Consider the following 60,948-nt stretch of genomic DNA (forward strand, 5'->3'; position numbering starts at 1 on the left):
CCACAGTGTTTAATAAGCAGAAACTAAATCCACTTGGTGGTGGTGAAGATAATGAAATGTCAGAAACATTACTGGCGACCTGATTTCACTGGAGAAACGTGTCCACCTTTCTCCGGCCAGAAGACACTGGACAAAGACACCGAGGGCGGGGGAGGGGTGGGCTGAGTGGTTTCCTGTATATGGATGATTTACCTGGGACAAGACAAGACGGTGTTGTTGTACTGGACAGAGGTGACTTGACCGCTTGTCAGGTGTTGTGCTGTTGTTTGCTAGGCGTGAAATGTGTTAAACATTCAAAGGAGACTATTTCGTGCCTCTATCATAATGAATATGACATATATGCCGGCTACAATGCTGGCCTCACGAGTATCAAATTGTTGTCTGAATAATAGGATGATAATGTTTAGGAAATGGGTAAAATAACATCCACCGGAGTTTTAACCGAGATTAAGCGGCTATAGTTGTATGTTGATATGATAGGTTTCCTCTTCAACAAGCGGATTAACTTAAAGAAAGCACTGTCCGTCTGAGTGAAACTGTGTTAGGCCTTATTCGCAGGGGTCTTGGTCTTGGAACAAAGGGTTCATGCAAGATCGCACCTTAAGCCATCTTATGTCCAAATACATGTTACTTTGTGAGGTTTAGTTTAATGGTGGCATCCATGTCCTTGATGGGATTAGTTTTATTGTAATCTGTGAAGTGGGTGGGGATTTGGGTGGGAGTATAGTTCGTTGTAAAACTTTCCAGCGCAGCCAACTCCATTACCCGGATACAGGTAGTAAACATGAACAGCGATGGAATATTAAACACTGGTAGTGATATACAACGGCTACCCTGAACACGTGGCCGGGTTTCACAATGACTTACCCTGAAAATTGATCGAGGTTTACTATGACTTATTGACTAATGGGTGAGGTTTTAAATGGCCTTCCCTGAACACTGGTCTTGGTGGACAGTGATCTGAGATTTACAACCAAACATTTCAATGAGCATTGATCTGGGGTTTTCAACAAGCTACCCTGACCATTTATCTGGGGTTTATGTTACCTACCATGAACATTGACTTGGGGTTTACGTTACCTACCATGAACATTGACCTGGGGTTTACTTTACCTACCATGAACATTGACCTGGGGTTTACTTTACCTACCATGAACATTGACCTGGGGTTTACTTTACCTACCATGAACATTGACCTGGGGTTTACTTTACCTACCATGAACATTGACCTGGGGTTTACGTTACCTACCATGATAATTGACCTGGGGTTTACGTTACCTACCATGAACATTGACCTGGGGTTTACGCTACCTACCCTGAACATTGACCTGGGGTTTACTTTACCTACCATGAACATTGACCTGGGGTTTACTTTACCTACCATGAACATTGACCTGGGGTTTACTTTACCTACCATGCACATTGACCTGGGGTTTACTTTACCTACCATGAACATTGACCTGGGGTTTACGTTACCTACCATGAACATTGACCTGGGGTTTACGCTACCCACCCTGAACATTGACCTTGGGTTTACGCTACCTACCATGAACATTGACCTGGGGTTTACGCTACCTACCCTGAACATTGACCTTGGGTTTACGTTACCTACCCTGAACACTGACCTGGGGTTTACGCTACCTACCATGAACGTTGATCTGGGGTATACAACTGTCTACCCCCAACATTAAACATTTCAATGAGCATTGACCTGGGGTTTACAACACGCTTCCCTGAAAATTTATCTGGAGTTTACGTTTCCTACCCTGAACATTGACCTGGGGTTTACGTTACCTACCATGAACGTTGATCTGGGGTTTACATCAAGCTACCCTCAACATTAAACATTTGAATGAGCATTGACCTGGGGTTTACAACGGGCTACCCTGAACATTGATTCCTAGTTTAACACGCCCATCCTGAATATTGATAATAAACCCAGAAAACAGCGACGTTCATATGAACGTGTGCAGCTCGAAGATGTTATTTGCACCTGCGTGGGTACACGAGGTCGTGCTAGACTTGTTGACAGTAGATATCAAGTGGTACTTGTGTCACCGGATGCACTTTGTGTTGTCACCTTGCCGTCACTGGGGTACGTAGACTTTGTGCCACAATATACAACCCCCCACCACCACTCTCCCCCAACACACCTACTCCCTTCTCGCCCACGCCTACCTACACAGTCATCCTCGGTGGGACAGAATTATGTATTGGATGAAACTCTAGTTCAAGTAAATATTAACCCTGTTTTAAGGACGGAGCATCTTGCACGATTTTTGTGCATTTCCCAATTCGCAATGCTGGTTGCACAAACATGCATCGCTTACATTACATGTTGTATTAAGTAGAACACCTTGCTCGCAGTGAGTGATATTATTAAATAGTACCACAATGTATCTGATTTCAGCCTTTGAAACATTTTTAAAATCCCACGCGATCTTTTTAAACATTTCAATGCTACTTTCTTATGCAGGCAAGCCATGAACTTTGACCTATACAGCAGTGTGTATGAAATATTTCTCGACACACGTCCTGCCCATCCCATCTCAGGCCGCTAATAATAGCTTGCTCTCAACAGCCATCCCTCCTCTACAGGCCGCTCAAAGTAGCTGGCACACTACACTACATGTATATCCATCCCACCTCTACAGGCCGCTCAAAGTAGCATGCACACTACATGTATATCAATCCCATCTCTACAGGCCGCTCAAAGTAGCTGGCACACTGCATGTATATCCATCCCATCTCTACAGGCCGCTCAAAGTAGCTTGCACACTACATGTATATCAATCCCATCTCTACAGGCCGCTCAAAGTAGCTTGCACACTACATGTATATCCATCCCATCTCTTCAGGCCGCTCAAAGTAGCATGCACACTACATGTATATCCATCCCATCCCTACAGTCTACTCAAAGTAGCATGCACACTACATGTATATCAATCCCATCTCTACAGGCCGCTCAAAGTAGCATGCACACTACATGTATATCCATCCCATCTCTACAGGCCGCTCGAAGTAGCTTGCACACTACATGTATATCCATCCCATCTCTTCAGGCCGCTCAAAGTAGCATGCACACTACATGTATATCCATCCCATCCCTACAGTCTACTCAAAGTAGCATGCACACTACATGTATATCAATCCCATCTCTACAGGCCGCTCAAAGTAGCATGCACACTACATGTATATCCATCCCATCTCTACAGGCCGCTCGAAGTAGCATGCACACTACATGTATATCAATCCCATCTCTACAGGCCGCTCAAAGTAGCATGCACACTACATGTATATCCATCCCATCTCTACAGGCCGCTCAAAGTAGCATGCACACTACATGTATATCCATCCCATCTCTACAGGCCGCTCAAAGTAGCATGCACACTACATGTATATCAATCCCATCTCTACAGGCCGCTCAAAGTAGCTTGCACACTACATGTATATCCATCCCATCTCTTCAGGCCGCTCAAAGTAGTTGGCACACTACATGTATATCCATCCCATCTCTACAGGCCGCTCAAAGTAGTTGGCACACTACATGTATATCCATCCCATCTCTTCAGGCCGCTCAAAGTAGTTGGCACACTACATGTATATCCATCCCATCTCTACAGGCCGCTCTAAGTAGTTGGCACACTACATGTATATCAATCCCATCTCTACAGGCCGCTCAAAGTAGCATGCACACTACATGTATATCCATCCCATCTCTACAGGCCGCTCAAAGTAGCTGGCACACTACATGTATATCAATCCCATCTCTACAGGCCGCTCAAAGTAGCATGCACACTACATGTATATCCATCCCATCTCTACAGGCCGCTCAAAGTAGTTGGCACACTACATGTATATCCATCCCTTCTCTACAGGCCGCTCAAAGTAGTTGGCACACTACATGTATATCCATCCCATCTCTTCAGGCCGCTCAAAGTAGTTGGCACACTACATGTATATCCATCCCATCTCTACAGGCCGCTCAAAGTAGCTGGCACACTACATGTATATCAATCCCATCTCTACAGGCCGCTCAAAGTAGCTGGCACACTACATGTATATCCATCCCATCTCTACAGGCCGCTCAAAGTAGCATGCACACTACATGTATATCCATCCCATCTCTACAGTCCACTCAAAGTAGCATGCACACTACATGTATATCAATCCCATCTCTACAGGCCGCTCAAAGTAGCATGCACACTACATGTATATCCATCCCATCTCTACAGGCCGCTCAAAGTAGCTGGCACACTACACTACATGTATATCCATCCCACCTCTACAGGCCGCTCAAAGTAGCATGCACACTACATGTATATCCATCCCACCTCTACAGGCCGCTCAAAGTAGCTGGCACACTACATGTATATCCATCCCATCTCTACAGGCCGCTCAAAGTAGCATGCACACTACATGTATATCCATCCCATCTCTACAGGCCGCTCAAAGTAGCATGCACACTACATGTATATCAATCCCACCTCTACAGTCTACTCAAAATAGCATGCACACTACATGTATATCAATCCCATCTCTACAGTCCACTCAAATTTGCATGGACACTACATGTATATCAATCCCATCTCTACAGTCCACTCAAATTTGCATGCACACTACATGTACATCAATCCCATCTCTACAGTCTACTCAAAATAGCATGCACACTACATGTATATCAATCCAATCTCCCTACCTAAATATTTTTTGTATCTGTAGAACTCATGGCACCAATTTAGCTTGTGTGGCAGACAATTTCTATTTTCCCCAACTGTATGAATCAGAATTATGTTTTGTAATAATATCTACCTTTTTAAGCAAGACGCTCCACCTTCACCCACATGAATATCAAAGTACAGTCCTGGGCCCACTTGCACAAATCGATCTTAGCGCTAAGATGATCTTAACTCCCATACCTTAACATAGGCTTACGATAGTCTTAGCACTAAGATCTTTTTGTGCAAGTGGGCCCTGTTGTTGTAAACTATCTGGCTGGTTCTGTTGAGCGTGATGGCGAAGATCAAATAGCTGTCCGCTGGTTCGTAGGGTCCAAATCAGGTACAGGTGGCCGCTGGATATTAAGAAGATGAGGAAAGCAAGGATAAGTTTCAGGATGACGATAGACGCTTGAGGTAGACTCGTCCAAACAACACCCGCTCCTTCACGAGACAGAGGTTGATTTTACTCTGGCACCAGCGAGTCCAAAGGTTCTCTAGCCGAACGAACGATGTGGGTTCAACATCCCTTAAGCATCAATATCATAGAGCGTACCCTTATGCAGGTCATAGACGTTTAGCAGTTAGAGGAAACCCACCAGCTTGGCACGATGCAACCAGACCAAACATTGGTAGTCGGATTTGATCCGGGATTCGAACCCGCAACCAGAGGATCATGTCAGGGCAAAGAGGAATAACTCTACATACCACGAGGTGAATCGTACGCACAAGGCCCGAGCTGATACAGGCGAGCAAAGGATGGACCGGAAGTGGGGCGGGACATGTCCCCTCGGTACGGAGGACAGGCGGTGTGGTGGAAAGGGCAAAACATGTTCAAGGCATGAGCACGTTCTTATGACGTAGGCACAGTTTTGACCAGTTGCAAAAACATTTAAAGTCCCAGAAAGTTCAGAATGCAAATGCATGATCACGCACTGTCTCAATCTTTATTTCAGCCAAGAGATTACTATCAATCATGTATCAACCTTCTGAAACATTGCGTACTTCTTTATACGAGGGGGCCGAGTTATGTAAGGCACCACAACTCGATGTGAAGAGTTGCGTCCCTTGGGCACGCTAGGAACCTATGATTGTCGGTTCGCATCCCGGTTCGCCTCAATTTAGTTTCTAGGTTTGTCAGCACCATACCCATGCTCGTGGGTGTCACCGAAGTGGTAAACGTCTGAGACCTACATCACTTCGGTCTTTCTCCCACATTAAGCTGACACGCCGTGATATAACTGGAATGCTGCTCGAAGCGCCGTCCAACCCAACACACTCACTCACTCTTCGGACGATACAGGCTCTTCTTTTATTATACCCATAATGCATTCTGTAGACATGAAGAAATAATGTGACGTCCATTTTGTACAACAGTTTCTGGTATGGTGTTCACTTACTTGTTTCCAATATATTTTCGATTATATTTTATTAAGTCTACATGATGCGGGCCATCATCATGACCACCTTCATCAGCAAAGATAACACCATGTACTGATTCATCTCAACTTCATCTACAGGAATCGATTCTGATCTGATCTTACAGCAACTCATTAGTGATGATGCTATGAAAGATGAGATAGGTCGATATGCAGTAGGACTACCTATCCCGTATCAACTTCATGCACTTCTCTCGGGTCCACCACGCCCACTCGGGTGTCCGCGTTGCTGCAGTCAGCTGGAAATAAGATGTCAAGATGACCTCAGACCTTATCGGGACATACCCGGCCCACACAGATAAGTGAAAACTAGGTAGATTTGAAGCGTCAGGGTATCCAGTACACAACCTAGTCCTAAAACTGTGGAACAGTAGGGCTGTATATTTAATGCTTGTTTTCTCAACACATAAGAAGATGAAATCATCCGAGACCTGTGTAGTCGACTGACTTGAGTTTTTTCCCTAAAAGTTTGTTCATGGTGTTCAAGGCCATTAGCCTACTTACAGTTTTCACCCAAAAGCTAAAAAGCCATACGAAGTTCAGCTGTAAATGAGCAATTGGTCTTTTAATTCTTGATTTAGGTAATACTTTTTTTCACAGAATTTCATTAAGTTTTCTTCAACAACTGTTCGCTTTTTACACATCAGATTACAAAGTGATTTGAAGGTACGGTTATCCAAATATTTCTTTGAAACATAATTGTTTCCCAAACCTTTATACAACGGACATTTTATGATATAATGGAACTCATCTTCGACAATATTTATTAAAAAACTTTTATGATGTAAAAAGATGATTGTTAGCTCTTGATCTTAACTGAGGTAATATTAGAAACATATTACCGTATTTGACGTAAAAAGCGCCCCGCCCTAATAAGCGCCCACGGCGATATTTGCTAATTAATTGGCTAGTGAACAATCCCATTTAGCACTCCTTCCGATTGATCAATGTACACAAGACTTATTTATTCACGTATAATACGCACTCGTGTGTTATATGCATTCTTAATTATGGGCAATTTAATTCTGGAAAAATGTTTCTGTCGCATATAAACATTTCAGTGTGTCAGCATAAACCACGAAACTTATCTTTCAACTCTCTTTTTTCCACCAACATAATATTCTAATAAGAGCCCCCTATTTCTAATTTTGAGAGCGCCCTGGGCGCTTATTACGTCAAATACGGTAATTATCATTGGGCAAAGTTAAAGACGAAGACACTATTGAGCAAAAAGTGAATTGTACATACGTGATGATATCATGTGTTCATAACGAGAAGTATGAAGACCAACAATGGCTGACTACCGAAACTATCTCTGCGGAAAGAAATGTAAAGCCATGTTAAACGTTAATCGTTTCCTTGGGCATGTGCAGAGTGTGGATCAACCGACGGGAATTATCTTACTGGATTATCTGAAAACTACACCATACGTGTGTGTCTACCACGAGTGTCAGAATTAATTGCATAAGTCCGTCTTGAATCTGACTAGCTAATTATTACGAGCGATGTCAACCCCTGCGATGTGACGTAACGTGACTTGACGCTGTCACTGTTCATTCGCGACTCCCCGCCATGTCGGTACACGAGGTCTTGATGCACTCGGGTGCGTCTGTGTATCATGACGACGCATACGTGCATAGTCATCGCCTGGAAAGTAAATTGGAGAAATGCACAAACATACGCAAGTCAAATGCTGGTATGCCCAAGGTCATTCTGTCCTACAACACCTTGACCCCACCTCGTCTTCCTGCTTTCTCAGAAATGACTGTCCTCGATATTTGTTAGCGTAGTCACGTGACAGGAAGTTGGTGTTTATTTAGAGAGGCAAACTTACCTATATATAACTATCTGGGTGACCAGGGTGGGTTTTAGCTGAAGTATGACACGCCAAAAACATGCACGGGTGCTGCTCTTCGTCTACGTGGGAATGCATGCAAAAGTGCAACAGGAGCTGGAACGCTTTACTATACCTCTTCTACCACTGACCGGCCAGACCTAAAAAGGGTGTTTATAAATAAGTATTTGATGGGTACCTAAATGACATTTGAATTAATGGACGCGTCTCCGATTATCCCCCATAGAAAACCATTTACCTCCTGTTCTACCCACGTGATAATTTTTGTTTTTATTTGTTTATTGTCTTCACTGGTTAATGCACATATGGGCCTGGGGTTTTAGACTGATCGCACACTGTAGCCTTGTGACCGTTGAATACAGCTAAACACTACCAGGCTATCGTGCCTGTTAGCCAGTGCGCTGGGGGTCCTCATTAAAGGCTAGAAGAAAGCCAGGCTAAATAAAATGGCATATACATCATTTTAGAGAAAGACTAGTAAATAAACAGAGAGAAACAAAGTGGTGCAACAATGCACTGGATGACATATTAGCGTTCCGTATAGAATGCGGCAAAACAAGTACGCCCATCACAAGCGCGTCCCACGTCTCAGCAGCGACGATCCAGATCACATATACACCATCGACACTTAAACATGTCAGTCAGGTTTTCACGTTTAAAACAGTTGCGTGTACATATTTTAATGTAAATATATCTCTTAGTTGTAACTGAAACCTCCCCAACAGTGATGTTGTAGCGATGAGTTTCGTCCTTTTAACTGAGTATGTCATTGTTTCAAAGCAGAGTATGTTATATGGGTTTCATGCATACCCCAAATAACCCCTTTATCACCGGTCTGAGGTCCCAGGTCAAGCGAACAGCAATGAATGAGAAGCTACGCTTTAGTATCAATGTTATCCAATGTTTTGAAAAATTAGACGTTATTCTGTATATGGTCATATTATGCACCGTGTGAGGCAAATGGACAGATTATACAATGGGGAACCCCCAAAAGCAGATAACGAGAGATTTCCAAGAATGTCGGTGTGACCTTCAACTTTTCGTCAGTGCAGGAAGAAGTGGAGACAATGTGTAGGTGGCGGTGAATAGTAACATTACCTCGCATTCCTCACACATGCAGATAGTGTACATTAGCTGGAATGAAAGCCACGACAGTATGAGTAACACCACATCGCATTCCTCATACATACAGGGGGCGGTGGTGTAGCCTCGTGGTTAAAGCGTTTGCTCGTCACACCGAAGACCCGGGTTCGATTCCCCATATGAATAAAATTTGTGAACCCATTTCTGGAGTCCCCTGCCGGAATATTGGCATTGCTGGAATATTGCCAAAAGCGGCGTAAAACCACACTCGCTCACGTCACTAAGCTACTTCAGTAAGAGTAAAATCACCTCGCATTTCTTACACATACAGAAAGTGTACATCTATTAGGTGGACTGAAAGCTAGGAGAGTAACAGTAACGTCATCTCGCATTCCTCACACATACAGAAAGTGTACATCTATTAGGTGGACTGAAAGCTAGGAGAGTAACAGTAACGTCATCTCGCATTCCTCACACATACAGAAAGTGTACATCTATTAGGTGGACTGAAAGCTAGGAGAGTAACAGTAACGTCATCTCGCATTCCTCACACATACAGAAAGTGTACATCTATTAGGTGGACTGAAAGCTAGGAGAGTAACAGTAACATCACCTCGCATTCCTCACACATACAGAAAGTGTACGTCCATTAGGTGGACTGAAATCTAGGACAGTAACAGTAACATCACCTCGCATTCCTCACACATACAGAAAGTGTACATCTATTAGGTGGACTGAAAGCTAGGAGAGTAACAGTAACATCACCTCGCATTCCTCACACATACAGAAAGTGTACATCTATTAGGTGGACTGAAAGCTAGGAGAGTAACAGTAACGTCATCTCGCATTCCTCACACACATAGAAAGTGTACATCTATTAGGTGGACTGAAAGCTAGGACAGTAACAGTAACATCACCTCGCATTCATCACACATACAGAAAGTGTACGTCCATTAGGTGGACTGAAATCTAGGACAGTAACAGTAACATCACCTCGCATTCCTCACACATACAGAAAGTGTACATCTATTAGGTGGACTGAGAGCTAGGAGAGTAACAGTAACGTCATCTCGCATTCCTCACACATACAGAAAGTGTACATCTATTAGGTTGACTGAAAGCTAGGACAGTAACAGTAACGTCACCTCGCATTCCTCACACATACAGAAAGTGTACATCTATTAGGTTGACTGAAAGCTAGGACAGTAACAGCAACATCACCTCGCATTCCTCACACATACAGAAAGTGTACGTCCATTAGGTGGACTGAAAGCTAGGACAGTAACAGTAACATCACCTCGCATTCATCACACATATAGAAAGTGTACGTCTATTAGGTTGACTGAAAGTTAGGAGAGTAACAGTAACATCACCTCGCATTCATCACACATATAGAAAGTGTACATCTATTAGGTGGACTGAAAGTTAGGAGAGTAACAGTAACATCACCTCGCATTCCTCACACATGTAGAAAGTGTACGTCTATTAGGTGGACTGAAAGCTAGGACAGTAACAGCAACATCACCTCGCATTCCTCACACATATAGAAAGTGTACGTCTATTAGGTGGACTGAAAGCTAGGACAGTAACAGCAACATCACCTCTCATTCCTCACACATATAGAAAGTGTACGTCCATTAGGTTGACTGAAAGTTAGGAGAATAACAGTAACATCACCTTGCATTCCTCACACACATAGAAAGTGTACATCTATTAGGTTGACTGAAAGTTAGGCGAGTAACAGTAACATCACCTCGCATTCCTCTCACACTCTCAGTCTAGGTGCTTATGCCCAGGCTCTATATGACATCATGATTTTATAACTTGAACGGTTGACTTGCACAAGTCTCTAAGGCAAAGATTATCACACACGGATTCATTGTGATACTGTTTGAGACCGCATCTTAAATTGCACAATTGATTAACTGGTTTGAAAAGTCGTTTTAGGACTACCCATTGACCAAAGAACATATGACGGGAGCCTTTCCTTTCCCGACCTTCGTCACATATACATACATATGACATGAAAAATGCAAGTGGTCCTTTTATGTCCTGCAGTTAAGTATGGTTAAAGTTTCAGATGTGCCCTGATTATGTTTTTTGGTTTGTCGGCAACATGTTCGTACTCGCGCTGAACGTCTAAACAGTGAATTGTAATGACCCCATGAAAAAACTTTCTCTGTCATTAAAAAGTAGAACATAAATTCTATAAGATGCTATTGTTATTATTGTTAAGGCAGCGATTATCATTATTATGCATGTAGAGGAGCAGTTACGAAATTGATCTTTAGGTTCCACAACTAGCTTCTCATCGTCCCTCAATCCCAAATAGACGGTTAGTTTCGTAGATCATGGAACACGCAGCAACGATGCCACGCATTAGGATTGGATTATATTGTGTAACATTTGGATGACTGTGTTTTTTAAGTCTACCTGTACATTCAACAAGAAATTCACACTCTTATGTTTTATTACCATCAGTTAATCTGAGCATGCCACCTTATCGTTTCAAGTGAGTGTCATTTTTGCTATGGTTGGATTGTGTAGCATCCTGTATATTTGGAAAATACGCTGAGACATATTTCGTGATTATTTCAGAAATGACCCATACATATACTAGTATACAGCCTTACAAACATATACCTCTGGTTGTTTCGGATTTTAGCTCACAACGGAGCGAGAGTATAAGCCGCCTTTAACAATATTCCAGCAACATCATTGCGATGGACACAGAAATTGGTTTCACACACTGTACCCATGTGGGGAATCGAACTCCAGCACTCGGCGTGGCGAGCGACCGCTTGTAGCACTGGGCCACCCTACCCCACCGTTACTTTGTCTACGGGAAACATTTGGTTGTGTGTAGTCCGACATAAGGTGATAGCCATCTGACCAGTCAGCATACGGCCAATTAAACAGCGATAAGCAGACCACATCTGAGCTGAGAAAACTGAAGCAGGCGGGAGTGTTTACATTCTCGAGGAAATCACAGGCACATCCTTCTAAATCGCCAGTCCTGTGCGCGCATTCATTCCCAGCCAAGTCAATTTCTTTCGTATCCGTCCTCTCACGAGAGATTAACGGTAACATACGAGATTTCACATTAAGCTGAAACCAAATCGCTATGGTCAACAAAAACGACCATTTTTTTCCCCGATTTCATGACGATGACAATGAGAAAGACGTTATTGTTTTTCTTTAGGAGGTAAGTTAGTTTACAAAGCTGCTTTGGGATGATTAAGTTGTCGGAGATACGCTGTTCCACCCATCGAAAGTACACCAAATGATAGCGGTAGGCGTGAGGGGAGATAGACCATTGGCATGCTCGTACAGTTGTCACGCATTAGACCAAGGTTCTATTCCCACATGAGTACAAAATGTGAAGCCCATTGTTGGTATCTCGTGCTCCAGAAGCGGGGTAAATACAACATGTTTATGATACCTTCATGTCGCCCACTCACTCTGGCCCTCAGCCAAGATAGTATAAATAAAAGCAACAAAACCCCTTCCATAGTTATAAAAAATGACTGCCAAAAACAGTCGATTGTCCGATTCCAGCTATATCATGAGCATGTGTTTATGAATCACTATAAGTTGTGATGACACCAAGTGTTCGCGAAAAGGTGAGCGTATCCTGCCCCATCGGTGGCATTCGTCAGAAACACATGCAAAGGCAAGTCAATTGTTCAGCTGAAAAAATAAGCAACATATGGTACAAGTCAAAATAGAGAATTGCTCCAGACATCATTTTTGTCACTGATAGGTCAAAATTGGAAATGTCCTCCATATGTCTACCATAAAACATTTAAAAAGCTTTACTGGTCATGGTCTAGGGGAAAGAAACATGATGACGATCTGGTTTTTGTTTTATAAAAAATAATGTGTCCTCGGTTCTCACAACACAAAGATGTATCTGCTGGATGTCCCGAAATGAAATGTTTATGAAAAATATTGAATTCTTTCACGGATAATGTCCTGATTATGTTTCTAGATAGTGTCAGCACCATACCCGTGCTCGTTGGTTTTACCAAAGCGGTTATCGTCCAAGAAAGCACCACTTTGAGCGTTCCTCCACATTAAGGTGACACGCCGTGACACAACCAAACTCAGTCAGTCGTGTATAGTTGCACGGGTTCTACTTACTAATAGCTTAAAGGTCCAATAGCTTAGTGGTTAAATCGTTCACACGAGAACCAAAGACCCTGGATGGAATCCACATGGGTACAACGTGTGACTGCAATTGGCAAAATTCTATGCACTCGAATCCCGGACTGGACGAGAATCTGTACTTTACTAAGAAAGTGTAATCACAAATATAACATTTGTTACATTTGATCACTTTTTAAATGGCAATATGTATTCATAGCTTTCGGCCATGGGAGCCGTGCCAATTTACATTTGTCAGAGGGGTACTCAAAGTACGTGATCTAGACTACCAGATGTCGAACTTTAATTTTTGTGGAAGCCTCGGTGGCTGAGTGGGTTAGATCGCTGAGTTTGTGTGCTGGATATTAGGTGCCTCACTCTGATAAGTGTGGGTTCGAATCCCGGACGGGACTCAACCTAAAAAAGGTACGAGAAACCCCAAATATAACATTTGTTTCATTTCTATACACTCATTCATTTACACACTCGAAGGACGATTTAACTTTTTACTTGGGTTATTTGACAAACAAAAAGGTGTTTCTACAAACCAAGTGATGACCTCAAGTGTATCAAAACATGATAGGATATCGATCATGTCAGTGATAGATGGAGGTTTGTTGTATCGAAACAAAGAATCTGTTGACAGTAGTTGGTTTTGATCTTTATAAAGACTGATCATCTTCATCTACTAATTTACGGGACTACCACGAACACTGAGACATATCGAACACCTAGCTGCATCTTCCGACTGTTAACATTCTTACATACATCAAGACACAATGGCTATTTGACGTTGATAGATGATGTTTTTGGTAGGATCACGTCCCTGCAGGGCCTCCATAGATTTCACTGCAATGTCCGTGCAGGAACCGGGGTCAGTCGCTGACCGGTCAGTCTGACATGCAGACATCATTACTGACCATTCCCACAGGAAAATACGGTAACGACCTCAAAAGCCAGCATACCAGATCGATCGGACTGCAATTGGCTGTGGCAAGGGTATAGTATCGCCGCTACATGTCCGGAATAGGACACGCAGGTTAGATGGTCAGTTAGGTCCTGTAGAGGTCAGCCATAAATCGGCCATAAATAGATAACGGTACTGCGAAAGGGGGGAGATGAGAAGGGGAGTTGAGAGCGGTCTATTGTTTACAAACAGTGTTCGTCTGATAGTTGTTAACTTCTTCAGTGGTCAAGCGGTCAGTCTGAGGACGGCGGGCAGTGAATGAGAGGGGCTTATCTCACGTAGGAGGGTGGGAGCCGATTGTGTGTGAGAACCTAGAGACAAACACCGCATGCCTTTCTTTATGGAGTGTTTATTTTGTACAGAAGTAGAGTGTTGTTTTGTTCCAGAAGTAGAGAATTTCCGTTGTTACAGTAGTAGGGTGTTTTCTTTTTTACAGAAGTAGAGTGTTTACGTTGTTACAGTAGTAGGGTATTGTTTTGTTACAGAAGTAGTGAGTGAGTGAGTGAGTTGGGTTTTACGCCGCTATTAACAGTATTCCAGATATATCACGGCGTGTCAGCTTAATGTGGGAGGAAATCCCGAAGTGATGCAGGTCTCAGACATTTACCACTTCGGTGAAACCCACGAGCACGGGTATGGTGCTGACAAACCTAGAAACATATCGGGGCGAACCGGGATTCGAACCCACAATCATAGGTTTCTGGCCTGCCCAAGGGACGCAACTCTGCACAGCGAATCGCGGCGCCTTAGACGACTGGGCCACCCGTGCCCCCTACAGAAGTAGAATGCTGTTTTGTTTGAGAAGTAGAGTGTTGTTTGGTTACAGAAGTAGAATGTTGTTTTGTCACAGAAGTAGAATGTTGTTTTGTCACAGAAGAAGTGTGTTGCTGGTTACTATGTACGCAATAAATACACCGACAATAACTGATTATTTTATTATTAAAAGTTAGACATATCTCCTAGTTCCGTGAAAAGTGAAAAAATAATGACAGTTTTATTTATTCATTTTGTTCAAAATTTTATTTCTCAAACGATGCACAGAATAGTGACAGAATGCAACATATTTTCTTTAATTACACGGCAAGTATTTCCAAAACGCTGGCTCACTGATCTGAGGACCACAAACAACACCTCACGGTCCGTACGAATTATTACAGAAATAGTAGAAGAAGATTTATTGTACATACACACCCACAGGTACAAAGCATGAACATTACTAATTATACGGAAGTTATAAACATTGATATGCACAATGTATTACAAATATTGCTGTCAGTGTTTGCGACGGCGCCAACGGTGGGACGTCATTCGCTCACCTCGTGTATCGCTGTGTTCCTCGGGGAAGAAATCTGCGATGATTGATAAATTGGTGAATATTGAATATTCTAAGTACCCTAATGATCTCAAGGCCATATGTGTTCGGGCAGTCTTAGGCGTCGGAAATCGAATCAGAGTTACGTCACATTGTTGTGTCAGGTTCAGCTTTCGTTTGATATTACCATATCCGTACTCGTGGATTCATCGAAGTTGTCTCAGATTTGCGTCTATGCGGGCTGTTCGCCTATATTAAGCTCACGCGTCTTTATACAGCTGCTGACCCGTGAAGATTCGGGGTAGAATAGGTATTCAGCAACCCATGCATGCCGTAAAAGGTGACTATGCTTGTCGTAAAAGGCGACTAACGGGATCGGGTGGTCAGGCTCGCTGACTTGGTTGATACGTGTCATCGTATCCCAATTGCGTGGATCGATGCTCATGATGTCAATCACTTGATTGTCTGGTCCAGACTCGATTATTTACAGACCGCCTTCATATAGCTGGAATATTGCTGAATGCGGCGTTAAACAACAAACAAACAAACAATGATACATCTGATACCTCTCAAAGCGGACTTAAACCCAACTCACTCACTTCTTAAGAGGTATAGGCTGAAGATGATGTGTCCCTCGCGAAGGAGATTTATGACAGCCGTTTGACATTTCCTCTCGTTGAGGGGTGTTGACAGTCATATCTGCATGTACATACTACTTTTCCAATTTTCATTCTCGGGAAATTGTCGCGTCTTTAACCAATACGATTATTGACCGAGGATATAAATGGTGGCCTTATGAATGCTGGAATAGACATTGTGTATTTACTCAACAAACTGGACACAATGAAAAGCCAACTCAAGAGTCTGTGAGGGGGCGGCAGTGGCTATTGTTTACAAACCAACAGACGCTTGACCCGCGAGTGTCAATATCTTGTCCGTGTGAGAGTGGTCATCTTCGGGTCAGCCGAGGTAACTGTGGCAGTTTTTCAACTTGAGACAGGAAGACAAAACACGTGGCTCTGGTAGTGAGTGATATTACTATTTTCGAATAATTTGCGGAAACTTGAAAAGTTGAAAAAGGTTCCAGGAACATCAATGTAAGGATACCGTAGATCTGAAACTGGGTCTTTTCGCAGACCCTAGGGACATATTTGTTTCAATGACACAAATTTAATCTCCATCATATTGTTATTCCCTTCTCAACTCAAAGGCTCAAGGTTCGCCCGAATTATGTTTCTAGGTTTGTCAGCACCATACCCGTGCTCGTGGGTTTCACCGAAGTGGTAAACGTCTGAGACCTGCATCACTTCGGGCTTTCCTCCCACATTAAACTGACACGCCGCGATATAACTAGAATACTGTTAAAAGCGGCGTTAAACCCAACTCACTCACTCAAAGGCTAAAAATTCAGGTGTATTATTAATTCATACACTGCCGAGCAAAAGAAAGTATACACCCATGTCTGCTGGTGGCTAAACATTAAACAGGCCAGAAATGGTTATTGGGTGTTGCTGTATTTGATATGAGCATCATAGTTGTGTTTTGGACCTTAAGTTTACAGTGTTTCAGCCAAGTAACACGTTGCTAACCTTTGTACGAGGGCTGGTAAAAAAGGTTCTAAGCCTAACTGAGTAACGTTCAACTGTGGGCCATAACAAAGTGAACTAGTCAATGTTATACATTGTATGAGTAGTTCATTGCATGTGTATTTGGCCTGTTGATGCCGTTTGTATATTAGTGACAGCCAGTTGAACGTGATGGAGACCCAAATGGACAGAGAGTGCCGAACAGTCATCAAGTTTTTTTACTTTTGAGAAAACTACTCACCAAAAATTCATGACCGCATGTCACAAGTGCGTGGGAATAGGTGCCCTAGCTATTCCACTGCATCTATGTTTAAGGCTGGGAGAACAAGCATTGATGATGACCCTAGGTCTGGACATTCCTCAACTTTCATTAATGAAGAATCAATCAAGGAAACTTATACTGTCAGATCGTCGTATTACCATTGCTGAACTTATTAATAAGGAAGACACAGGTCCTAGCCATGGATCCATTGAAACTAGTATTCATGAATATTTATGGATGAATGAGATATCTGCTCGTTGGGTTCCAAAGGTTTTGATATTACGGGAAAATTAACTGACATAGTCAGAGATGATTTAGAACTAATTGAGAAGGATTTCGTCAAATTGAAAACTAAAAATTAGTAACGGATGATGAAACATGGGTCTACCACTATGATCCCGAGTCAAAACGTCAATCCACGGAATGGCACCATTCCACTTCTCTGGCACCAAATACATTTAAGTCTTGAAGATCAGTGAAGAAACTTATGACTGCTGTATTCTTGGATGCAAAGGGTGTGATCCTTGTTAATTACTTAGAAAGCCAAAAAGACGCCATGATTACCGGTGCCTACTATGCTGATTTGCTTCATCGCCTGAGAGATTCTATCAAAGAAAAGCGGCGAGGAATGCTGACTGCTGGAGTTCTACTACTTCATGACAATGCCTCTTCTCATACCTCTTGACTCGCAAAGGCTGCTGTGCGACAATGTGCGTTCGAAGATCTTCCCCACCCTCCACACTCGCAGAGACCTGGCACCAAGTGATTTTCACCTGCTTCCTGAACAGAAAGAACACCTTCATGGAAAGCGCCATGACGACAACGATGACCCCACATGCCGTGAATGGGTTTTTCAAGGTGGCTTCAGAAAACTTCTTCCTGACTGGAATTGAAAACCTTGACTGTTGATATGAGAATAGTATTGAAAAGCAGAGAGATTATTTTGTACAAATTTTTAAAACCCTTTCCCAATATATGGTTTTGTTTGTTAGGCTTAGAACCCTTTGACAAGCCCTGGTAATTGTGTGGTCAAATCCAATTTTTTTAGTGTATATCTCTTTTACCCGGCTGTTTGGCTGCTTGTTTCTAGTTTTTTTCAAGACATTAAAATACATATTAACATTTAGTTCTGATACCTTTGACCATGGACTAAAATAGATATACATAAACATATATATATATAAGATATATTAGATTATGGCATGTCATTTAGAATTTAGTAAATGAAAGCATCTAGTGTATTACGCCAACACCAAGATCAACGGTTCACGTTGCCCAATGTCATCTATGCTTTCTTATCTGGCATTTTTTAGAAAATGTAGATCTAGACGTACATGTATTTGATCATCCGGAGACGTCATTGTCAGTATTTTGATATTCGTCGTCATATTAAACAACGGTTGAGATCAAAGTGTATCCTCCCCGTGAAGATCCGGGGTAGAATAGGTCTTCAGCAACCCATGCTTGCCGTAAAACGCGACTATGCTTGTCGTAAGAGGCGACTAACAGGACCGGGTGGTCAGGCTCGCTGATTTGGTTGATGCATGTCATCGTATTCCAATTGCGTGGATCGATGCTCATGATGTCAATCTCTGGATTGTTTGGTCCAGACTCGATTATTTACAGACCACCGTCATATAGCTGGTATATTGCCGACTGCGGCGTTAAACGACAAACAAAAACAAACAAACACAACAAATGAAGATATATGTGACATATGTTTTCTAATCTGACATTCTAAGCAAATATGGACATATTTGATCACCAGGAGACGCGGTCGTCAGTATATGTATATATTCGGCGTAGTTTTCCAGAGAAGGATCACAATTTAATCGCAGACACACGTCGACTCTAATTGAAACTTCCGATCTTCAGTTGTTGTGCAGGCGATAATATCGATGATGTCAGATACATACGTCAATGATGGTAAGTATCGTCCCCGGATTGGCTGCATGCTGTCCTTGAAGTCGTTGTCAATGCGGATATTAAGCTTTATCTGTATTGTACAACAGCATGCTACTTGGGCAGCGATGTCGCGATCGTAACAACTGTTGCTGACGATCCCACATGCGATGAGGCTTGACCTGAATGTCGCCACTGACACTTGTAATCGCATGACCTTGGCTGGTCATGTATGTATTTGAACGTATCATCTGTATAAGTGACCAGTGTTCGGAGACGGGTACTGTTGTGCATACATGACACTTTTTTATGGATAGAAACTTCTTTTATGCTTCGCGTAGTTCTTGTTCCTTCACCAGGAATTCTATGCTCCTTCATGCCTAGTAAGTGTACAGAGTACTATCTATATATCTATCTATCTATCTATCTATCTATCTATCTATCTATCTATCTATCCATCCATCCATCCATCCATCCATCCATCCACCCACCCACCCACCCACCAATCCATCCATCCATCATCCACCCACCCACCCACCCACCCACCCACCCATCCATCCATCCATCCATCCATCCATCCATCCATCATCCATCCATCCATCCATCCATCCATCCATCATCCATCCATCCATCCATCCATCATCCACCCATCCATCCATCCATCCACCCATCCATCATCGATCCATCCACCCATCCATCCACCCATCCATCATCCATCATCCATAATCCATCCATCCATTCATCCATCCATCCATCCACCCACCCACCCATCCATCCATCCATGCATCCATCCATCGTTATCGATAGAATCTATCTATCTATCTTAAAATGAAGATGTTTCCACAACACAAGGTGGGATGTATGTACAATGACATATGATTAGTATATAAAATATGACTATATAAAGACGAAGCCGATGGGATAGGATTAAGATAACATTATAATGATGAAGCCAGTTATGCACTTACCAGGCATTCATCTGACGAAGGAGCAAGGAGTAGCTGTGAAACGTTGTACAAAGAATAAAAGAAGTTGCTATCCACACACAAGTGTCATCTCTTCATGTTCCTCCACTTCTAAATGCCTATCAAAGGGTACTGTTGTGTTAGTTTTGGTGTGTTTTGGTTTGGAGTTTGAGGTCCTGGTTGGGATGTTTGGTGTTTGGGTAAGTGTTCAACTGCTGGGTGTCTGGGTTGTAGTGTTGGGTGTGATGTTTTGGTTTTTGAGTTTCAGCGTTGGATGTTCAGGTTGCTGTTTTGCTGTGTTGCGTTTTGGGTTGCGGTGTCGGGTGTGGTTTTAGAGTGTTTGGGTTGTGTTGTTTGGTTTTGGGGTTCCGGAGTTTGGGTGTTGGGTTTGGTGTTTGGATGTGTGGGTTGTGGTGTTGCGTGTTTGGGTTTTGGGTTGCGGTGTTGCATGATTAGGTTGCGGTGTTTGGGTGTTGGGTGTGGTGTTTGGCTGTTTCGGTTGCTGTGTTTGGGTGTTTTGGTTGCGGAGTTTTTGGGTGTTTAGATTGTAGTGTTGAGTTTTGCGTGTTTGGGTTGCGGTGCGGTGTTGGGTTGTTTTGGGTTGCTGTGTTGGGTTTCTGGGCTGCTATGTTACGTGTTGTGGTTGCTGGGTTGGGTGTTGTGGTTGCTGTGTTGGGTGTCTGGGTGGCCGTGTTGGGTGTTGTGGTTGCTGTGTTGGGTGTTGCGGCTGCTGTGTTGGGTGTTAGGGTTGCAGTGTTGGGTGTCTGGTTTGCTGTGTTCGGTGTTGCGGTTGCTGTGTTGGATGTCTGGGTTATCGTGTTGGGTGTTGTGGTTGCTGTGTTAGGTGTCTGGGTTGCCGTGTTGTGTGTTGTGGTTGCTGTGTTGGGTGTTGTGCTTGCAGTGTTACGTGTTGTGGTTGCTGTGCTGGGTGTTGTGGTTGCTGTGTTGGGTGTTGTGGTTGCTGTGTTGGTTGTTGTGGTTGCAGTGTTTGGTGTCCGGGTTGCTGTGTTGGGTGTTGCGGTTGCTGTGTTGGGTGTTGCGGTTGCTGTGATGGGTGTTGCGGTTGCTGTGTTGGGTGTCTTGTTTGCTGTGTTGGGTGTTGTGGTTGCTGTGTTGGGTGTTGTGGTTGCTGTGTTGGGTGTCTGGGTTGCTGTGTTAGGTGTTGTGGTTGCTGTGTTGGATGTCTGGGTTGCTGTGTTGGGTGTTGTGGTTGCTGTGTTGGTTGTTGTGGTTGCTGTGTTGGTTGGTGTGGTTGCTGCGTTGGGTGTCTGGGTTGCTATGTTACGTGTTGTGGTTGCTGTGTTGGGTTTTGTGGTTGCTGTGTTGGTTGTTGTGGTTGCAGTGTTTGGTGTCCGGGTTGCTGTGTTGGGTGTTGCGGTTGCTGTGTTGGGTGTTGCGGTTGCTGTGATGGATGTTGCGGTTGCTGTGTTGGGTGTCTTGTTTGCTGTGTTGGGTGTCTTGTTTGCTGTGTTGGGTGTTGTGGTTGCTGTGTTGGGTTTTGTGGTTGCTGTGTTGGTTGTTGTGGTTGCAGTGTTTGGTGTCCGGGTTGCTGTGTTGGGTGTTGCGGTTGCTGTGTTGGGTGTTGCGGTTGCTGTGATGGATGTTGCGGTTGCTGTGTTGGGTGTTGTGTTTGCTGTGTTGGGTGTTGTGGTTGCTGTGTTGGGTGTTGTGGTTGCTGTGCTTGGTGTCCGGGTTGCTGTGTTGGGTGTTGTGGTTGCTGTGTTGGATGTCTGGGTTGCTGTGTTGGGTGTTGTGGTTGCTGTGTTGGGTGTCTGGGTTGCTGTGTTGGGTGTCTGGGTTGCTGTGTTGGGTGTCTGGGTTGCTGTGTTGGGTGTCCGGGCTGCTGTGTTGGGTATCTGGGTTGCTGTGTTGATTGTCCGGGATGCTGTATTGGGTGTTGTTGTTGCCGTGTTGGGTGTCTGAGTTGTTGTGTTGGGTGTCTGGGTTTTCGTGTTGGGTGTCCGGGTTGCTGTGCTGGGTGTCGTGGTTGCTGTTTTGGGTGTTGTGGTTGCTGTGTCGGGTGTCCGGGTTGCTGTGTTGGGTGTCCAGGTTGCTGTGTTGGGTCTCCGGGTTGCTGTTTTGATTGTCCGGGTTGCTGTTTTGGGTGTTGTGGTTGCTGTGTTGGGTGTCCGGGTTGCTGTGTTGGGTGTCCGGGCTGCTGTGTCGGATGTCTGGGTTGCCGTGTTGGGTGTCCGGGTTGCTGTGTTGGGTGTCCGGGTTGCTGTGTCGGATGTCTGGGTTGCTGTGTTGGGTGTCCGGGTTGCTGTGTCGGGTGTCTGGGTTGCCGTGTTGGGTGTCCGGGCTGCTGTGTCGGGTGTCTGGGTTGCCGTGTTGGGTGTCCGGGCTGCTGTGTTGGGTATCTGGGTTGCCGTATTGGGTGTCCGGGTTGCTGTGTCGGGTATCTGGGTTGCCGTGTTGGGTGTCCGGGCTGCTGTGTTGGGTGTCTGGGTTGCCGTGTTGGGTGTCCGGGTTGCTGTGTTGGGTGTCCGGGTTGCTGTGTTGGGTGTCCGGGTTGCTGTGTTGGGTGTTGTTGTTGCCGTGTTGTGTGTTTGGGTTGCTGTGTTGGGTGTCCGGGTTGCTGTGTTGGGTGGCTGGGTTGCCGTGTTGTGTGTTTGGGTTGATGTGTTGGGTGTCCGGGTTGCTGTGTTGGGTGTCCGGGTTGCTGTGTTGGGTGTTGTTGTTGCCGTGTTGTGTGTTTGGGTTGCTGTGTTGGGTGTCCGGGTTGCTGTGTTGGGTGTCTGGGTTGCCGTGTTGTGTGTTTGGGTTGCTGTGTTGGGTGTCCGGGTTGCTGTGTTGGGTGTTGTGGTTGCTGTGTTGGGTGTCTGGGCTGCAGTGTTGGGTGTTGTGGTTGCTGTGTTGGGTGTCCGGGTTGCTGTGTTGGGTGTCTGGGTTGCCGTGTTGGATGTTGTGGCTGCTGTGTTGTGTGTTTGGGTTGCTGTGTTGGGTGTTGTGGTTGCTGTGTTAGGTGTTGAAGAAGTGAGACCGAGTTGTGTGTTTGGGGTTTTAATTTGGTTTGAATTTGATGTTAGGAGTACGAGTTGATGATGGTAGCAAGGTTCTGTACATATATTTTCTACTAAATATGTCCATAAATCTTAAATCCAAAAACATATTGACAACTATTCATCTTGTTCCCACCTCAAATTTGATTTGTCCGTAAATTGTCGTAATGCACTTACTATGATAATAAACCCGTGGGCTTCTCCAAACCTGCAGTCCCCAGTTGTATCATGTTATTAAATAACTCCAATTAACAGTCTTACCGGCATCATGTGACTCAATGCTCTTGAAGTCGGTGTTCAACCAAAAATCAACTACGTTTAAGATAAAGTTGAATAAATAAAATATAAAACACTTGTAAAAGTTTGAGCTCTATCACCACCGAAAACTCATTCTTTAATTACATCAACAAGAATCATTTCGATAAATGAATTCCCGTATAAGATATATCTGAAATATATGTTTCCAAATAATTTGCTCTATTAAGTCTGTCGCACGTAACGAAGTGAAGCCTTCTGTCCTCCACGTTATCCGTGGGGGCATTTTCCTTCAAAGGGAGGCAACTCTAACGTCTCTGATGTTTAGATTAAAAGGGTGCATGGTGACGTGTAACAACTATTGTTTATAAATGGCGCCACCGCACTCCAGCGGATTAATAACACATAAAACCCACTCAAGGAATGAGACATGATGTAAATACTCGGTAAACAAAACATTCAATTTGACACCGCTTTGGCGCTCATTCCCGAAAATCGATCAAAATTTCAATACAGCTGCGTACGCATGCAGTATCACAATGCGCGAGCAGGTGGACCAGCACGTGCGTCGCACGCGCATAATTACCTCATACCTTTACGGGGATTGAAATACCGCTACAGCTGCCTCATATTCATTGTCTCTCTCTCGGCGAATATAGCAGATGTTTATTCCAATCAATAGCGTAAATTATTCTTTAAATCTTTCAATCTTCATGGTTTCGGGATGATTATAATTGTTGAGTTGTTGATTTGTCGTTCCGGCATCGCCAGCACGTGCAGATGGGCGTCTACAATAGCCTACAGCAGATGGTGGACCTATTGATGCCATGTTAAATAATTAACATCAACGATTAAACACGGGCTCTTTTGATGTTGGAGCTCATATTTCCAAATTTAAACAGAGAAGGTATAACATGGAGCATCTGCAAGGGTATTAATATAACATCAGCGATGTGTAGTTCCAGTAGAGATGATTGTTGAAAAGAATTCAGCGTAATGGCGTTGTACAATACAACGAAAGTGGATTAACTTGTCAACGAGTATTAATGTCGATTGATCAATTCGTTTCGGCAAGCAAAGCAATACACGCCTGGAAATAAATCCAAGAGTCTGTGGCAATCGTTGAAATAACAATGTGTGTATGTCATAATATGTAAAATGTATGTGCCTTTTGCACTTAATAATCTGATACCCGTAGACAGTGTGGACCTATTCAAAAATTAAGAGGTGAGGTGAGGTGAAATGGGGTTTAAAGTCGCGTTCAAGATTATTGCACTTATATAGCGACGCGCATGCACGTGTGTGTGTGTGTGTGTGTGTGTGTGTGTGTGTGTGTGTGTGCTCGTACTAGTCCGGACTGATGCCGATTTATAGTGCTAGCTCACTGAGATACCATGCCGCAGTTTAACATGAATACCCCACTCAGACAAAGTATACGAGCGTCAGACGGTGTAACAGCAAGTACCATCTTTTAACGTCTTTTGGTATGACACGGCCGGGGATCGAACCCCTGACCTTCCGCTCTACGGGCGGACGCTCTACCACTAGGCCACGGAGGCGGTCCTCAAAAATTAGGAGACGGTGTCAGGTTTTAAAGAAAGAAAGGTCGGTGTCTGGACATTGGTTGAAATGAAATAGTGTGTTTCATAATACATGTACATAAAACTAAACTAATGGTATCGAATAAGAGAACAAAAAAAAAACATTGGGAAATAAGCGCGCATACAAATTCAACACATGTCAGAATCAAATGTTGAGATGTGTTTGTGTGCATTGTTTATACGCGTATTTGGTGGACAAGGCTGGAAACCCATGATACATATGATTTTACTGTGTCTAAAACTACGTGTTCCCTCATTAATTTCCATCAGTATATATGTGATTTCTAATCTGATATTGTTAGCCAAAGTGGACGTATACAGTGACGGTGTTTTTTTTAAAAAAAAATTATACTTCCTTGTGTAAACAACGGTTGAAATCAAATTAACGTGTGACATACACAAATACTTAGAACTTTAGTTCTACGATTAATTATGGAAATTAATGTGTGATTCATCCGCACAAATACAACAGTCTTGATGCTACACGCACAACATGGAAGTGTAATCGATAACAATACGGACGGTGGCGTTTCCACTGTTGGCGTCCGGAGGAAACTTGCAATAATTATTATATTTAATGTCGTTTCGGTAATATGTCGGGGGGCACGGAGGACCAGGTTGTCTAAGGACCCGCAATAGTTGCGTCTCATGCTGAGGTGTGTCCCTTGGGCACGCCAGGAACCGATGATCGTGGGTTCGAATCCCGGTACGCCCCGATAATGTTTCTTGGCTTGTCAGCACCATTCCCGTGCTCGTGGGTTTCACCGAAGTGGTAAACGTCTAAGGCCTGCATAACTTCGGTCTTTCCCCCACATCAAACTGCCATTCTCAGCGGCGTTAAACCCAGCTCACTCTCTCACTCACTCACTCACTCACTCATTCACATTACACTATGGACTAGGATGAGGTATTAGTTAAGTTATGATAACGATTTATGTGTGACTGTATTTGGGATCCTCTGGATCGTGATCGGGTATGCGCTTTTCACGTGGCCTAATTTGCAGGAATTATAAGCCCATATCTTATCAAAGTAAGCCTCCTTGATGTTATCAGGGGGAGTATGATAGTGTTGTTATCAGCCCTTCTTGATCTTTGTGTAACTAAATCTTTGAAATGTTATCGCTCTTGTCAAGCGCGTCAAGTCAAAGAAGTCTTTCTCTGAAATATACAACTGTTACCCACACAACCCCATCGAAAGTACAAACAAGGAAATTATTCGTCATTAAAACAGTTTTATTCAGGAGTTTTGTGCATTGATATATCTTTCACTGCGAAAAAATTACAGAAGATAGATATGAAAAAAAGATAATAAGAGGATATAAGTTTTTTGTGTGTCTAATTTCATTCTTACTAATTACGCGCCTACGCAAATTCCTAAATTTGATTGTTTTAAATTTATCCATGCTGACGTCTGAGCCATACCTCTTTTTCTAGCTGTTAAGCATACACATTTGTTTTTGTTTTGTACTGAAAAACAACTTCAAGGCTTGGGGCGTTTAAAATGCGTTTCAGTGTTTAAAATAAACTTTTTAGGATCAAATTCTCTTAAAAAAGGGTCCATAAAATGTTAAAGAAAAACAATAGTGTAACAGAAGTAATATAATCCCCTCTGCATTGTCTTGTATACTGACAGCATTCGGCTATAAGGAAGAAGTTAAAGTCGTTTGACATGCTATGTATGAATAATAAAAGACCGGATACTCCAGCAAAAGTTAATATTACAATTCTTCTTTACGTTACTTTTAACTCTTCTTTGAGTTAAATCTTTTCATATTTTTCTCTTTTTTTTGAATAACCCCTTTAAAAAAAACCCCATACCAATTAAAAGTGAACGTAAATTCCATATAATAAGGCGTCGTTTCGGAGAGGCGTGCTTGTTGTTAATGGCTGAAAATCTCCCGGAGTTTTATGGGCCTATTTTTCTAGGCTCTTCTGTTCATTGAAGGTATCTGTTTTACTTTAAAATCGCTGACTCTGCGCGAGGTCTCCCCTGGCCACTCGGTTCAGGGGGTGCTATGTTCCATTCACAGGTTTCCCAGTCTATTTAATATGACACCAAAGAACTTTAATCGTCCCCCTGCACTGACAGGTCGGAGTGATGTGATTGACACATTTTCTTCGCAGACTGTCGATCACTGCTGACGTGTACCACGCATCTCGATCTCGCAACTTCCGGGATTGTTGCGCATGCGAGACCCACATTCATGCGCAGTCGTATCTGTTAAAAACATAACGTTTCTTCAGAGGGGGTTCGATAAAAAAAACACATTGTCGATAAATGTTGCATTACATTTTGTGTGTATGTGTTTGTTGAAGAAAATATATATATCTATTTATGTCTTTGGTTGAAGATATTTAGCATGGGGACCCGATACATTGCAAATGTTCAAGTAGCGCAAGGATAACTTAACATGACGCATCACCATAACTTCACACTCCCAATCTCGCTGAATGCCTGTGAGAGTATGTATACATCGCCGATCAGTAACAATATATACCATGCTCTATATCCCGGACCCTCTGTATTCCGTCAATCTCTCCACACCGGACATCTATATTGTTCGATAATCTCTATATACCGGACTCTCTGTATTTGTCAATCTCTCCATGCCGGACATCGGTATTGTTCCATAATCTCTATATCCCGGACCCTCTGTATTCCGTCAGTCTCTCCACACCGGACATCTATATTGTCCGATAATCTCTATATACCGGACTCTCTGTATTTGTTAATCTCTCCACACCGGACATCTATATTGTCCGATAATCTCTATATACCGGACTCTCTGTATTTGTCAATCTCTCCACACCGGACATATTTATTGTCCGATAATCTCTATATACCGGACTCTCTGTATTCCTATCCATTTGCTGTATGTATTCTGTAGATTTGCTTATAACGAATTACGGTTATAACAAATTAAAAGTAGTGGTCCCTTTGAGTTCGTTATAACCGTAGTTTACTGTTCTCGGAACGTTGTGTTTATCATAATAAAGAAGTTGACATCCATAGATTCTCTTCCCTGTGTGTAACTCTTCAAATGCAAATCTATACCGTCCCACATTCTTTATTCACCTGACTATCTGTTGTCCGCCAGTCTCAATATTCCCTCATTTTCTATATCAGGAATGAAATCATATCTGAGTCGCACCAGCGTTCATATGTATTCAAAGATTTCTTTACTCACACTGTATTTCGATCACACGCGTGCCGATTTAGAAATCCTTAAGGTCACATGAATTCGCAGTTCTGTTTATAATAAGGAAATTGTTAATCTTTAATTTGGTAATTTGTTCACAAAAATTCAGATCCCTTTGCCTAGGTTTACAAAATGTTCGGGAACAAACTGATAATCTTTCGATCACAGATGATGACTTTTTCGACATATATGACCCATCATCATCTTGACATCGAAGGTAACGCTACCCTCGTTGTAACACAGTGTAGTTCTAGGGGTAAAGATAACGGGAATTAGCCTCGCTATAACGCCACAGGATGTACATTGTTGGTTCACATCGTCGATTGATATGCCCTGTCAATTGCCGTTTACAACGTCACATAACTGAACTGTAGGGGTATTCAAGTAGACTGAAGGGGCATTTGTTGATATTGCTAAGGTGAACTACAGAGCGCATCTTCAATGATACTCGCTGACTCAGTAAAATGCTAATGTACAGTTTCTCCCGTTGGACTGGTCGCACGTCCGCACGACGAACGCTCAAGTGACGCTCATTATAACCTCTATTTTGTGACGACGATGAGCCCTGGTCTCGTAATAACGATGCTCCTTGTGATTATACAGCAGATCGCTCTATAGGTTAACAGACATATGAGTTTAAAACAACCCGACACTATTTGTCCATCTGTAGATTGAAGTGTTGGTATTCGTAAACGACCGTCTCGCATACTTTTATACTTCACTGACGAATCATTCGCACCAAACTATTCTAAAAAACCCTTTTTAAATATCAATATTATTGTAACCATTTGCACTAACAATATTAGTGCAAGTTGAAGATTTATTACAATTATTCCGCTTCATAAATAGTTCATTGTTGCAAATTAAGAATAAACAACATAAATTCCGCTGTGAAGAGAGTTGGAATAGATGAAAAGAAAACACAATATTTTAGCAGGAAATGAAAATTCAAGTTGTCATCGCAGGACAGGGGCTGGGAGGGCCAGGCCCAGTACATCTGGGGAGTGCGAGAGACACGCCCAGCAGCTTCGGAAAGCAATTGAACTTGCGACAAGCCGCAACACCACGACAGATAGATTTATGATCCCTCGTGGCACTGCTTTGCTTGACTAACATGTGGCTGAGAAGAAAAATGAAATTACCCAAAGTTCAAATAGTTAATGATGTGTTTATTCTGCCCTTATCCAGGCCAGAAGTGACGGCTTCTGTAAAAACGAGCTGATGAATTTAACACCTACTTCGTACCAAGTTAAGTCATATATCTCCAGACGTCAGGCACAACGTCTTTGTCACGTGTTGAGGATAAAAAATCAAGAAATTTTATTGTACAAAACCCCCATTTGACCGAGTACAAACGAACTATATTATGGAGTAATTATATTTGCAAATATAAAAGATAAATTAACATATAATTTACATTATGTATCAAGATATTATATCTTAGTATTATACAAGATATACAGTTGTAGTTTGTAAGGTGCTTATGAGGGTGTTCTAATTCCCAAATCTTGATTCTAGCATTGTCTATAAGGCCCTTTTCATAAACCTGTCAGAGAAAATTGTTTTTATACTTTGAAAGTTAGGGCAGAAATAATATTGTCCAACCTCTTTAAAAACGCAACTCTTCCACTATCTTCAGGTTACATGATATCGAGATGAAATAAAAATTAAACAAAAAATGTTTTTTTTCAGAGAAGCACTATAATGTGTTAAATATAAACGTTGTCTTGATATCGTAATCTACAACAGTTCCCCATACAAACACATGCAAGTTATAAGTTCAGCGTGTTTTCATTGCACAACACAAAGAGCACCTTGCCAGAAACGGGGTCGGGCTGGTCGGGCAGGACGCGAGCGCGGGGACGATGCCGAATTGTGAAATTCCCCTCTCTGCTTGAAGATATCCCAGGGGTCATCGCGCGACAGTTAGACACCGGAAGAAGGTGTTTGTCGAACATATCTCAGCTGGCCTGGCGCTGTCAGCCGACTTTGTCTACATGATGAACGAACACTCCGCGATCACTGCTCAACCGGGCAAAGTAAACCTACATCTTTAACTCCCGTACCAGAAACATATTTATAAATGATTAGTCAAGAATGTTATGCGATTTTTGTGTGGAAAATTCTCCAATGTAAGATCTTTTCACATACAGAAAAAAATGTTTCTTATTTAAGATTGATAATTATGTTAGTTTGGGTATGAACTTTGGTTTAGCATTACTTAAGTTTGTTAATTGTAAAAGAGGCGAATTGAGTTGGTGTTGCTGTTAAACAGTTCAGACGTTTGGTTCCTGTCCTCGTTTGGAGGCCACTTGTTGCGACTCGCGTCCTCATCTGTCATCCATGAAGAAGATGCTGTCAAACATCCCGACATCTGACCCTATTCCCATCAATTTACACGTGCTTTGTGAAAACAAAACATCACTTTAGCTTCATCGCTACACCAAATATACTTTCTCCCAAAAATATTTGAGGGAGGTTAAATTGAGAAAACCTTTCATTGACACAAAGATTTAGACCGCATGGTGGTCTAACAGTGAAAACACATCTGTGTATTGACGAAATCTTTTCCAAACACACATTCACCTGACAAAACCAAATAAAACACTTTAATAGCAGATTCAATGCTAATAAAACCCGGGAAATCGCACCCCGCACGCTTCGAACAGTTTCGCTTCCATTCATAGGAAGGGAATAATAGGTTAACAACCAGGTTTACATCATAAACTTTCTCCAAGATCTTACTGAAAACACGTGTTTTTTGTGAATGGGGATTATGACGTATACATCCTGTATACATGATCCCCGGGGTCTGCGTTCCCTCCCCCACCCTCCCCCAAGCAAGGTATTTACATTGTACAGGGGGTAAGTGGCGTGCCTCCAGCCCATAGAGTGATGGCGACTGTGTTCCCATGCCCACTCCAGTATGCCAAAGTCACGGGTCACCAAGCGATCAGCTGATATATCTGTGTAACAACTGTTTTCTGTGTATTAAGTTGGCTTAATTTCCCGACCTCGTGTTTAGCTCTGATATTTTCTTACTAAATGAAATAGTTCAGATCAGTGGACGGAGCAAGTTTGCAACAAAATCGGTGTCGGTTCCCGCAGAGCATTATAAAGGCTATGGCCAGTTAGGGCAATTGCGTGACTAACATCCCCCTTAATCTTTGTTTCATTTTCACATGTTGTATCAGAGATATGGGTTCTATTATAGTCGTAGTTACTAGAAAAAGACGCATTATTCAAATGACTTCATTGTCTTGCTCCTAGCCTTGCTCCAAGCTGTACTGAATGATAAGTCCATGGGAGTATACTATTAGTAATTCTGTCCTTATAATAGGCAAGTCTAAATAAGCGAACAGTACGCCTGTCTTTTACAGACACGCCTCCGTCTATCTAAGGACGCAAGTCTCTTATAGGAACAACTTGTTCTTTATGTTATTTATATAATCTAGAACTTATGATCTAAAGTAATAATTATTGCCTTAGAGACCTGTGTTAGTCTATCTTGCCCCGAAAATGGTTATTGAAAGAAACTATCCGTTTCGTTATTTTAATTCTTTGCTTCTCAAGTACAGTACACAGATAAGGCGTTGTTGCATGTGTGTCAGTACCATGATATGTCGGATACCTCGTTTGACACAAAGCACCATATAAATATAAGATGTATATCATGTATATGTACCTCTCATCACTTGGTTGTATTCACTCCAGCTTGACAACGGTGTAAGAATCTACATTGAAACGTCGTTGAATGCAATAAACCCAAAAATTGTTATCCATGAAGTTGTATGTTTATTTACAAAGGAATTTCCAAATTGAGTGAGTGAGTGAATTGGGTTTAACGCCGCTTTTAACAGTATTCCAGTTATATCACAGCGTGTCAGCTTAATGTGGGAGGAAAGCCCGAAGTGATGCAGCTCTCAGTCGTTTACCACTTCGGTGAAACCCACGAGCACGGGTATGGTGCTTACAAACCTAGAAACATAATCGGGGTGAACCGGGATTTGAACCCACAATATTAGGTTTCTGGCGTGCCCAAGGGACGCAAGCCTGCACAGCGAATCGCGGCGCCTTAGACGACTGGGCCACACGTGCCCCCTTCCAAATTGAGAGCGAAATGAGCATGGATGATTGGCTTTAGTTCTGCATTGTCAACCAACATTCGTAATAGTTAAGATATCTATATGACATCAAAAACATTACTTACAGGTCGTATAATTAATATGCATGTCTTTCTGTATGTTTCCTTTCAGAAACAAAAGCGTGATGTTTCACTTGATTTGGGTAAACTGGTTAATACCCTGCACCCACTCACTGGTAAGATTTCGATTGGGAAGGAGGTGGAATAGTCTCGTGGTTTAAGCGTTCGCTCGTCTCGTCAAAGACCCGGGTTCGATTCCTCAAATAGGTCCAAATTGTGAAGCCCATTTCTGGTGTCCCCTGTCTTGATATTGCTATCACAAATGCTAAAAGCGGCGTAAAACCACACTCACTCACTCTTCGACTGGGCAGTGACGTCACCATCTTAATCCTTCTCCTCACTCATTTTGCATACGAGTATGAGTTTGAAATTAACAACCAATCAAAATGTCTCTTCCGAACGATGGTTCGAATGTTTCGATGCAAGAATCAGGTCGCATATTCGGAGTTCCCAAAACAACTAACTTGTCTTGATTGGTTGGATATTTTAATCGTCGTGCCATTCAAATCGGACTCAAAACGAAGCTATGTTAGAGAACCGGCTCTGGTGGCTACCACGACATAATGGGGATATTATACCCTGGACAAACGAGGATGAGGTACGGGTCCCGTGCTTTGTTGTACGGTCGATACGATTAATAATCACGTGGTCACTAAACGGTGCAAGATACCGCAAGTCCCGGGAAGATTCCGGGTCAAATTTGGTCTTAAGCAACCCATGCTTGTCGTAAAAGGCAACTATGCTTGTCGTAGGTGGTGACTAACGGGATCGGGTGGTCAGGCTCGCTGACTTGGTTGATGCATGTCATCGATTCCAATTGCGTGGATCGATGCCATGATATTAATCACTGGATTGTCTGGTCCAGACTCGATTATTTACAGACTGCCGTCATATAGCTGGAATATTGCTGAGTGCGGCGTTAAACAACAAACCAACCAACCAGCCTCTTACGACAAGCATAGTCGCCTTTTACGGCAAGCATGGGTTGCTGAAGACCAAGTAATATGATAGAAAGACGTAATTGTCATACAGATTACACCAAAACTAACACAAGACATTTCTACATAAGGGACACGATCAAAGGCGTACAGTACACACCCTGCAGAGATAACCTCCGATAAAATGAACTACCCAGGTCAATGCTTCTTAGGGTTGGTCTGAAGAACAACACTCTACCAGCAGGATAAGAGAACACTGTCACAACTCAGAGACGTTCACACAAACTCCAACATTTCTAGTCCACATAAATCGCTAATGATGTGAAGAGTTGAATAGACAGAGCCCTAGGGCCGCATCAGTCGACATGAGTCCAGTGACCCAGTAATGCCCCGACCCCACAAGCAAACCATTTAATCCTCGAGCTATTGTACAAAGTGCTTGCTAATGTTATCTACTAAAAGGGCCATCAGTGACACTGGAGACCCTAACGTCCCCTCAAGTCCTCTCGTTGTCCCCGTCCCCAACATATTTCTCGTGACCTAACACTCGTCAACGGATGCCCGCAACACCTCGCGGTGACTGCAGATAGGGCTTGACGTAGAACACAATAGAGGACAATTGTAACAACGACATAACTAACCCCTGCGGGCTGCGTCGTCTTCTGTAGGTTGATAAGGTGTCTGGCCACGGTAACATGACCACCGAACTGTCTCAGAGGTGGCCACAGTGTTGGGATCGTTTACAGCATTGGTCGACACGTGTACTGGGCAACGGCAACGCTTTAAGGCTTTATGTTTACATTGTTTCCACTTCGCAGGTTATCTTTTACAGAGAGAATCTCTCAGACTCTTAACATCACCTCTGTTTGCCTGGGGCGCATTGTCTTGCGTGTGAAGAAGACGGGATGGGGTACACACCATTAGACGTGACTACTCTGAAAATGACGTTGGTCACGTCGGCATCGTTATTGTACAAGCCTGAAAACATTTCTAATTGCAAATTGATATGTACTACCGAGTAACGTTTGACTATCTGTTATCATATACGGGTTGGTTTGGTTTCTACTCATAACAGCCGATTGAAGCAGGTTCGGTCACAGCGACCTGTCTAACTGCGTCATCATACACCGACGGCGTGGTTCCCCGGGATATGAGTGTTACATGTGATGCCTCAGACAGTTAATGGTCAGAGAGTTGATTGGCACATACAATGTCTCAGAGAGTTGATTGTTACATGCAATGTCTCAGAGAGGTGATTGTTACATGCAATGTCTCAGAGAGTTTATTGTAACATGCATTCTCCGATAGTTGATTGTTATATGCATTGTCTCAGAAAGCTGATTGTTCCTTGCACTATCAGATTATTTGCATGCCGCCGTCATTTTAGTTGGAATATTGCTGAGCGCGGCGATAAACAACAAATACAACGATCAGACAAATGATTGTGACATGTCATGTTTAAAAAGCTAATTTTATCATAAAGTGCCTGTCATCCTTCTCCTATTGCGGGGCACGTTGTTCATGTTCTACTCACTAGTGTGTCTGGTCTTGACTCAATCATGTATTGCTGAACTGAATATTGCTGACTGAAGGTAGAAACAGCACTCGCTCCCTCACCAACTCACCCAACCAAAACCCGACAGACACACACCCACCCACCACCCACCCTCATGTTTTACTGTTCCATCCATTCTTACAGTTGCTACATGTAATGTCTCAGAAAGCGATATTTCCAGGTGTTCTCTGGGACAAGTGATTGTGACATGCATTGTCTGAGACAGCTGAGTGTGCAGTTCGTTGATTGTTACATGATTGCACAGTCTTGGACAGTCCATTGCTGAAAGATGTAATTTCTGTGACTCTTACACAAGTCTTTTTAACAACTTAAAATTTTCGGACACTATTTCACAGATCAGCTGTCGCTAAATGAAGCGCACATAAGTGTGTACGCGTGCGACATAATTCAGTTATTTCAAGCGCACATACAATCACGACTTCATTACCGCTGTTGCAGATGCTGTGTACAGACGGTGTGTACAGGGTGTGTGTACAGATGGTGTGTACAGGGTGTGTGTACAGATGGCGTGTACAGATGGTGTGTACAGGGTGTGTATACAGATGGCGTGTACATATCGTGTGTACAGATGGCGTGTACAGATGGTGTGTACAGATGGCGTGTACAGGGTGTGTGTACAGATGGTGTGTACAGGGTGTGTGTACAGATGGCGTGTACAGATGGTGTGTACAGGGTGTGTGTACAGATGGCGTGTACAGATGGTGTGTACAGGGTGTGTGTACAGATGGCGTGTAGATATTGAATATGCAGATGGTGTGTTCAGATGATGTGTACAGACGATTTGTACAGGGTGTGTGTACAGATGGCGTGTAGATATTGAATATGCAGATGGTGTGTTCAGATGGTGTGTACATGGACAAGTAGATGGTCTGTGTACAGATGGTGTGTACAGATGGTGTGTGTACAGATGGTGTGTCCAGATGTGTGTCCTGATGGTGTGTGTCCAGATGGTGTGTGTCCAGATGATGTGTGTACAGATGTGTGTCCAGATGGTGTGTGTCTAGATGTTCTGTGTACAGATGTGTGTACAGATGGTGTTTGTACAGATGGTGTGTGTACAGATGTGTGTCCAGATGGTGTGTGGACTGATGTGTGTCCAGATGGTGTGTGTACAGATGTGTGTACAGATGGTGTGTGTTCAGATGGGTGTGGACTGATGTGTGTTCAGGTGGTATGTGTACAGATGTGTGTACAGATGGTGTGTGTTCAGATTGTGTGTGTTCAGATGGTGTGTGGACTGATGTGTGTACAGATTGTGTGTACAGACGTGTGTACAGATGATGTGTGTACAGATGTGTGTACAGATGGTGTTTGTACAGATGGTGTGTCCAGATGGTGTGTGTTCAGATGGTGTGTGTACTGAGGGTGTGTGTAAAGATGGTGTTTGTACAGATGGTGTGTGTACAGATGTGTGTACAGATGGTGTGTGTTCAGATGGTGTGTGTACTGAGGGTGTGTGTAAAGATGGTGTTTGTACAGATGGTGTGTGTACAAATGTGTGTACAGATGGTGTGTGTTCAGATGGTGTGTGTTCAGATGGTGTTTGGACTGATGTGTGTACAGATTGTGTGTACAGATGTGTGTACAGATGGTGTGTGTTCAGATGATGTGTGTACAGATGGTGTGTGTTCAGATGATGTGTGTACAGATTGTGTGTACAGATGTGTGTAAAGATGGTGTGTGTTCAGATGGTGTGTGTACAGATGAGTGTACAGATGGTGTGTGTTCAGATGGTGTGTGGACTGATGTGTGTCCAGATGGTGTGTGTTCAGATGGTGTGTGTACTGAGGGTGTGTGTACAGATGGTGTTTGTACAGATGGTGTGTGTACAGATGGTGTGTGAACTGAGGGTGTGTGTACAGATGGTGTGTGTACAGATGTGTGTCAAGATGGTGTGTGTACTGTGGGTGTGTGTACAGATGGTGTGTGTAAAGATGTGTGTCCAGATGGTGTGTACTGAGGGTGAGTATAGATGGAGTGCACAGATGTGTGTCCAGATTGTGTGTGTACTGAGGGTGTGTGGACAGATGGTGTGTACAGATGGTGTGTGGACAGATGGTATGTACTGAGGATGTGTACAGATGTGCGTCCAGATTGTGTGTGTACAGATGGTGTGTGTACAAGGTGTGTGTACAGATGGTGTGTGCAGATCGGTGTGTACAGATTGTGTGTATATATGGAATGTACAGATGGTGTGTTCAGATGGTGTGTACAGATTGTGTGTGTACAGATTGTGTGTACAGATGGTGTGTAAAGATGGTGTGTTTAGATGGTGTGTACAGATTGTGTGTACAGATTGTGTGTACAGATGGTGTGTTTAGATGGTGTGTACATATGGTGTGTACAGATGGTGTGTACAGATGGTGTGTATAGATGGTGTGTTTAGATGGTATACTGAGTGTGCAGAATGATGGGGGATGCCGGGTGATGCTGACAGTATCACCGAGATGTCAATGTGTTCTTCATTAACTGGTTTGCCAAGTAGTGATAAGACACTTGACTGGGTTATGGAATTCTTAAACGAAATTATCACCGCACACATGAAAAACAAAACAATTCGTGATGATCACCAAAGCTAAAGTATACCAATACTCCGATTAAATGAAGCGCCAGTAAAGACACATGTGCGAACCATCACATTCAGCGATGCGAACATAAAATGTTTAACACTTTCTCAGTTATAACATACAATAAATAGTAATTGTTGCTGTGAGCTTCACGACAACTGACACCTATGAGGTGGTGAGGTGAAATGGGGTTTAACGTCGCGTCCAAGATTATTGCACTTATATAGCGACGTGCATGCACGTGTTGGTGTGTGTGTGGCTGACTCATGCTCACTGAGATACCATGCCGCAGTTTAACATGAATATCCCACTCAGATACAGTATACTGACTCCGAGCCGACCAGTCCTTGTTTTAGCCCCTTTATGCCGAGCCCCAGACAGGGTAACAACAAGAACCATCTTTTAACGTCTATTGGTGGGGATCGAACGCCGGACCTTCCGCTCCTTGGGCGGACGCTCTACCACTAGACCACGGAGGCGGTCCTGACACCTATGAGTTCAGGCATCTCGCGACAACCAAGTGTTCTCATTAATGATTAAAAACTCTCACCTGTACAAGCTCTTCAACGGGGGTGTCCACCTCGAGTAGCTTTGGGGCGGTCGGGTAGCCTTGTGGCTAAAGCGTTCGCTCGTCACGCCGAAGACCGGGTTCGATTCCCCACATGGGTACAATGTGTGAAACCCATTTCTGGTGTCCCCTGCCGTGATATTGCTGGAATATTACTAAACGCGGCGCAAACCATACTCACTCACTCGTGTAGGTTTGTAGGTGAAATATAAATGGCCTTTTAACCGCCATCAACAACATAATAGCTGTAGTTAAGTCACCGATTCATAGTCAGGCCCTAGTAATGGTTCATAGAAGTAGCAACGATCCACGTCCTAGTAGTAATTCCAGACACAGCACTACTATGAGGTAATCTTGTTACAGAGCACTTTACTGTACACATGCGTATGCGATCATATGTGTCACATCATGCACGTGTTTTCTGTTCCAGTTTCTACAGATGATCCCTGCTTTGGTGAGAGGGTGCATGTTGCTGTAAGCCGCAGTCAGCAGTATTCCAGCTATATAACGGCGACCCCTAAATATTGGATCCATACCCAGACAAACCAGACATCTCGGTCAGAGGTGAACGACGACGCCAATTCATCCACGTCGCACCTTGTGAACACGCGGTCTGAATTTCGTCTTCTCTAACGAGAAACGTGGGCTGCTATTCTGTCCTGCTTGTCAGTTCACATATATTGTGGTAACGTTTTTACACCGGTGATTGAGTGAGTGAGTGAGTGAGTGAGTGAGTGAGTGAGTGAGTGTTGGCCATATCAAACAAGTTTACAACAATATTATTAAAAAAACAACTGTAGTCGAAGAACAATATATTCACCAGTAATAGATCACAGGTTTACTTAAAACTACCTGGAGAACATGTTATCAGGCTATTAGACAGCGGTAGAATAAAACTCAGGCTGTGGATCACCAGTTACCAAACTTAGGCTCCATGTTCGTCTATGTTTGACGCGTGTGGGCCTCATGACCAAGAAGACAGACTTCGCACGTCCTAATAGATGCGATCGTAAAATCATCACTGTAGACCAACCGGTGCTGAAGTTGTTTCTTTTGATGTTCTTCCGCCTGGGACCACGTGAATGGTTCGCTTTTATTGCATGCCGCATATAGAGGTGAGCGAGTTTAGTTTTACGCCGCTTTGAACAGTCTTCAGTTATATCACAGTGTCCCGCCTTGATGTGGGAGGAGAGCCTGAGGTGATGCGGGTCTCAGACATTCGTCCGGGTGAAACCCAGAAACATGATGATAAAAAGAGGTGCCAAAGATTTGTTGCGAGTTAGTTTTGCTGCAGCCTCAGCCATTGTGTTACCGATGATTCCAATATGGCTTAATGACCAACACAAGACGATGTGGTAGTGCTCAGAAGACAGAGCATTACAATGTACGATCTATAAATGTCCAGTATATAAGGATTATGTACAGAAACACTTCAGCCTGAAGGCATCAATGGGTATTAAGTAAGACCAGTGATCCGTGAAGATACGGGTTAGTGAGTGAGTGAGTGAGTGAGTAAGTATGGTTTTACGCCGCTTTCAGCAATATTCCAGCAATATCACGGCGGGGGACACCAGAAATGGGCTTCACACGTTGTACCCATGTCGGGAATAGAACACGGGTTTTCGGGGTGACGAGCGAGCGCTTAAACCACTAGGCTACCCGACCGCCCCTAAAACCGGGTTAGAATAGATTTGTAGCAACTCATGATTGCCGACCAACGGGATCGGGTGGTCAGGCTCGCTGACTTGGTTGATGCATGTCAACGTATCCCAATTGCGTAGATCGATGTCTGTCACAGGACCGCCGTCATATAACTGGTATATAGGGCGGCGTGAAACAACAAACAAACAAGAACAAGATAACTCCTCATGTAGTTGTATATCGGCCGTACACCGATCACCCTTCTGCTGTGACAAAACCACTATTTTTTACGTTACGTAGAACATTGTCCTTTCTCTGCATGTACGGGGCCGCCTCCGTGGTCTAGTGGTAGAGCGTCTGCCCGGAGAACGGAAGGTCAGGGGTTCGATCCCAGACCGCGTGATACCAAAAAACGTTAAAAGATGGAGCTTGTTGTTATCCCGCCTGGTGCTCGGCATTAAGGGGCTATAACAAGGACTGGTCGGCTCGGAGTCTGTATACTGTGTCCGAGTAGGGTGTTCACGTCCTGGCTAGTACAAGCACCCAAAGTAGAAAACGTGTAAGTCCTGCTTAACTTCGAGCTGTTGAACACGTTGAACAAAAATAATGTTCACCCTTTTATTGACTCGAGGGGCGGTGGGGTAGCCCGGGTTCAATTCCCCACATGGGCACAATGTGTGAAGACCATTTCTGGTGTCCCCCGCCGTGATATTGCTGGAATATTCCTAAAACCACACTCACTCACTCCCAATCTTTGAGTGAGTGAGTGACTTGGGTTTGACGCCGCTTTTGAACAAAATTCCAGTTATATCACGGCGTGTCAGCTCAATGTTGAGGAAAGCCCGAAGTGATTCAGGTGTAAGCCGTTTCCTACTTCGGTAAAAGCCCACGAGCACGGGACGGGTAGTGACAAAATTAGAAACATAATCGGGCAGAACCCCGGTTCAATCCCACGTTAATAGGTTCCTGGCGTACCCAAGGGACGTAACTCTGCATAGCAAATTGCGGAGCCTTAGACAGCTGGTCCGCTGGGCCCCCATGTATGTGTGAACATTTGACGTGATGCTTCAGGACATGCCGATGTAACTCGGATCATGTTGCCATGATACATCTCAAATATTGCCGACTACACTTATTTATGCAGTCATTACGTAAAACTACATCATGACTAAAAGTATGTTTAATGCGGCGGTTGATGATGGTTGCAGTATGATCATCCAGTTAAAACCGGTGGAGAACTGATGGTCAGGTTGAGAAGGCCAGGACCTGAAAATAAACACAAACTGTATCACTCGTGCTGGTTTGTTTGTTTATTTGTTGTTCAACGCCGCACTCAGCAATATTCCAGCTATATGACGACGGTCTGTAAATAACCGGGTCTGGACCTGGCAATCCAGTGATTGACACCATGAACATCGTTCCACGCAATGGGGATACGATGACATGCATCAACCAAGTCAGCGAGCCTGACCACCCGATCCCGTTAGTCGCATCTTACGACAAGCATAGTCGCTTTTTTTGCGGTACGAGTGGGTATCTGAAGACCTATTCTAACCCGGATCTTCAGGGGTCGCTTGGTGATATGACGTATTCGTACGCTGGGATTGTCATGACGTATTCTAAAAATGTGGTGATATGACGTATTGTAACTCTGGAGTGGCGGAATGACGTAGTTGTATGTTTACAACGGGTTTGTATCATGACGTATTCATAAACTGACGAGGTGTCATTCTTCAAGTGGATTGGCTTCATGACGTAGTTTAACAGTGATGTGGCAGCGTGACGTATTCGACCACAGTGGAGGTGCAATGACGTACACCTATACACAGCTGGTTTTATGACGTACCTTCTACTGGGATTGTGGTATACGTTAGTTTTACGGTGATGTGGCAGCGTGACGTATTCGACCACAGTGGAGGTGCATTACGTACACCTATACACAGCTGGCACGTGACGTACTCTCGCACACAGTGTACCCTTACCGTACCATCTGTAAAAGTAGGTCAACTTACAGTCATCGATGGTGACTCTACTGTTGAGGATTCGGATGGCATCAAAGTAGTAGTATGATGATCTGCAACTGATGAGGGAGTTCAGACACTTCAGGTACGTCTCCCCGGCGCTAGGGAAAAAAAGGGGTGACGTGAAATGGGGTTTAACTTATATAGCGACGTGCATGCATAGCGTGTGTGTGCGTGCTTGTCGAGTCAGGACTAGCCCCGGTTTAATTGTGCTATGTCACAATTTAACATGAATAACCCACTCAGACACAGCATGACTCCAAGCCGACCAGTCCTTGTTTTTCCCCTGAACGTCAGGCTGGGTAACAATAAGCAACATCTTTTAACGTCTCTTGGCATGACGCGGCTAGGTGTCGAACCAACCGACGAACCTTCTGCTCTCTGGGCAGAATGAGTTTAGGTGTTGGCCAGTGAGTGAATGAGTGAGTATGGTTTTTATCGCCGCTTTTAGCAATATTCCAGCAATATCACGACGGGGGACACCAGAAATGGGCTTCACACATTGTACCCATGTCGGGAATCGAACCCGGGTCTTCGGCGTGACGAGCGAACGTTTTAATCACTAGGCTACCCGACCGCCCCTGTTGGCCAGGAGTTGCAACACGCACTGAAAAGGGAGGCAGACATTGATTGTTTGTCAATGAGTAATGTATGTGTCACGTGCCATCTCCATCTTGAGGTGAGGTGAAATGGGGTTTAACGTCGCGTCAAAGATTATTGCACTTATATAGCGACGTGCATGCACGTGTGTGTGTATCTGCTTGTACTAGTCCGGACTGATGCCGATTTATAGTGCTAGCTCACTAAGATACCATGCCACAGTTTAACATGAATACCCCAGTCAGACACAGTACACTGACTCCGAGCCGACCAGTCCTCTTTTAAGGCCCTTAATGCCGAGCGTCAGACAGGGTAACAACAAGTACCATCTTTTAACGTCTTTTGGTATGATGCGCCGGGGATCGAACCCCGGACCTTCCGCTCTCCAGGCGTTGATGTTAATGGATAATCATAGCTTTAAATGAGTGAAGAAAACTTGTTTGTTATGATAATCATAAGCAAATTGCCTTCAAGCACATGAAACAGTTTCACTTGAGCCCCATGATTTGAGCCTGGTCGAACGGTAATTCAGTGTTTGCATTTACTTGCGATCAGTTGCTGTACTGTCGATGTTATTGTGCCTATAAATAATCTGAGTTTGAACCAGGGAATCCAGTGAGCATCAGCCAAGTCACCGGGGATAGAATAGGTCTTCAGCAACCAATGCTTGGCGCAAAAGGCGACTATGCTTGTCGTAAGAGGAGACTAACGGGGTCCGTTGGTCAGGCTCGATGACTTGGTTAATGCATGTTATCCATTGCGTGGATCGATGCTCATGATGTCAATCACTGTATTGTCTGTTCCAGGTTCGATTATTTATATAATTACGCACCGCCGTCATATTGCTAGAATATTGCTGAGTTAAACAACAAACTAACAAACCGCGTCTGACAATCGCCTCCTTCGAAAGCAATTTTAGTGGTGGCTGCAGACATCTGGTCCCTACCTCGTCGATACTTCAAGGTTGTAACAAACTACACGTTCCTCCATCTTCCGCTGTGAGTGGGGTGATTGTTGTTTAACGCCGCATCAGCAATGTTACAGATATTCACGGCCACTATGACCTGTAATGATCGCTGTTTCCAACTAACCGATGAAGCCACGGCGCGGTTCTAGCGAGACGGAAACAAACGAATGATGGCCATTTCCTTTAGACTTTGCTTAAATATCAGGGACGTGCGTGCGTGTGTGTGCGTGTGTGTGTGCGTGTGTGTACGTGTGTGTGTGTACGTGTGTGTGTGTGCGTGTGCGTGTATACGTGTGCGTGTACGTGTGTGTGTACGTGTGCGTGTACGTGTGTGTGTACGTGTGCGTGTGTGTGTATGTGTGTACGTGTGTGTGCGTGTATACGTGTGCGTGTACGTGTACGTGTGCGTGTGTATGTGTGTGTGCGTGCGTGTATACGTGTGCGTGTTCGTGTGTGTGTACGCCTGCGTGTGCGTGTACGTGTGCGTGTACGTGTGTGTGTACGTGTGCGTGTGTATGTACGTGTGCGTGTGTGTGTACGTGTGTGTGTACGTGTGTGCGTGCGTGTTTACTTGTACGTGTGCGTATGCGTGTGCGTGATTGGTTGGTTGAATTTGTGGGTATTGGGTAGGTATTGGGTTGGAGGATGAGTGAGGGAATCATAAAACATACTCGTGTTAATTATATTAACACCATAATCACATCACAATACAATAACAGGCACAGCGTCACAAACAAAACCTTTAAACTTGTAATAAACACTGTATCATACTATATATCAGACTATATACTAACAATACACATTTTTAATAACAATGGGCCGCAAATCACCAGCAACCAATGTAAAGCCACTTTATGGTGCCCCATCTTCTCGACTTTGCTTAAATATCAGGGACGTGCGTGCGTGTGTGTGCGTGTGTGTGTGCGTGTGTGTACGTGTGTGTGTGTACGTGTGTGTGTGTGCGTGTGCGTGTATACGTGTGCGTGTACGTGTGTGTGTACGTGTGCGTGTACGTGTGTGTGTACGTGTGCGTGTGTGTGTATGTGTGTACGTGTGTGTGCGTGTATACGTGTGCGTGTACGTGTACGTGTGCGTGTGTATGTGTGTGTGCGTGCGTGTATACGTGTGCGTGTTCGTGTGTGTGTACGCCTGCGTGTGCGTGTACGTGTGCGTGTACGTGTGTGTGTACGTGTGCGTGTGTATGTACGTGTGCGTGTGTGTGTACGTGTGTGTGTACGTGTGTGCGTGCGTGTTTACTTGTACGTGTGCGTATGCGTGTGCGTGATTGGTTGGTTGAATTTGTGGGTATTGGGTAGGTATTGGGTTGGAGGATGAGTGAGGGAATCATAAAACATACTCGTGTTAATTATATTAACACCATAATCACATCACAATACAATAACAGGCACAGCGTCACAAACAAAACCTTTAAACTTGTAATAAACACTGTATCATACTATATATCAGACTATATACTAACAATACACATTTTTAATAACAATGGGCCGCAAATCACCAGCAACCAATGTAAAGCCACTTTATGGTGCCCCATCTTCTCGAGGCAAGAGTGTCCACGAGTCTGAAGAAACTGGGTTTGGATATCGGCGAGTGGAGACCCTTGCCTCGGGAGGACGATGGTATCTTTGCTACATCCACGATTTATCCACGTCAATACTAGTATACATCAGATAGTTATTGTATACCTCTAATGATATTGCCTACGTGCAATGTATTGATGCTGTAGGAGATACTCACGCACACAACTTGGCCATGCTCTTTCCCGCATAAAAGAAACCGTGTGTTGCGTGCATGGTGCAGTCGGAGACGTCGTTCTCCCAGCAGGTTTGACCTTCACAGATCGTAGCTGCAGCTACAGTTGAGAATATAAAATAGATTAAACAAATTAATTGGTTTTCAAATTAACCTAACCGATGACCGATGTACGAATCGAAGGAAGTGAGGTTGAATGGGGTTTAACGTCATGTTTGAGGTTAATGCACTTATATAGCGTGGGCGTGCGCGCGTGTGTGCCTGCTTGTTCTAGTCCGGACTGATGCCGGATTTTAAGTGCTAGTCCATCGGATACAGGCAGGGTAACAACAAGTACCATATTTTAAGTTTTTTTTATGTATGATACGGCTTGGGATCGAACCTCGGCCTTCCTCTCTCCCTGCAGACGCTATAGCCACTAGACCACGGAGGCGGCCCCGAATCGAAGGAAGTATTCCAGCAATAGCTTTTATCATCTGAGTGTGCGACCAATTTAAAAAGTTCATGCGTGTTTCATATACGGCTGACATGTGTTTCAGAATGGCTGTGTGAATCTTACACCTTAGTACGGCGGTCGTGTCTTGGTGAGCAGCACCAGTGGTTGACTCCATGAAAACCGATGGTTGACAACTTGAGCACAGTGGTTGACAACAGCAGCACAGTGGATGACAACAGGCGCACAGTGGTTGACAACAGGCGCACAGTGGTCGACAACAGGCGCACAGTGGTACACAACAGCAGCACACGTGGTTGACTCTAGGAACACACGTGGTTGACAACTTGAGCACAGTGGTTGACAACAGCAGCACAGTGGTCGACAACAGCAGCACAGTGGCTGACAACAGCCGCACAGTGGTTGACAACAGGCGCACAGTGATCGACAACAGGCGCACAGTGGTTGACAACAGGCGCACAGTGGATGACAACAGGCGCAGTGGTCGACAACAGGAGCACAGTGGTACACAAAAGGAGAACAGTGGTCGACAATAGGCGCACAGTGGTTGACAACAGGCGCACAGTGGTTGACAACAGGAACACAGTGGTACACAAAAGGCGCACAGTGGTCGACAATAGGCGCACAGTGGATGACAACAGGCGCACAGTGATCGACAACAGGCGCACAGTGGATGACAACAGGCGCACAGTGATCGACAACAGGCGCACAGTGGATGACAACAGGCGCACGGTGATCGACAACAGGAGCACAGTGGTACACAAAAGGCGCACAGTGGTACACAACAGGAGCACAGTGGTACACAAAAGGCGCACAGTGGTCGACAACAGCAGCACAGTGGTCGACAACAGCAGCACAGTGGTTAACAACAGGGGCACAGTGGTTGACAACAGGCGCACAGTGGTTGACAACAGGCGCATAGTGGTTGACAACAGGCGCACAATGGTACACAACAGGAACACAGTGGTACACAACAGTGACACAGTGGTACACAACAGGAGCACAGTGGTTGACAACAGGCGCACAGTGATCGACAACAGGTGCACAGTGGTACACAACAGGAGCACAGTGGTACACAAAAGGCGCACAGTGGTTGACAACAGCAGCACAGTGGTACACAAAAGGCGCACAGTGGTACACAACAGGAGCACAGTGGTCGACAACAGGAACACCGTGGCTGACAACAGGAACACAGTAGTACAAAACAGGAGCAACGGTCCACGTGGTCGGGGCACCATGACACACAATCAGCCCGCTGACCACCCGATCCTCATAAGGTGGTTCTTATGACAAGCACTGGGTATACTGACCTATTCTACCCCGTGTGGGTGAGTGTGGTTTTACGCCGCTTTTAGCAATATTCCGGCAATTTCACGGCGGGGGACACAAGAAATGGGCTTCACACACTGTTCTCATGTCAGGAATCAACCAGGGTCTTCGGCGTGAGGAGCGAACGCTTTAACCACTAGGCTTCCCGACCGCCCCTATTCTACCCAGAGAGTTAGCGAGTAATTGAAAGGTTTTACACCACATCGGCATTTTCTTAGCCCTGGGGCAAAGTATCTCAAGAGTAAGACAAGAAGATGGAACCCGCGCCACTCCAATATTCAATCAGTATTGAATCGGGGAATTCCAATATGGGCTTTACAAGGACCCATGTTGGGAATCGAACCCGGTTCGTCAGCGTTTAGTCTTACCTAGAGTCACTGTAACTATTAAGAGGTTCATTCTGGTCCGACACGTTCACCAGTCACTGTAGAGAGACTACATTGGGAAACGACAGTTGGTGACAGTCAGATACCAGATCGCACGTTGTTTGGCCTGAAGCTACAGTGCATTAACTGGGACACTTTGATGAGACGATAACATGTAACTTGACTTCCCTCTGGACTTTTGTTAAACAATTTCAATCATACTATTCATCTATTCCTATGATTTACATTGATTTTATTTATATGATGTAACTATATGCATTTTATTGCCACAAATGATGTCATTACCACTTGAACCATAACTATCGACCATGAAATATCAATTTAATTAGTTTTCCAAATGTCACGGTTAAAGATCTTTCCTCAAAACTTAATTTAAACAGAACCGACTTCGAAATACGTCAGACCCCTGGAATATGTTTGCCTATCAATTGGGAAAATGATTCATTTTATCTCTGTCAATATTTTGAGTGAGTGAGTGAGTTATGTTTATCTCCGCTTCTAACAGTGTTCCAGTTATATCACGGCGTGTCAACTTAATGTGGAAGGAAAGCCCAAAGTGACGCAGGTATCAGACGTTTAAAACGGTGAAACCCACGAGCACGGGTATGGTGCTGACAAACCTCGAAACATAATTGGGGCGAACCGGGATTCGAACCCACAATCATAGGTTCCTGGCGTCCAAGGGACGCAACTCTGCACAGCGAATCGTGGCGCCTTAGACGACTGGGCCACCCGTGGCCCCCATTTTATATTTAAAGAACACATGTTCAATATTGGCTGAAATAAACAAAAGCAAGGTATACGATTCAAATAAATGCATTTGCTGATTTTATTCACAATGTTGTATGACTTAGCATTTCATAAAATATAAATACATAAAATTAAAATATTTTGAATTAATGCTCGGCACACTGAACAGATGCACATTGTTATGTTTTCAACTACGAATGGAGCCACAGCTGAGACTGAGTGTAGGGCCACGTTGACGCTTGGTAATCCCAATGGTGAATGCCCTCATATTTGCTGCCATACTGGTGCACACGTTTTCGCTTCACTACTCATTTGGCTATCTTTCTGTTCACCAACCCACTTGTCCACTAGCTGAAGTGATCACACCACCTGACTCAACACAAACGTTTTGACACTTATCAGTTGTTGATGTTGCAGGGATGTTGTGGCGTCGATGAATGTTCATTCTATGTCAAAGAAATAATTTGCCACCTACGAACAACTCAACTTCGTCCTTGGAATCTCATTCAGTGAGTGTTTATCCCCGTCATTAAGTGTGAATTGGTTATTGTACAGCAGTCGATAGAGATGGTCCGCTGCCATTATCAAGGTCACGCCCCAGCCACTCAGAAGTACAAGGCACATTTTAACAAGTCAAGGCTGTAACACTTGGTTAAAACATCGGAAAGTGTGGAAAAGTATATGCACCGTATTTAGCATCCATGAACGTTTTGGATTAATCTATTGACTTGCCCTGTCCGCAGTATTACGTGCTGGTATCCAGGATAATAGGACCGATGGAGTCCAATAACGACACACGAGGGTTGCGTAAAGAGCGACCTTTAATGCTGGTCTATCAAAGGAAGGGCAGAACCCATTACGTAATACACACAGTCAAGGGAGGCAATTCACGTAACACACATCATAGATGAATGTAAAAGCTTGCGTTTTTGAGCATTGTGATTTAATTTTTAAAAATAATATTTAGAATAACTGCGGTGATATTGATGGAGAGAAATACGGACCTAGTTCCTTCAGACATCCCATATTGTTCCCCTGAGTACTTCAGGGACACTCTTTGCTATCTGTATGGTTGTAGTATTGCTTGCTCCAGTCTTGCAGTCTATCTGTGTGAGCTGCTCTCCCCACACGAAGGGGGTCGAGTAGGTAATTGAGTGGGTAATTAAGTGTATCAACATGTTTCAAAGCCAAATACAACAGTTTTAGTTTTGATGAGATCGTTTTCTAGGTATTTTGAGGATGATGTACCAACACAACATACTCAATATAGCGTAGGTATATGCTTTACTTCTGTGTACGATGGGATTAATTCAGACACACCTTTTTTAGTTATATACAGAACAGCTGATATTATGCTGTCTGAGTAAGAGAGTCTGGCAGTTGAGGGCTCTGATTCCAGGAACTGTGCTCCTTTGCCCAACACACTACTTTGACCCTGACTTCACCTAGACGGATGGTACAATGGGCCGGTTCTATCAATCGGGCTTATGCCAAGCCCTATGCATACAATTGTGTATGCACACGCATCATTCATTAAAATATATTCTTCTTTGGTCTTGGCCATATATAACATGTTTGAGTTAAACAAAATAATTATGTAATAAATGCCTGGAATATATTGCCAGAAGGCTGTGGCTCATGGGCCAATCTGGTGATGTTGACTTCCATTTTGTTTATTTCGGCTGAGCCAGTCTGGCATTTAATTTGGTATACAAATATTGCTATTTCTGTCATATTTGCTTGAGCGTTACACCCGGTGAATGTCCGGTGCCATGTCACACTGACCTTGCTGACACTCAATGGTTGGTGTGGAACAGGGATGTCGAATTAATATATTTCGCCATGTCACCACAACACTCTGGTTCAACTCAAACGATAAAAAGAGACGTCTTGAAAATGACAGTTCAAAGGAAAATGTACCTACAAAATCATAAAGTGTATACTCATGGTCTTGGTTCCTGGTGATTGAGTCTTCCGATCATGAACCAATTAAACTAAAATCCATTTCCTGTATCTAAAGCTGCATCTCGAATTTATTGTGGAAGCGAAAACCTTACTCGTCTTCGGACTTGCGTTCTCCTTGTGAAGAGTGACCAGAGACAACAATCTTTAAATCTTTTAGCTGTGACTAACTTTGCCAATGTTGAGGTTGTCCGCGCACAGGACAATTAACTCATGTCGGGGCATTGTTCGAGACCGAGCTCGTTGCCTATCCGACATGTCTGAACAGGAGATTCAAGCTGAGCTAGTGGACCAAGGTGTAACATCTGTCAAACGTTTCACCGAAAAAGGGGTATTATCCACAACACCAATACTTATGTCTAAACTTTTGTCAGTCTCATAGTCCATGAAGGTTGGTTATTTCAAGGAGGTGTATGTCCGCCAATGCACTCCGATGTTACACATGTCAGAAATTTGGACACGGTTCTGAATCATGTCATAGCTTCGTGGTGTGTCATAGCTTCGTGGTGTGACATAGCTTCGTGGTGTGTCATAGCTTCGTGGTGTGTCATAGCTTCGTGGTGTGTCATAGCTTCATGGTGTGTCATCGTTATGGTGAGAACCGTGAACATTCACATTGGCAAAAATATATCACATGTGTAAACTGTGACGCCAGTCATGTTGCCTCCTTTAAGTCTTGCCCTGAGTGACAAAGGCAGTCAGAAATTGTAAAACTAGTACCAAAATAACATTTCATTCTCAGATGCAAAGAAACTCAACTCTCACCGTCTCTGCTGCGGTCAGTCGACCTATCTCAACCGCATCTATCACGTGCCGGACCTACTTAATATGAATACATTCAGATCAGCCTATTACAACAAGTTCAATCATTATGACCACATCAGCACATTCAGAAACCTTTGAGAATACAGACAACAGACAATTAAAAACTTGGACACCCTCTCCTTAGGAAATACCTGTACATAACTTGTTTGGTCCTTTGGACATGGAGGTTACTCCATCATCACAGGACAGAGGATGGGTGTTTCTTCATCACGTTCACGCGGTAGGTCTCCAGTTGAGCCGCCATGACTCAATCGGCGAATATGACCCAATGAAATTACAGAAGACTTCGAATGAATTTTAATCCGATACAATTATTAGTTTACGATTTTAAACCGTCAGCTACATGTATATGTGTCTCAAACATACAGATAAATTTGACCTGAGGCAGTAAAACTTTCTTTATTCATTTTTCACCCGGGTAATAAAGGGTTACTGTATTAGTCAGGCAGGACGTCATTCATAGTGGTGTTTATCTAAATACTTATCCTCAAGCTGTTCCTATCTGAATATGCGTGTTTGCCTTTGCCATCCCATGAAGTCGAACTCAGTGACATGTACATCCTTATAAAATCATGTACATTACCACAGCTTGAGTAATACCGCATTTTAGGAACATTTTTTTATGGCTGGAGTTGTCTTCATCTACCAGCAGCTGTAAAAGGCATATCTCTAACAAAGTCACTTGCCCATGCCTAAGGAGACACCACATGTAGCATGCCTTTTCGTGAGGGGCAGGACCGAATCCCCAAAGACTCTCAGGAGTCAGGATTCCCAAACATGGTCATCCATCCAACTACACTCCGCCACCAGCGTTGCTTAACTTCGCCGGAGTTGTTACCTATGTGATGCGAACAGGGCAACGTACCACCACAATTATGGCATTGTTATCGAAGACTTTTACGAAGTGATGAGATACCAAACCAAGGATATACTGAGTGGTTACACATTGTAAAACATTCTGAGCCATGTAGCATAATTTGGATACTATATTTCATCTATATCTGGAACTGTATTCAAGATGGTGCAAGCGGCATGTGACTTATACGTACCTATATACAATATTGTACAATTTCACAGAGTCTTAACTTAATAAGTAAAGCGGGGACAAGTTTCTAAGGCGCCGTCATTCGCTACGCAGAGTAGCGTCCCTTGGGTACGCTCACAATATCAATCATTGGATTAACTGGTCCAGATTCGAATATTAACATGCCGCTGTCAAATAGCTGGAATACCGCTGGGTGCGTCGATAAACTACAAAGAAACACAAAATATGGAAGGAAAGCCCAAAGGAGATGCATGCAAGGCGTTTACGAATTTGGCGAAAACAACGGCACGATAACGGTCTGATAAACCAAGAATCGAAGCTGCGGTCATCGACACGCTTGTCGAGGACACTGTGGCACCTTAGACTTGGTAAAGTGTACCTCCCGAAAGAAAGAATTTGACATATACTTCAAGACGATAGAACACGATGAACTCCTGCATTTTTAATGTGAGTGAGTGTGGTTTTACGCCGCTTTTAGCAATATTCCAGCAATATTAAGGCGGGGGACACGAGAAATGGGCTTCACACATTGTACCCAGGTCGGAGATCGAACCAGGGTCTTCGGCGTGACGAGCGAGCGCTTTAACCACTAGGCTACCCAACCGCTCCATGTATAATACATGACGAAACACATGCTTATTATGACATCGAGTTGAAACAAAGACGGAAATATTAACTCATTGTTAACAGCACAACTAACAATATCAGACTGGCGTAAGACCATCGTGTTGTAGTAGCTGAACACGTGCACGGAGACACTGTTGTTACTGTCTCTGTTGTGTTGACAGGGACCTCCTCCTCAAGCAAAGCTGGGCCTGTGGAGAGTTGAAAAAGACATATCAATAAATACGTCCACCCAAACCATTATCAGTGAGCGAGTTGGGTTTAACGCCGCTTTTAACATTATTCCAGTTATATCACGGCGTGTCAGTTTAATGTGGGAGGAAAGCCCGAAGTGATGCAGGTCTCAGACGTTTACCACTTCGTTGAAACCCACGAGCACGGATATGGTGTTGACAAACCTAGAAACATAATCGGGGAGAACCGGGATTCAAACCCACAAGGTTCCATAGGTTTTTGGCGTGCCCAAGGGACGCAGCTCTGCACAGCGAATCGCGGCGCCTTAGACGACTGGGCCACCCGTGCCCCCGTAAACCTTTATCAAACCCATTGGACATTGAAGCTTCATACTTTATTGGGAGGACTGGCAAAATTAGCAAGCGCCAAATAGGATGCACAACATCGAGTCAAGGGCGTCATTGCTGGACCGTGATGAGAAATGGTAAGGAGTTATCAGAACATTGTCAATATTGAGAATACATATGTTCAAATAGTGCCGTGGCAAGATGGCCAAAGCATCACATGTTTAGTACATACAAATTCATACGCATCAACACAAGCCTTGGCGCAGGCAAATTCGCAACCCAAGAAATTGTATTCATGTTCTTCAATCGCCACCTAATGTGCCTGCTTACTCAAATTGTACGATGCACGTACAACTCTAGCAGTTGAAGACCATCTTCATCACATCACCACCACACCTCAGTTTTACACAATAACTAATTACATAGACATGTACCGTGAAGCACAGTGTTTGATATAACAACTTTCTTTCGTGGTAACGGATTTAAGAAAAACTATTCTAATTTTTTTTTTTAATGTAATTGGTCCTCTCAAATATGGCAGATGTGACATTCAAGTTTATATCATTCTCATTGGTATCAAGAAGCTGTATTGAGCATTTGATGCTGGTGTTTGATAGCATACCTAACCACCTCTCGATAATGTTACTCAACAGCACTGAGAAAGTTTACGCTCTGCATCACGTACAGTCATCGATGGTGACTTTCGTGTTGAGATGGCGGATCCCGGAAAAGAAATGCTGATTCTTCCTGCAGGATAACGGGTAGGCGTCCACACACCGAATAAACGTCACTGCTGCACTGGAACAAAATGTATATATCATCTTGTGGTAAACCGTTTATCCTTAGTTTGAATTCTGGGATGGAAAAAGTCGTTTGCAATCTCTGCTTGCCATGAGAGCTGCCTCGTGAGAGGGTGATTGCAATGTGTGACCTGGCTGATTGTGTGTCATCGTTCACCAACGGAGCGGTTCATTGCTCACGTTGTCAACCACTGGTTTGTTAGTGTTATTGTCCTGATGTTACATCAACATGATGCATGTATCATGTGGAAATTTCATAAACTGTATTACCAGTTCGTGACACTTCTGTCGCCTGGGCTTCTATGCACTTCTTTACATACCCCCTCACGACCGTTGCGAGGTGAGTTAGTATAACTTAACGACAGTCAGCAATATTTATATAACTATATATAACGGCTTTATATATATAAAAAAAACTAAATGTCTTTACAGAAATTTCATTTCTCTAGACGTGCCTCTGTAATTTCGTTCTTATTTCCAATTGGTTAATAAAAGCGACAAAACCCTTTCCATATTCATAAAATATCTCTGCCAAAAGCAGAGTCGATTGTACGTTATCAAAGACAGTTTGAAATGAACGATGGCTTAGAGATAATCTTGGTTAGGCCAGTGATCGATATCATGATCCACTATTTCAGTCATTTTACAAGTTGACGGAAAAATCTGTCTCGCCTCGCCCCTCATAATTTATTCCCCCTGCAGGGTTTTATTGAACGACAAATAACCCCGACTCGTCGGTAATTTCTCAAACAAAATGTCCCGCGGCATAATGTTATAATTAGTCCTCTGAAACACTGATATAGAATAAACGTCTTCAAATGTTTTACACACTGCGGAACCTAAAGGTCATGAAAGGCAATGTTGATAAAGACTGTTTTACCCATCTTATAAAAATATGTTCATTAAATGTGGTACCAGTGACATCATATTCATTGAACAGTGCACATGTTGTGTAAATACGTGCGCCTTCCGTGTGCACTCACTTACTCACAAAGTCTTGAAGCGTTACTGCCAGCATAGAAGTAGTTCATTGTCAGGTTGTCGTTGCAGTCGGCGATGTCGTTGATGTTGTCACAGGCATGCCCCATCCATCCATCTCCCAAACATGTAGCTAGTAGAACGATCATGGACGATTATAAACGATCATAAACTATCCTACGTTCATTTAGCCGGCATCAAATGTTATCGACTACTTCAGCACGCGTGGTTGTCATTTGAGACGGTGTGGAATGAGTGAGTGAACATTGTGTTACGCCCAAAGATTATTCGTCACACGTAGCATATTGCAACTGGTCATGTCTTCGGGTCCATATTCCATTAGACATATTGTTCTAAATAATTAAGAGATAAACACATTGTGTTTTCAACGTAGAGGTTTCGAAGCGCAATTTGATACCTGTACATTTTAAAAATTTGAAATCTCACGCTGTCACAGTCGGTTTCAATGAGTGAGTGAGTGAGTGAGTATGGTTTTACGCCGCTTTTAGCAATATTCCAGCAATATCACAGCGGGGGACACCAGAAATGGGACGAGCGAACGCTTTAACCGCTAGGCTACCCTACCGCCCGATTTCAGATGAAATGCACAGGTATCAAATGTACATTCGAAACCTCAACACTGAAAACACACCAGGTTTATCTCCATTCTACCTTGACACAATGACGACACAAACGCGGAGTCTTAGGTTATCGCGGAAATGATTAGTGCCATGGCATCGGTTGAGTCTTTTACATTCAGTAGGTTGCAATGACGAATTCGGGATCAGTGGAGATATAATGTTTAATCTGCATATATGCTTGCGTTGTATACCCAAAACAATACTTTCATCACAATATTTGAACCGCTTCAAGACACAATAAAACAGCACCCTGTCAGAATTGTTCAAACTGACATTCCTTGAGAAAATGAAGCGACATTTGTAAAGGTAAGATCTTATATAGTTCTTCAACATGGTCATGTAATATATCATATGAAAGCTTTTTACATTGTCTTTTCAATGATGTACATTATTCACTGACTCCTGTGGTAAATTGACCCCCAACAATGAAAAAAGGAAATATTGAAAGCTAATTTCTCTCGTGACTTCAACCCATACCCAAATTTAGATTTATATTGAAATGGACATATTTTCACTCAAAATTGTAGATATACAGCACTTTAGTTCTACAACATGGTCATGTAATATATCATTTGGAAGCTTTTTTACATTGTCTTTTTAATGATGTACCTTATTCACTGACTTCTGTGGTAATCTTATCCCCCAATAATACAACAAATGATATATCGAAAGCTAATTTCTCTAGCAACACCAACCAACCTCCAAAGTCGTATTTTAATAAAATGGACATCGTTTCACTCACAAATTGTAGATAAATTACACTTTTGTCTGAGCATTTCACTAGTTTATCGTTCGAGTGAAAAAAAACATGAGAATACTTGTAGTATTATGAAGTATTAAAGATTACATCACAGAGTCAAGGGCTGTGAAATAATGTCACCTCTAGTCACCGTCAGAGTCCATCTCTTCTGGAAAGGTAGGTAAGTTGTTTCTGTTTAGGCATGACATAGCACAACTGCATCCAAGGGAACATGTTCTTGGCGCAGCAACACCTGGATGAGGAGCATCTGCCTGTTGTGCATTTACATGTGAGCAATTCTAGACACAGTGCTGGCATTTGTTTCTGGCTCATTGGGATGGTTTCTATGACATCCTCAGTAGATGACCACCTATCGCACAACCATATTTGTTGCAACCAACAGAAAAAACTGGTGCCTTCAACATGAAAGAGAGAGACTCACTTGTCATCAAAGTGTACAATCCAGCATCGACTGCAAGTAGCATTAATACACTTACAGCTGACATGTTCCACAGAGTTGGAGACCTAGAGGAACTCCCACCACACAACCTCTACTCAGATGTCAACACATTTGCATCACGTGGTGTTCCGCACACAAAGGACATTCCACCACCAGAAGGGTATAGGTGGATGTCTACAGACGATGTCACAGAACCCATCCCAATGACCCAGGAATGAATGCCAGCACTGTGTCTAGAATTGCTCACCTGTAAATGCACAACAGGCAGATGCTCCTCATTCAGGTGTAGCTGCGCCAAGAACATCATGGGATATTCCCATTGATGCAGTTGTGCTATGTCATGCCTAAACAGAAACAATTTAACTTACCTACCTCTCCAGATGCGACGGACTCTGACGGTGACATTATTTCACATTTTATTTTTAATACTTAATAATACTACAAGTATTCTCATGTTTGTTTCTTCACTCAAATTATAAACTAGTGAAATGCTCAGACAAAAGTGCTGTATATCTACAATTTTGAGTGAAAATATGTCCATTTTAATTTAAATCTAAATTTGGGTATGGGTTGAAGTCACGAGAGAAATTAGCTTTCAATATTTCCTTTTTTCATTGTTGGGGGTCAATTTACCACAGGAGTCAGTGAATAATGTACATCATTGAAAAGACAATGTAAAAAGCTTTCATATGATATATTACATGACCATGTTGAAGAACTATATAAGATCTTGTTTTTAAAAACAGGTCAAAATGGCGGCCATCTTGAAATTCAAGATGGCCACCATAAATGCTCACAGAAAAACTTGAAACATAATTTTTCTTTTTGAGTTTACTATTTCGGTGTGTTTAGGCATTGTTGCAATTATCCCACTCATCCACTACAGCAACATCATCTACCACCATAACTCAATAAGCAATTTTCATCAAAATTGGTTTTTGGGGGGTGGGGTAACATTGTATACAATATCTCAACCCCTATGTAATATATTTTCATTTTGTTTTTTGTATAGGATAGTACAATGGTTAAGGCAGATTTTAATACCCAGTTATAGTGGTTTTATTGTCACAATTCAATGGAATTAGTGTTTTACCTACTCACAAGATTTGAAAATGAAGTAAAAAAACATGATTTTTACCAAAGTTTCCACTGAGAATTAGAATAACAGTTAAATGAAACAAAATTTTTGCCAAATTCAGATAACCGAACCTATTACCTGTAATCAAAGACTTAATTTGGATAATTTAATGACTTAATGAAAATGTTACAGCCAATTTTGTCAAAGTATGCATTTTTCCTTCAATTTATGCAATTTTGACCCCCTGAAAATTGTTGCACACACTTGCAAGCTTACTACCCAATGAAAATTGTGTACAGATACCTCCTTTATGCAACAGAAAAGGTTTAAGGTATACAGGAAAATGTGGGAACGAAAATCTAAACTAAGCCTCTTTTCTGCTGGTGGCCAACTGACTAATATCACGGCGTGTCAGTTTAGTGTGGGAGAAAATCCCGAAGTGATGTAGGTCTTTGACGTTTACCAATTTGGTGAAACCCAAGAGCGCGGGTATGGTGCTAACAAACCTAGAAACAAAATCGGAGCAAACAAGGATTCGAACCCTCAATCATAGGTTTCTGGCGTGCCCAAGGGACGCAACTCTGAACAGCGAATTGCGGTGCCTTAGACGACTGGGTCGCGGACCAGGTAGCGGATAAGTTGGAACAAGCTATTGGGAATATGAGTATTTATTATCAATATTCAGGACGCTAGTTCGAAATACCCAATAAGAAATGACAGTCTCCTACTAAAAATACAGTGTAGCAAATTGATTTAAAACACCTTAAACGACATTACTCCTGTTGAACATAATCTTTGGGAATCTGGTTCGAACTGAACTTTGAGATAAACACAACACGCGATTAAACAAACTGATATCAGCAAATAAATAAAAAAACATGTATGTTTTGTGTGACTTACCTGCAATAATAGCAGCAAGTAGAATCGATGTTACCATACCTATCATATGGTTTTAGGTGTGCTCTGTAGCCTCACTGAGAAATTATCCGTGTGAACACATTAACTTGTGTCATGCATGTGTACGTCACTGCCTGTGCACAAGGCTGATGTTATACAATACAAATAAGTACTTTGGACGAGTTTACTATGCGAAAACACGTACCGAGGACCCGATCCCTGAGGTGGCCAGATCGGACCGAGGGACCTTGTATTTGCATATTGACCTCGTCAAAAGTAATCATTCGCTTCGTTATATCGAAATTCACTTTAAAGTTTATGAATCCTTTAAACCATCCTCTGTTTTAATACAGTAACCTTAGCTGCGAATGGTGAAATGTTAGTACAAGACGCCATCTTGTTTACTAGCAGACGAGTCAATATTCATCACGGGACAGGTCAATACTGATCATGTGACGAGTTTATATTCGAGGTAAGTGTCAGTCTCATGATTTTGGGGTCAGCATTCAAATGTATTGTTTCGTCACGTGGTACGGATTAACCAATAGAGTTGCATTCTTAATGGAGGTATAACAAATCCAGACGTGGACCTATCAATGTCATCTAATCTGACCAGGGTTGGGTGAGACGCATTGTCTTAGTGTAACTGATCCACTGGTATGACGTGTCTGTGGTGTATTCACAACAAAATATGCACATGATGTCATGCACATTGTACAAGTTGTTCATCGCAAGGAACATATTTTTAAATGCATCATCTCCAAAGGATCTAACACTACGTCAAAGAGGGACACAAAGTACGTGATCTAGACTACCAGTTGTCCGACTTTGTGGAAGCCTCGGTGGCTGAGTGGGTTAGATCGCTGACTTTGTGTGCTGGCGATTAGGTGCCTCAGTCTGGCAGTGTTGGTTCGAGTCCTGGACGGGACTCACCCCAAAAAAGTACGAGAATCTGTACTTTACTAAGAAAGTGTTATCCCAAATATAACATATGTTACATCTGACCTCTTCCTAAATGGCATTGTGTATTCATAACACTACGGGGTTTTATTTAATAATTGATTTTTAAGAAGCATTTGCATGAATTAAAACATTGTGATTAAATTTATGTTTCGTAAAATGTCATTGATCAGGTAGAATAGTATGTGTAACTGAGATGGTTAGTGGCTGTGCCCTAGACAGTGGTTGATTTGGTTTAATAATATTGTCTCCCTGATTTGGTATATAAAACCACGTCATCCAAAATAGTTTTATTGCTCCCACGATTTCATTTGTAGAATTGTGTTCTTTGATATTCGGCTAAATCGGTCAAGAACGCCAGCAGCTGAAGGGATAGTTTAAATACTGCTGTTTGTACCACACAGGTAGCAGAGATACCGTAAGTCCCCATGGTCCCTTGTATGGTGATCTACCTTTAGTTGCTGGCGATCTCCAGACAGGTTTTCACATTGTACTGTCAAATAATAGTCATAACGTTTCAATGCTCTGATACCAGTATCTGTTTCAGTCTAGCTATGTATCTGTCTATCGTTGACAGGATTTTATATATTATTAGTGTATAACTATGCTTGTCACAATAAGGCTGGAATATTGCCGACGTGACTTACAATTTTACTCAATCACTATACAAACTGTACTTCTTGAAGTGGTGACCGACAAAACTCTAACAAATATCCCAGCTTCCCGTGGATATTTAATGGTTGCTCCCTTATGGTAAAATGCATGTGTACGAAGCATACAGAATTGGTTGGAATTTCACACTGAATTAGTGAGTGAATGAGTGAGTATGGTTTTACGCCGCTTTTAGCAATATTCCAGCAATATCACGGCGGGGGATACCAGAAATGGGCTTCATACATTGTACCCATGTCGGGAATCGAACCCGGGTCTTCGGCGTGACGAGCGAACGCTTTAACCACTAGGCTACCCGACCGCCCCCAACACCAAGGACACCGCTCTTAACACAAAGTACAGATATGACAAAACATTTATATTTTCGTTTTCACACATGTTGTCCGGATACAAAATTCTCTCAAGCGATATTTTGCGAGGTATTTAAAGCTTATAAGTGTTACCAAGCACGACGCCACACCGACATATATTGGCGGTTGCACTCAGCAAGCTGCAAAGTCAAAACATTACTGAGGTTTTCCATCTGTAATTCCAAGTATATATAGTGTAACGTTCACTATTTGAGTAATAATAAATAGTTACCGACATGGTACTAGGAACACAGGTAGCATAACAAAACGTCATGAAATACGTGTGTCAGTTTTAGTTTTATTCAGTACTTAAAAGGCCACAGTCCTATAGT

The 60,948-nt window shown here is 43.2% G+C and overlaps 3 protein-coding genes across 3 annotated transcripts; all 3 read right to left on the reverse strand.

The window, feature by feature from the left end:
* Positions 1–20,687: 20,687 nt before the first annotated feature.
* LOC125373308 (mucin-5AC-like) lies at positions 20,688–23,504 on the reverse strand. Its single transcript, XM_048384312.1, has 2 exons — positions 23,499–23,504; positions 20,688–22,679 (listed from the first exon to the last, which is right to left on the reverse strand). Exons 1-2 carry the CDS (start codon positions 23,502–23,504, stop codon positions 20,688–20,690), a joined length of 1,998 nt encoding a protein of 665 aa, XP_048240269.1.
* Positions 23,505–40,952: 17,448 nt separating this feature from the next.
* Positions 40,953–47,380, reverse strand: LOC124137199. The gene is made up of 4 exons (XM_048384579.1): positions 47,297–47,380; positions 45,131–45,245; positions 41,800–41,909; positions 40,953–41,053 (listed from the first exon to the last, which is right to left on the reverse strand). Exons 1-4 carry the CDS (start codon positions 47,325–47,327, stop codon positions 41,001–41,003), a joined length of 309 nt encoding a protein of 102 aa, XP_048240536.1. The 5' UTR covers positions 47,328–47,380; the 3' UTR covers positions 40,953–41,000.
* A 2,840-nt stretch (positions 47,381–50,220) lies between these two features.
* On the reverse strand, positions 50,221–58,842 carry LOC124137198. Its single transcript, XM_046503399.2, has 4 exons — positions 58,638–58,842; positions 54,829–54,952; positions 53,727–53,839; positions 50,221–52,711 (listed from the first exon to the last, which is right to left on the reverse strand). The coding sequence occupies exons 1-4, from the start codon at positions 58,681–58,683 to the stop codon at positions 52,569–52,571; spliced, it is 426 nt and encodes a 141-aa protein (XP_046359355.2). The 5' UTR covers positions 58,684–58,842; the 3' UTR covers positions 50,221–52,568.
* Positions 58,843–60,948: the final 2,106 nt, after the last annotated feature.

Source organism: Haliotis rufescens, unplaced genomic scaffold (assembly GCF_023055435.1).
Source record: "Haliotis rufescens isolate VD_foot unplaced genomic scaffold, xgHalRufe1.0.p SCAF_5, whole genome shotgun sequence".
NCBI lineage: Eukaryota > Metazoa > Mollusca > Gastropoda > Lepetellida > Haliotidae > Haliotis > Haliotis rufescens.

Coding starts and splice junctions, on each gene's coding strand:
- LOC124137199 (XM_048384579.1), bottom strand. CDS start 47,327: ATGAACCTCTTAATAGTTACAGTGACTCTAG. Junction 41,910..45,130: donor AGCATGGCCAAGTTGTGTGC/GTGAGTATCTCC, acceptor TTTTTTCCCTAG/CGCCGGGGAGACGTACCTGA. Junction 41,054..41,799: donor TAGAGTCACCATCGATGACT/GTAAGTTGACCT, acceptor GTTTATTTTCAG/GTCCTGGCCTTCTCAACCTG.
- LOC124137198 (XM_046503399.2), bottom strand. CDS start 58,683: ATGATAGGTATGGTAACATCGATTCTACTTGCTGCTATTATTGCAG. Junction 54,953..58,637: donor ACTTGCTGCTATTATTGCAG/GTAAGTCACACA, acceptor TCGTTCTACTAG/CTACATGTTTGGGAGATGGA. Junction 53,840..54,828: donor AACGCTTCAAGACTTTGTGA/GTAAGTGAGTGC, acceptor ATTTTGTTCCAG/TGCAGCAGTGACGTTTATTC.